General features: G+C 34.5%; 3 protein-coding genes and 1 long non-coding RNA gene across 5 annotated transcripts; 1 reads left to right on the forward strand and 3 right to left on the reverse strand.

Moving 5' to 3' along the window:
• The first annotated feature begins 18,185 nt into the window (after positions 1 to 18,185).
• LOC107778237 (6,7,8-trihydroxycoumarin synthase-like) lies at positions 18,186 to 20,357 on the forward strand. Its single transcript, XM_075230358.1, has 3 exons — positions 18,186 to 19,098; positions 19,545 to 19,980; positions 20,136 to 20,357. The coding sequence occupies exons 1-3, from the start codon at positions 18,217 to 18,219 to the stop codon at positions 20,306 to 20,308; spliced, it is 1,491 nt and encodes a 496-aa protein (XP_075086459.1). The 5' UTR covers positions 18,186 to 18,216; the 3' UTR covers positions 20,309 to 20,357.
• A 1,226-nt stretch (positions 20,358 to 21,583) lies between these two features.
• LOC107778230 (uncharacterized) lies at positions 21,584 to 27,807 on the reverse strand. Of its 2 annotated transcripts, none has more exons than XM_016598439.2 (5): positions 27,630 to 27,807; positions 26,755 to 26,964; positions 26,446 to 26,658; positions 22,562 to 24,259; positions 21,584 to 22,425 (listed from the first exon to the last, which is right to left on the reverse strand). In XM_016598439.2, the coding sequence occupies exons 1-5, from the start codon at positions 27,664 to 27,666 to the stop codon at positions 21,770 to 21,772; spliced, it is 2,814 nt and encodes a 937-aa protein (XP_016453925.1). In that variant the 5' UTR covers positions 27,667 to 27,807; the 3' UTR covers positions 21,584 to 21,769. The 2 variants fall into 2 exon arrangements, with proteins under 2 accessions (XP_016453925.1, XP_016453926.1); XM_016598440.2 differs by having other exon boundaries at positions 22,562 to 24,250; positions 27,630 to 27,801.
• A 14,140-nt stretch (positions 27,808 to 41,947) lies between these two features.
• LOC107778236 (uncharacterized) lies at positions 41,948 to 42,367 on the reverse strand. Its single transcript, XM_016598446.1, has one exon. It carries the CDS (start codon positions 42,365 to 42,367, stop codon positions 41,948 to 41,950), a length of 420 nt encoding a protein of 139 aa, XP_016453932.1.
• Positions 42,368 to 60,136: 17,769 nt separating this feature from the next.
• On the reverse strand, positions 60,137 to 67,018 carry LOC107778232 (uncharacterized). The gene is made up of 3 exons (XR_001646347.2): positions 66,602 to 67,018; positions 65,596 to 65,789; positions 60,137 to 60,509 (listed from the first exon to the last, which is right to left on the reverse strand). It is a non-coding gene; the product is annotated as an uncharacterized LOC107778232 (long non-coding RNA).
• Positions 67,019 to 72,089: the final 5,071 nt, after the last annotated feature.

The raw sequence follows: 72,089 nt of genomic DNA on the forward strand, positions 1-72,089 counted from the left end.
TGGTCAACTAGCAATCATAGATAATTTGGATTAACAGGTGTACTTACGAACTCAATAGGATTGATTAACCGACCACAACCCTAGAATATATATCTCCCTTGGTTGCGTGTTTGAATTCCGCAATAGTGGTTGTAATAGAAAAGTTAAACTTTTGATCATCTTGGACAGTAAGTTGATTTTAGTTTGCTTGGTTAACGGTTAATCTAAGTCTCTGTGAGTTCGACATCTGACTTTCGAGTCATTTTATTACTTGACGGCCACGTATCCTTGCATGTACTTGGGTGACCAATAAGTTTTTGGCGTCGTTGTCGGGGACTTAGTTATTGATTGTTTATCTAAGTTAAGCTTTAATTGATTTCTATTCAAGTTTTAAATTTTCTTATTTAGTTAGTATTATAATGTTTTTTTTTACATGGCATCTTGGAATGAAAATTATTTGAATGATAGTTATTCTTACTTTGATGATCTTTGTCCATATTGTAGAAGACCCCACTGATAGAAAAATTGTCAACATATTCCCGGGGGCGAGTTCGGTGCACAATCTCAATCCTTTTAGTGGAATATTTATAATATATGTGGTGGTCAAGGTGGCCATTGGGATGGTTGTACTAATTCTTTTTATCCTTCTTCGAGCCCTTATTATGATGTTTCTGATAATTTTTGTGAGTTTAATAGGAAAAAAGTGGAGAATGTAGAATATGATGCTCAAACTACGGACCTCTTGAGGCAAATAATGGAGCAAACTCAATTTTTAATGGAGCAAACTCATGAATGTCGAAAAGAGATGGAAAATCTCAAGGCCACAATGAAGAGAATGAAGGCCAAAGTAGAAGAATGGGTTAAAACATTCGATGATCAACAAGTTGCAGCCTTAGTTGATAGTCACGAAGAGCTTATAATTGGAGAAGAGAGTGAGTTCCAGCAAGAGACGTGAGAAAATTATATATGGGATAAAAGACTTAATAGAATGAAGAGCTGAACTGGGACAAGAGATCAAAAAAGTTGGCACTACTATTCACGACTTGGAAGCTCAATTGAATACAAAGGTTGTTGCATCTAACGCACAACAAAATTGTTCTGAGTTGTGTAAAACTGAAAATGAGCTATACGCCAAATTGAGGAGCTAAAAGTGGAGAGTCAATCATTCGACCATACCTTTATTGATGATGTCCATGTTGAGGAAACCACACTAGAGTCCTGTGAGGAAGTAGATAATGTTATATTTGAAGACTCTAGTGTGTGTACATATGAGGATGTAAATAGTGACGCAAATCTAGAGTTGGGGTGTATAGGTACTCATTCCATGCATTTTTTGACATTGTGTTTAGATGATGATATGGGAATTGATTCATTCGAGCCTTTGGAGGAGCCAACGGACGAGGAACAAGGTGCTTACATTCTGGAATTTATTGTGCCAGAGAGAAAGAATTACATACCTCTGAAGACCAAGAAGTGTAGAATGCGAAATTGGTTACTTGGCCCAATTACATTTATCCCACCACCCCGCGAGCATAGCAAAAAGCTTTAAGCCAAATTTGGGGCTCAATTCATAAGTTTGAGATGGAGACAAAAAGTGCTACAAGTCGTACCGCGACGTTAAATCAGGTGCTTGTTGGGAGGCAACCCGGCTTTACTGCTTTCTTTTATTTTTATTTTTATCTTATTATTGTTGTAGTGTCTATTTTTATTTTGTAGGATTATAAGCATAGGAGGTAAAGCCATTGGAAGAGTGCAAAAGCGAGCTAGATGGTGAGAACTAAGTGTGGGGTGCCCAGACAAAGGACCATGCCTGGGGGAAGTCTGAGTACTTGTGAGCCGCTATTGCTTCGGCCTTTCAGAGAGTTTCTTGTCCACCCTCGTTATTATTTTACTTTATTTGTGCATTGAGGATACTGCACTCCTTTAAGTGTGAGGTGGGAAAATTCCTCTAGATAATTAGTAGTAGTATGTTAGAAAATGTTAACTTCTTATTTTGATTTTAGCTTCTTATTTATGTTTTCGTAGTTGTGTAGTATTTTAGTAGATTAATTTATTTTTTTAAAATGTGGAAAATAAGAAAAAAAATCAAAAAAAGTAGAAAATTGGACTTTTCCCGACGATGGATCTCCTAGACAGTTTTCTTGAGGAATTAAAGTCTAAACAAAAATCCAAAAATATATCTTTTAGCTTTTTTTAGGTAGTAATAATCCCCTGTGATTTTTCTTTGTGCCTCGGTTCTTTTCCATGGGATGCAGTTTGAATTGGGTAGTAGTTTTTCTTTTTATTTTTTTTATTTTTAGAGTAGATTAGAAATTAGGGAATAAATGGTGGAAGAAAAATGAGATTCCTAGGCTCCCTTGACTTGTTTGATAGTAGCATATTTAGGCTTTGGCATGCGTAGTATCTTCCCTATGTGCTAAAAGTGCTTTTGATGCCTTGGTTATTTGGATAGCATGTTTTGTGACGCTTATGTCTCATTTTCTTGACTTATGTTCACTTTGTGCTTAATGCTTAACATCTCGTGGCTCCGTGAATACTTGCATTAGTTTGAGAGTGGGAATGAAACCGTCCTTAGTGAGTCATGTGTCATGTATGGTGAGATTTTTGTATAGTCCATGTTATTGTGCTTGTGTCTAGAACTTGCCCGGTATGTGAGTCGAAGCGAAATTTTAGGTGATACTCGGTTTGAAAAATAATTTTAGGATATCTTTGTTCTTTTTGAGTTTAATGCTTATCACAAATAAAATATATCCCTAGTTAACTATTTTGAGCTTATAGACTTTTATTTGGCACCCACATTACAAGCCTAAACCTCTTTTGTTCTTAATTGACATTGTTTTGATCCTTTTACCTCTTAAAGCACTTTAATTGTGAAATGAGCGCTAAAAGGAGTAAGAAGGGACTAAGTGTGGGGTGGATTTTGAGTGGAACCAGTGAAAGGAAGAAAGGTGCATTTGTTTTGTAAAAGAATACACCACTAGTGAAAATTGCAAAAGAGAAAAAGAAAAAAACATTAGATGAATAAATTGATATTTTGTTCTTGCTAGTGGAAATGAATTAAAGTAGTGCTTAAAGAAAGAGGGAACGTTGTTAGGGATGATATTATTTGTGAAATTAAAATTGCGATTGAAGAATTTACGGTTACAGTTGATTATGTGATGTGTTAAAGTGCTTAGGAGGGTTAGCCACTATTCCTAAATATATCCTTCCCGTCCCTTAGCCCACATTACAACCATAAAAAAGTCCTAATTGATTTTAGACTGAGTGACCCTACATTAGTAGAGATTTACATTAAGGGCAAGCCTATGGTGCCAATTGCATGCATGTGACTTCTTTTGTGAGAGTGAGAGATTTTCTTTGATATATATGAGTCCTTAAAATATATTTGAGCATTTGATTTGAATGTATGGAACCAACTTACTCTCTTGTTCTTGTTGTAAGGGCACATGGTTTCACAAGGGATAGGTAACGTTATTAGACTTCTCTCTGTGATGTTGGGTGTTCAAGCCATGAGTGCATTGTGACATTGAGTTGGTTTTTGAGGCTAGAATTATTAGGAGCATGTTGTCTTTGTTGTGAATATTAGTGAAGTATGGCATAAGAAAAGGGAAGTGTATGTGATTGCATATGCTAGAGTTTAATTATTGCTATAAACCATAGTCATTGGTGTAGTGTGCCTCAATTGTGTAAAAACAAAGTGCTCAAGGATAGTGTGCATTACTGGTTGACTCGAGGACGAGCAATATTTAAGTGTGGGGTAGTAATGTTTGGCTATAAATATATATATATTTTTAGTGCATTAGTTACCTCACATTTTGATATTTTAATGCAAAATTATATTATATTTGTACTTAATTTAGTTTATTTTATATACAGGTATTTGGGAGATAAAATTGGAGTAAAGTAAAGATTCTGCGGTGTATTTTATACACTAATGATTAGGTCATGAGTATCTAATGACTGGACATTATAGGACAATGATGGAATGAAGTAAAACAAAAATAAAGAAAGGAATGTAAAGTCATTACCTTGGAAAAATGGATACGTGGAGGAAACAGAAGACAAGAAGCACAAATAAATATACTTGATTGCAAACACCTAAGGCAATAATGTGAAGAAACAAAGAAGCAGGCGAGACGAGATTATTTCCTCGCATTAAAGGCAGTGACGCGAGATTCAGCGCGAGAAAGTTGAGGCGTTTCACGCTGCGACGCCCGGATTCGGGTTTTAAAGTTATTTTGTCTCCTTTATGATTTTGGACTTGGTTATTTCATCTAGATCTTTTCCCTACACATATAAATAGTCATTAAAAAATATTTGTAAGGACGTTTTTTAGAGATCGACTTTGGACAGACTTTAGACGAAGGGAAAGCACGGAGTCGCCGTGGAGGCCGGAATTCATCAGATTCCATCTTTATTCCATCAAACTTAGTAATCTTTACTTTTTCTTGATGATTTGTTATTTTGCTACCATGACTATGTGGAGCTAAACTTCACATTCTAGGGTTGCGGTTGTCATGAATATTGAAGTTTATTAATTATATTATTGTTAATTCGAGTTATCATCTTTGGTTGTTTCTCTAATCCTGTGCATAATTGCTTAATTGTTTGGCCAGCAGTTGAGTTCTATTTACTATCTATGCTATGCTTGGGAAAGCCGTGTTTAGATTATAGTAGAATTAGAGAGAGCTTGTTTCTGAACACATGGCTCGGGAAAAGATTTCGCAGTTAGGATAGGAATATACCTAACAGTCGTGATTAGTTGAATATTGTATTATATTCATTCATGATAGATTCAAGACCATAGGAATATAGGGTTGATATATTATGGATAGACGGAAAGTATTATGGGAATATGCTATTTATATAAACGATCCAGTCAACTAGCAATCATAGATAATTTGGATTAACATGTATAATTACGAACTCAATAGGATTGATAAACCGATCACAACCCTGGAATCTATATCTCCCTTGGTTACGTGTTTGAATTTTGTAATAGTAGTTGTAATAGAAAAGTTAAACTTTTGACCATCTTGGACAGTAAGCTGATTTTAGTTTGCTTAGTTAACGGTTAATCTAAGTCTTTGTGGGTTCGACATCCTATTTTTGAGTCATTTTATTACTTGACGGTCACGTATACTTACGTGTACTTGGGGAACCAACAAGTTTTTAACCACAAAAGTATAAGTTTAAATGGAAAGCATTCAATCCTCTTGATGATGCTTCTGCTGCAATGATGAACAAAGCAGGAGATAGTGGATCACCCTGCTTGACTCCCCTTGTCGACTTGAAAAATCCATGAGGCTGCCCATTTATAAGTACTGAATACCAATTATTCAAAATAGTTCCAAACACTAGGACAATAAACCTCTCATCAAAGCCCATCCTTCTCAGCACTTGTGCCAAAAAAATCCATGACAATCTATCATACGCCTTTGTCATATATAGCTTGATAACCACATTAGGTCATGACTTAGTTCTCAACCTAATATCTTTGACAATCTCCTGAGTTAACAGGACATTCTCAACAATACTTCGACATTTGACAAAGCCTGCATGTTCATCAGAAATAAGATTGGGAAAAAGACCAAATAATCTCTCATGTATGACTCTGGAGAAGACTTTGTTTATGAAGTTACTTAGGCTTATAGGTCTCATATCTTAGAAGGTGCTAATCTCTTTTTTCTTTGGTAATAACACTAGGTTTGTATGGGTGATGAACCTAGGTAATTCCTACCCAGCAACGAATGCCTTCATCATTTCCACCACATCTACACCTACTATATCCCAGCATGCATGAAAGAAGTTGCCATTGAATCCATCTGGGCCTCCAGCACTGTCCCCATTAAGCCCAAAAACTGCATGTTTTACTTCCTCTGTGGTAGGAATTTTTGTTAATTTTTTATTCTGCTCCCTAGTGACCAGTTGAGGTACATGATTAATTATTCCAAAGTTTGTAGGAACATTGTCTTCATGAAATTGAGCTTGAAAAGATTTCACTGCTTCTCCAGCCATTACATCAGTATCTTCGATCCAACTGCCTTCACTGTTTTGGATTCTCCTCTGTTGTAATGTCTTCCTTTTCCCATTAACATGTGCATGAAAGAATTTGGTATTCCTGTCACCCTCATTACACCAAGTCATTCCAAATTTCTACTTCTAAAACTATTCCTCCAATGCTAGATAGCTAAACATCTTTGCATGTACTTTCTGTAACCTTTCTCTGTTTTGCAACGTAGGATTGAGCTCAAATTGTGCTTCATGAACTTGTATCACCTCCTCTAGACTCGAAATCTTTTGTAAGATGTCACCATATGTTTCCCTGCTCCATGTTGTCAGTGCCTTCTTCAATCTCTTAATCTTGTGTTTAAACAGAACAAAAGGATTAGCATGAAAGTCTGCTTGCCAATTCTCCTCCACTACTGACTTGAACGACTCATGTTTTGTCCATAAATTCAAAAATCTAAAACACTTCTTAATTTGGACAGTATTTGGATTATATGTGATCAATAATGGACAATGATCAGACCCAATCTGGATAAGTGAGTGATCTCCAAACTTGGACATAACTGTTGCAATTCCATATTAGCAAATACTCTATCTATTCTTTTGAAAATGCAATTTTCTTCTGCCCGTCCATTCCACCAGGTGTATATACTCCCTTTGAAGCCAAGATCTGTCAGATTGCAAGTGTTCATACAATGCCTGAAGTCATCAACCTCATTTAGGAAAACTGGCAGCCTTCCAAATTTCTCTTCTTCATCCCAAATCACATTGAAATCCCCCTACCAACCAAGGTATATTCATATCTCGAGCTAGATATTATAAGGAAGCCCATAATTTAATTCTCTCAATATGATCACACTTGGCATAGACAAGGGTGAGAATGAATTCTTTGTGCTCCTCAGTATCATAAAGCTTCAATGTTAGATGTTGTACCATATCTACCATCACTGTTACATCAAATCTCCCATCAATGAAAGCCCGGATTTTATTTGAAGTGTTCACAATTTCCTGTGCAAATCCAATCAGCCTTCTGTATCTCTCTATCTTCTTTGACTGTTGCATTGGTTCCATAATCTCAATAAATTGGAAATGATGTTGTTTATTCATTGTGATAAGCCTTTCAAAAGCTCTTTTCATATTCACTGAATATTCCAAATAAGAGCATTCATTTCTAAATAACGGATTTAGATACAATCCTCCTTATTTGGACCCCAGCTGGTTATACATTAGGAATTTCCTTCACTTGCTTTTTTCTACCTCGACCAACTGATTTACCTTTTTCTATATGTTTAGGAGATAAGTCCCCTTGCCTAGCAATATTCATGAAATTTTGAGATGTTGATTCTACATCCAAATCTCTTCCCTTACCTCCAGTGTTGTCCTCCATTTTCTTCTGCTGCTCAGCTGCTACAATCTGATTCTTTGTTGGCTTAGGAATCAAAATTTTGGCTGCATTATCCTTGATCATCTGTTCAATAACACCTGGGCTCTTTGCACTGACTTCAGCATTCCCTTTCAATTCCAAATTCCCCTGATCTGGATTTCTGTTCAACTTATCCGCAATTTTCTGCTTCTCACCTCCACCAGTATCTCCAGGATCAATAGGTTCAGTAACAGGTGTTTTATGTATAGCAGAGTTATTAGGAATAGGACTATTGGTTGGGTTCTAAACTTTGGTACTTGAACCTACAAACTTAGCTGAAGCATCAGTCCTTTTTGGCTCCTTATCACCTGTTTGCACAACATCTTTGTTATTTTTTCCATTAACATTGATTTCTTCTCCTTCTGTCTCATCATGAGCATCAAATGTGGCATTATCTTCATCTTCACATCCTTCAAATAGATCTCCTTCATGTGAGTCATCCTCCATCTGATCACACCAAATTCTTCCATCTGAAAAATTAATTTTTTTTCCTTCAATTATTCCTGCTCAACAATGACATATGTATTAAGTGATTGTGATGATATTTCTTGGTATGACTGATTCATAATGACTTTGTTGCCTATAAAAGCTCGATTCACCCATTGAGTTGTGGTTTCTTTCATTATTTTTGGTTCCTTCTCCTTATTCTGGTTGCCTTCTTTTATATTACTAACCTCCTTAACTGCCATAATCCTAGGTGAACTAGGAGTAAACATAGGTGTTGCAGGGTTTGATCTTCTCTCAATTTCTTTAGGAGTAGGATTTGGATTTTTCTAAGGATTGTTGGTGTTCACTAAAGCTAGCTGGTTATTATCATCTGTCTCACCTTCATCATTCTCCAGTGCAGCAAACTTATTGAAAGTTTGAATTTGTTGAGCAATAACAGCACCAGCTCGAACAATCTCTTTCCCTGAAGTACCTTGATCTTGTTGAACATTACCAGAACCAACTGGAACAATTTCTTTTCCAATTTGACCTTGCACGGCAACCTGCTTTGCACCATTATTCACACGATTATCCTTAACTTCTTTTCACTGTTCTCTAATATTCCCAACCACTTTTCCACTAGGTAGGATCGTAATTGGAGCCTTTGTATTATTGTTAGCATCTCCCTTGGCAATAGTATTTTGCTTCTCTTTATCATTCTCCACAAATAATTTTGGATGCAATCTCCAACATGTTTCCTCATTATGACCTTGTAGCTTGCACTCCTTGCAGTACTTAGGAATATAGTCATACTGAACTTTCACCCATTCAGTTCGAACACTGCCAGTAGCTTCATCTTCGATATCCATTCTAACTCTTTTGGGCAACTCATCTAGCAGATCCACCTGGACTTTAACCCTTGCACAACCTGGCCTAGTCTTATTAACAGTAGCCATATCTAAATGTAACGGTGTGCCCACAGCTGATGCTAAAGAAAATAAGCACTCCTTGACAAAGAATATAGGTAACAAATTTGGAAAGGAGATCCGTGCCATTACTTTAGGAGTTTCTTCACCAAGTTTAAACTTAGTATCATAGATTAAAGGATGCATTTGATATTCATAACCATCCTTAGCTTTCAAATTGTACGCACCTTTAGAAGTAAGATTAGCATAATCCTCAAGCAATGTTAATATGATTAAAAAATGATGATCCCTAAGCAAACCAATATTACATTCACCTTGTATTCCACATTGAGCAGGAAGGATTCGATGTATCTCTTGCAAGTCTGGCCAACCATAGGAAAATGTTTCCAGCACTACATATTGTAATCCCTCGATGATGTTCATTCTTTCAACTTCTGCTTCTGTCCACTTGATTAATGGCTATCCATGAAGATACGTAACAGATTTTATGGGGATTGGCTCGACAGTTTTTGAGCTTGAGGACGTCGCGTGCATGGAACTATTTAATGCTTTTGGTTTTAGTGTATGGCTGTAATCTAATGGCTAGGTATTGGTGTTTGTTGTATTATGGGTTGTGGCGATGGAAAGGGGAGGCACACCAGTCGGAACAGTAGGCTGGCCGCCGGCCATAGCGGCCATTGAAGCTCAAATTCTTTGGTCGCTCAAAGTTTCTCCAGAGCTTCTCTCTCCACTGTAGCGGATAGGTTTTATGGTGCTAATTCAGAAATTAGGTTTTATTTTTTTATTTTATTTTTTTTCTTTTTCCCTTTCTATTTTATTTTCGTTATTAGTTTACTTCTTTTCAAGATTTTTTTTGTAGTACCTAAAAAGTTGGAGAAGATACTGTAGATATTGAACTCTAAATGGTGTGAAGATAGAGTACAACCAGCCTAACAAAATGGTTGATGAGTTAGAAGCTGAATATTATCAGCGGTCTGCTATGTGTTTTAAATACGGTAGAAATCATCTAAGGGTTGACTGTCAAACAGTTATTTATTCTTCATATGGTTCGTATTTTGAACAATCTCACTCTTCTTTTAGTTCGTACAGGTATGAGAATTCATATGGGCACAATCTTGACTCTGGTTGGGATGAATACCCTTATTATAGTGAAAGCAAAGTGAGACAACCACCTCAAGGGGAGAATGATAGTTTGGAAGAGCTTATGTATAAGTTCATAAATAAGCCGGTAGAGAGATTTACACAAGATGATGAAGCCATTAACAACCTAATAATGAAAGTGAGTTAAATAATAAGTACACTTTCAGAAAGCTCATTGCGTTGTAATGGGGAATATATGGAGGAGATAACCTGCGAGAATGAGCCTACTTAAGAGGATGAGCGTCTACATAGGGAGATTTCCACGGTACAACAAGAGTTTGATTCAACTGAGATGATCGAGAATAAGGTCCTGGTTGAGTGTTAAGCAACGGAAGAACAGTTCAAACCTCCATCCACCTTTCCACATTTGCATCCTTTAATAGAAGAGAATGAGAAACGAATGGTCTTGGACATACCAGAAGAATATTCATTTAACCTTTCTTCCTTGTTTTCTTATTCTAAACTTGATCATGTGAATTTTATTTTTGGGGATTTACATGAATATGTATGGATTGATCCTGTAAAAGAATGCAGAAACAAGTTAAGGATGATCCTGAATGAGCAATTCACCGCTCAAGATAATGACAAGAAAGAAAGAAAAGAGCGGGTCTTGCAGGTATCCTCAAAAGAATTGAGTTTAATGAGCTCCATAAAGAATCCCAAGGAGCGAAAACGAGGAATGAACTCAGAATTAGGGGTGGAGTTCATAAGTTCTCGAAAAAGAAGAAAATTCAGGGAAGTTTCCTTTACCTTATGCTTTTTAATTGTGTGTCATGGGACATACCACAACTTAAAGTGTGGGGTAGGGGGATATTTGTATGTTGAATGTATATGTATTTTAGCGCTTGTTAATTTTAGTAGTTAGAGATAGAAAAAATTGAAAAAATTGAAAAAAATTAAAAAATTTTATTTTTCCCGACGATGGATATCATTCGACGGGTTTCTTGAGGGATTAAAGTCGAAAGAAAAATACAAAAAGATTTTCTTTTGGTAGTTAGTGTAATAATTCTCCCTTGGTTTTTCTTTGTGCCGCGGTTCATTTCCAAGGATTTTGTTTGAACCGGGTGTAGTTAGTTTTTATTTTTGTTAGAAGTAGGAAACCTTGTGCTATGGTTTGAAATGAAAACAATATCTCTTGACTTTGTTATGCCTTGAGAATAGTGAGTTCTTTAGTGTGACGCTTAGGCTCAGGTTTTTACTCTTGTATAAGTACCTTAAATTATATGATCTTAACTTTGCTTAACTGCTTTGACTAGAGTGTCTTGATGAATCCAATCTTGAGTGAGTTATGTGCCATGTGTGTGAGGTTTGTGTATTTTGTGCATTGCATTTGATGTCTAGAACTTTCCATGTATGTTTGCAAAGAGAAATAGTAGTTTTGTTCAGTCTTGGAAGTGATTTAGGCATTTTTTTGTTGAGTCAGTTATATTCTATTACCCACTTAATTGTTATGTATCTTAGTTAACCCCTTTGAGCATGTAATCATGTTTCTTTGGCAACCACATTACAAGTCTTACCCAATTGTTTGAATTGACAATCTATTTGAACCATTTACCTCTTGTGAGCACTTGAAATTATATGAACTTTATAAAAGTTGAAATGTGGGGTGGTTAGTTTGGCTTTTGAGTGAAAGTAATGAAATAAGGAGAAAGGTGGACTTTTTAAAAAAAAATATATAAGAGCCACTTGAATTGAAAAAGAAAAAGTAAAAATTTATGTAGTTGTATGATTGTGAAAAATGATCTTTGATAAGTGGTAACTCTTGATGTATTTGTGCTTAAAGAAGTTGGGAGTTAATGTATATTGATGTGAAGGTGGAGTATTTGTCTAACATAAGTGTGGGGTTTTAAATGTTAAAGTATATGTATTAAAGTGCTTAGGGAGGTGTAGTCACTCTTATATCTAAATGTATCATACCCGTCCCGCAGCCTACATTACAACCAGTTAAAAGTCCTACTTGATCCTTGACTGAATGAGCTCAATTAGTAGAGTAGTACACTATGGGCAAGACTATGATGCATCTTTTATGGCACATGAATGTCGTTTCTGAGAGTGAGTGAATTCTTTCTATCTTGAGTTCCTAATTGTTCTTGAATTTTATTGTTTGTGGAACTACTCTCTTTTGTTGTGTGAGGGAACTTGATTCATGAAGGGAAGGTAATGCCGTTGACCTCTATGTTAGAGTAAGTGAATGAGTTGTGAATAATGCGCGGTACTTGTGAGTCAAATCTTGAGGTGAAGATGTTACACTATTGTGCTTAGTCTATTTTAAATATTCTTGGTGTGATGAGGTAGGAGAATTGCTTAGTAAAGTTGTGTCTATATAAAGTGTGGTTTGATTGCTCGAGGATGAGCAATGGTTTAAGTATGGGGTGTTGATGGTAGGCTATAAGCTCATGTTTTAGTCGATTTTTACATTCCAATTTAATGCACTTTAGTTGAGTTTGAGCTTTAATCGCTAGTGTTTTGCACTAATTATGTGGTTTATGCCTTGTAGGAGTGATTCCGAGCTATGTAGATATTATGGAATGCATTCAAGTGATTTAGAGTTTTGAAGTCTGAGTTAAAGCCCAAGTAATTAATCCGGGATCGTGTTCGGGGATCAACAGATGATAGTTAAGAACGAACGAAGAATCGAGCAGGCATATTGCGCAGTGTCTAGTTAAATGAACATAACTTTTGGCTCGGAACTCCGTTTGGGCTCTACAATATATTGTTGGAAATATAATTCAAAGAGCTACAGGTTTCATGTTTTACGTCATTTCAAATTCCCAACATAAAAGTGTGAAAAGTGAGCAGCAAGTGCGCGGCCGCGCACTGACCGCGCATATGGGACAGAACAGTGTGAAAAGTGCGCGGCCAAGTGGGCGGGCACACTTCCAGGTGCGCGGCCACGCACGTCCAACTCTGAAAAAGTGTCATTTCTCGCGTAGGATAAGGTGTATTTATTTGAGCCCGAACCTACTTGGTATATATACATGAAAAAACGGTATTTTAAGGACTTTTGACATAATTTAAACCTAAGGAAGCTAAGGAGAAGAGGGAGAAGCAAGAGCACAAGGATTTCACCATTCATCGTCACTCAAGACAAGGGTTTGGATGTTTTATGTTTTTCTTTGACTTAAACTTTATTGTGATGAATTTCTCCATATCCATGGAGTAATTCTTCCTTAGGGAGATGGATTTGGTGTTTTGAGAATTGTTTGTGGATATTAACTCTAGTTTTATATATTGAATTGTTTTGGGTATTTTTATTGTTACATATATATTCACTTATTTATGTAGTCGAAAGAGGCATAATTTTTTATATTCTGCATTATCTTATTGGTTGAATTCATTGATTCTCGTTAGTAATCGAAAGAGGCTAGTTGAATTAATGTTTAGACCTAGTTAGGAGGATAATAGAAAGAGGTTCTCCTAAGGATCAATCCAATATGAATTCTTGCATATATTCACCAAGCTTAACTTAGTTCATATTGTAAGGTTGAGACTTAATCGAGAGAGAAGTTTCTACTGAATATTTGAACATAATAGAGTGAATTCGAGAGACTCACTTGAACCATAGAAGTGAAGTAACTAGAGTTAATTCCCAAACAAGTATCTTACACCTATCCAATCAATCCCTATTTTCTCCATTTGATATCTTCTTGCTTACTCTTGTTGCGATTGTCATTAGCCAATAGTTTAGACTTTTAGTAAATTTTAGTTTTAAATCACACAACTTTAAATTGTTGATCATCTTGGATAGCAATTAAAACTAGAAGCTACGAAAACACTGTTTAAATTCAATCTATGTGGATACGATATTTTCTATACTATATTCGACAAGCGAGCATAATTTTGTGTTGTGTTTTTAGCTAGTTATTTGTTATTTTCCATGTATTTTCCATGTCTTAGAGAAACTGAGTTATGACTCATATTGAAAATCATGTTTAGGCATATGCTGGTATTATTGGGGCCCACTAAGGTCATTTCTGTTGTTGAGTTATATGTTTAAATTATAATTTCATACTCAGTCATATTCATTCATTTCATATCGTATCTCAGTCTCTGTTACCATTCATTGACACATTATATCATCATTTTTGGGCTGATTTTCATGACATTTTGAGCCTGAGAGACTAGAGAGATTGATGACTGAGTGAGGTCGAGGGCCTGATTGTGTGGATATTTATGGGATCGGGCTGCACGCTGTAACATCTTTATTGATTCATGCCATGATTGACTTATTATAGCGCTTGGGCTGGATCCGCCCCTCCGGAGTCTGCACACTCACAGTGAGCGCAGGTACCTACTGAGTACAAGTGCGAGTGCACTAGTAATTTGGGAGAATTGAGTGACTGTGAGGCATGAGTAACTGTGAGGACTGAGTGGCTGTGAAGCATGAGTGATTGTGAGGATTAAGTGAATGGGAGGACTGAGTGAATTAATACTTAAGGAGTGTGCATATGATTTTATCACTATGTTGCATTGCATTGGCATACACATTGAAATGTAGGCATAGAGATGTACTTTCCTCCTGCCATCCGATAATGCAATTTCTTATTGTGAAAGAAAGTTTTTAGAAAAAATCACAGTTTTCAAATTTACTCATATTTTTGGTGATTTCGGTGAATGATTTGGGTTTTACTATTGTATTTGAAAAAGGCATACTTATTTTTCCGGAAATTGTGAACGAGCGGAGTATCATATTTTGAGATATTACTTGCATTGTTTATTTATTTTGTTCTGAGTTGTTTCTTGATTGTCGGTGTTGGATTTTGACCTTTGCCCAAGCTCGTCACTACTTTTAACCTAAGGTTAGGTTTGTTACTTATTGAGTATATAGGGTCGGTTGTACTCATACTATACTTCTGCACCTTGCATACAGATTTTGGATATTGATGTTGATGTGTATGGCGGGAGCTGCCATTGAAGATGTACCAGTGATCCAGTCACAGCTGCGTCTTGTTCTTGGTAGCTTTAGAATTATTAATTTGTTCATATATATTTCAAACATATGATGTATTTTATTTCATACCAACTTTGAAAATTCTAAATCATAGAAGCTCATGATTTGTACTACATGTCCTTGGGGAATGTGGTATCAGTATTTTGGGATTTTTCTCTTAAACTTATTTTATTATGTTTCCAAATTTAAGGAATTTCGTGTTTTATTGGGGTTGTCGGCTTGCCTAGTATTACGATAGGCGTCATCATGACAGATGCGAATTTGGGTTGTGACACCAATTCCTTTAACTAACTTCTTTAATGGAGAACTAGGGTTTATCAAGTTCAACCCTCAACCACTAACTCATTTTAATAGCACCATAAATGTTATAAACATTCATGAATATATGTAATAGAGTAGGTTAAATTACTTTAATAGAATCAAATCTTGAAAATCTCCAATTCAGAGTTCTTGACAAATCGTGAAATTTTGGAGAAGAATCTATTAATTTCCAACGTGATCCCATGTTAATACCAATGTTAATATGGTGAAATTGACTACAACATACCCATAAAACCTCAACGATTGGAGTGTCCAAAAGGAACTTTTGGTTTCATGCCCTAGGGTTGAAAGATGAAAAAAATGAGCCAAATCGCATATTAGGACAGTAGCCATGCGCGCTTTCAAGGCCTAGCCTTATTTGCGCGCATGCCTAAAGTTTTCAGCAACTTCAGGGTGTCACGACACCATGCGTGCGTTCTGAGTCTTCCTGGGCTCACGCATAGATCCTTCGTGTTCTATATCCGGAAGCATATATACCTTGCCCTAGGCTCGCGCATAGATCCTCTGTGTTCCATATCTGGAAGCATATATACCTTGCCCTGAGCGCGCGCAAAACCTCTCACGGAATATTTTCCCGTTAAAAAAAAATGTGATTGAAATATATATACTTCAAATATATCTGCATTATTATCTTTAAGTTGAAGAAAGATTTTTGTTCTAATGTTTTGGCTTTACTATGCATGCAGGAGCATACGATGACATATATTCTATATATAGATGATCAATCCAAGTTCGAGGACGTTTGCAAAAGTGTTCCTATAATGGAAAGTTGGTGCAAACAATTCAGACTCATCTAATTAACCTAAATATACAATGGAGGTAGCACACAATTGATGAGTGTCTAAATTTGCAATTCTTTCATCAAACACATGGACACATACAAAATATTTATTAAGAATTGATAATAATATTAGAAATTTTGATCAAATTACTGAGTATTAAAGATTGACAATAATGTTTAAGTGTATTTAAATAATAATATGAAATTAAGAAGTTAAGATGTTTGTAAGGAAAATGACTTCGTCCAAAATAAGAGATTATTATTTTCCCCAAATTTTGGTGAAAATTGTTTTTCTTGAAAATTTCGTGCAGAAAAACATACCATCTTCTTATACTGAAAGTTATTTTCCGTCATACCAAACATACCATTAATTCATTCATCCTTTCAGACAAATTAGGTGCAGAAATAGAGAGAGAAGTTGGCTTTTCAGACACGCCTAAAGCTACATGATGTGCAGTGATGCATCATACTTGCGAGAACTACACAGAATCTGATCTTTGTATAACATTGTCTCTTCTTGAAACCGACTATAGAAAAAGAAGGGGGGGGAAAAGTCGAATATAATTCAGTGTTCAGTAATTACGCATGTAATTTGGTTCCTTAAAGGTTAAGGATGGGGGAAGAGTAGGGAGAAGAAAAGAGAAATTTATTGGTCGTATTAATAATTTTGATTTTACTTATCGACAATTTTTAATATCTTGTTCATTCGCAATAAATGTGGTTTTTTGAGGAAAATATATTATTTCACTAATTAAGGAATAGGTATCTAACATGATCATAGGTTTTCGTATCAATTTCTGCAGAGATCTCCAGATCGCAAGTCTTGCGATACTAAACTATATTTCTGTTATTTAAGGAGAGTGTACAGGCAGACGTCATTTTCCAACTTTCACAATGTTCTCGTGATTACGCAGGTAATTGGTTCATTACTAGTTAAGGGTGGGGAAGAGTAGGGAGGAGCAAAGAGAAATTTATTAGTCGTATTAATAATTCTGATTTTATGCTTGCCTTGAGCCGAAGGTTTATCGAAAACAATCTCTCTACCTGCACAGGGTATGATAAGATGTACATACACACTACTCTTCCCAAATCCCACTTGTGGGATTTCACTAAGTAGTTGTTGTTATATTAATAATTCTGATTTTACATATCGACATTTTTTAATATCTTGTTCATTCGCAATAAATATGCTTTTGAGGAAAAGATACTATTTCACCAATCAAGGAAAAGGTATCTAATATGATCATTAGGTTTTCGTATCTGTTTCCGCAGAGATCTGCAGATCGTAAGTCATTATGAACTTCGCGACACTGGACTATATTCCGTCATTTCCGAAAAGTGTACGGACAATCGTCATTTCCTCCTTTTACAATATTCTCATGAAGTTGTTCACGAATCAAAGTCTGAATGTTCTTTTGAAATCTCGTTATTCTATTCCTAAGTTAAGTAACTCTCTTGAACCATCCACCATATACATAGTACATTTACATATCGACAATCTTTAATATAATAAATATATTTTTCGAGGAAAAGATACTATTTCACCAATCAAGGAATAGATATCTAATATGAATATAAGGTTTCCGTATCCGTTTCTGCAGAGATCTCCGGTAAGTCATTATTATCTTTGCGATACTGGACTATATTTCCGTTATTTTCGAAAAGTGTACGGGCAGACATCATTTCTTCCTTTTACAATATTCTTATAAAGTTGCTCACGAATCAAAGTGTGAATGTTCTTTTGAAGTCTCACTATTTTATTCCCTAAGTTAAGTAAATCTCTTGAACGATCCACCATATACATTTATATATTGTTTTGGACTAAGCTAAAAAAAAATGACTATTTCAATGATGACCCTCCATAGATTAACCTAAATAAGCCACGGCTAAAGTTGCAAAAAAAAAAATAAATAAATTGAATACCACTTGAAGGCTTATCTACTTTGATTGCTTAGGCTAATTAATCACTTAAACCTCCCATTTCGTTTGACATTATAACACCATTTCCCCTATATAGTATAATATATTACAAACCTTGTTTTAATTGAGTAATCGAATTCATTTTTATCCATTTTGATAATATTTAATTTAGTACATAAAACACATGATGTGTTTATTTGACTATGTGAGGTCATTGCATATCTAATCATTAGCTTAAAGGTATATATATATATATATATATATATATACCCCTGCATTTTAATACAAGATCTATTTATAGAAGACATTTGAAGTTAACATTTGGAAGTGACACAACAAAATGATACCCTTTCTACTCTTAGTATCTCTTCCTATCATTCTCTTTTTTCTTCTTCTCAAAGCCAAAATAGGTAGAAATAGTATTCTACCACCAGGTCCTTTAGGTTTACCATACATTGGAAATTTGCATCAATATGATAGTTTAACCACTCATATCTATTTTTGGAAACTTTCCAAGAAATATGGTAAAATCTTCTCATTAAAACTTGCTTCTGCTAATGTGGTAGTAGTTTCTTCAGCAAAATTAGCAAAAGAGGTAACAAAAACACAAGATTTAGCATTTTGTAGTAGACCTTCTGTTCTTTGCCAACAAAAATTATCTTACAATAGTTATGATATTGCACTTGCACCTTATAGTGACTATTGGAGAGAAATGAGAAAGATATGTATTATTCATCTATTTAGTCTCAAAAAAGTTCAATCTTTTAGCCCGATTCGCGAAGATGAAGTTTCAAGAATGATCAAGAAAATATCAAAACAAGCTAAAAATTCACAAATTACCAATTTGAGTAGTATATTGGTTTCAATAACTAGTACAATTATTTGTAGAGGTGCTTTTGGTATTAGATATGATGAAGAAGCACAAGAAAGGAGGAAATTTGATGAACTTTTGACAGAGACACAAGCATTGTTGGCAGGGTTTTTTTTCTCTGATTATTTTCCTTTTTTATTTTGGTTTGATAAAATTTCTGGAAAAATAAATAGACTTGAAAAGAATTTCAAATATTTAGATGAGTTTTATGAAGGACTTATTGAGCAGCATCTCAATCCCAATAGGCCAAAATCAATGGAAGGAGATATTCTTGATCTTTTGCTCCAATTAAAGAAAGAGCATTCAACTCCAATCAACATCACTTTTGACAATATAAAGGCAATTCTCATGGTAAGTAATCATTTTTCTATAAATATATACACCGACACTGTAAAGAATTTTTACGTCATTAATCTACTATTTAATTGCTTATATTCTTTATTACCTTATATTACGCTGCAGATTAATTTAACGTGATGGTGTAAAACACCGGTTTACCTAAATTAAACTCATACATAATTACAGTCAAACCTCTCTATAACATCATCTCTATATTACATCCATTCACTATAAAATTCAAGTTTTCTTGGAACCGATTTTTATGTTATGTTATAATATATATTCTCTATAATAGCACTTCACTGTAGAAGCCAAAACATATCGGAACAAACGAGGCTATTATAAAGAGGTTTGACTGCATGTGCATGCATGCATACACAACTGCTTATCTATATTTCTAATGAAGTGATATATATATATATACTCATTTTTTTCCTCTCAATTTTATTATTTTGTAGAATATATTTGTTGCTGGAACAGACACTGTCGCGATTTCATTAGTTTGGGCAATGACAGCCTTGATAAAGAACCCAAAAGCCATAAAGAAAGTTCAAGAAGAAATTAGAAAATCAGTTGGAAAGAAAGGAATGGTAAATGAAGATGATATACAAAATTTTCACTATCTTAAAGCAGTGATAAAGGAGACATTTAGATTGTATCCTCCAGCTCCAACTCTTTTGGCAAGAGAAACAATTCAAAATTCCATACTAGAAGGGTATAAAATTCCACCAAAAACTATTATTTACGTTAATTATTGGGCTATCGCGAGGGATCCTGAATACTGGGAAAATCCAGAAGAATTTATACCAGAGAGATTTTTGAATAGCAATATCGATTACAAGGGCCAAGATTTTGAGTTTATTCCATTTGGAGCAGGCAGGAGAGTTTGCCCAGGTATTCAGTGACGGTTGTATAATTTAAAGGATGAGTTTTATTCATGAAAATGTTAAAAGTAATAGAAATATAATTAAATATCACGTTTTTAACTCATTTTTAACGAGTTCAGAATCTTGAATTTATAAAGTTCAAATCTTGAATTTGCTTTGCAGGTATTGCACTTAGTGTTGCAACTTTGGAGCTTATACTTTCAAACCTTGTTTATGCATTTGATTGGGAGTTGCCTTGTGATATGAAGAAAGAAGACATTGACACTGATGTTTTGCCTGGACTTACTATGCACAAGAAAAATGCCCTTTGCCTTGTCCCTAAATATTATCTGTAGACCTAGTCATATATGAGTTTTTGCACTTTCTTTCTGTTTAAGGTTGTCAAATTAGGTTTAAAATAAAAGAAACACCTCTAATTCTCATCTGTAAATGGTGTAGTTTATGATGGACAATAAGGAGCTAGCAGCGGCGTGTGGATGCAGCCCATAGCCTTGCTCCTATGTGCTTTCCTATCTTGTTTCTTACTATCACATCTATATTACCTATCTTGTTTGTTACTATCAAATCTATGTTTACACTGGCAAATGCTTCCCTTTTTAGTTCATTTCCTTTTGGGGTGGCAAACGGGCGGGTCGGGATCGGATATGGGCGGGTCGAAAACGGGTAATGCAAAAAAATAAAAATAATAATCCGACCCCGTCCATATTTAATACGGATAAAATACAAGTTAACCAGCGGATAGTATGAAAGCCTATATTATCCATGACTTCTTGAATATGATCACTTTTGGGAGAATTCCTAGTCTCCCAAACTTGAAGAATTCCTAATTTGAAGTTTTACAAATGTAAAAGTTAAACACATTAGTTATTTATTTTCTAAGCGGATAATATGATTTTTATCCATATTTGACCCGTTTTTAAAAAGTTCATTATCCAACCCATTTTTTAATGGATAATATGGGTGGATAATTATTTCTTTTAACCATTTTGCCACTACTAATTTCCTTTGATAAGATTTTGCATTTAGCTCCACATAGGAATTAGGTGTTTTGTATATAAACAACAACAACATCAACAACAAGCCTAGTGTAATCCCACAAGTAGAGTCTCCTAGTCTCTCAAACACAGGAATCCCCAACTTGAAACTTTACAAATGTAAAAGTTAAACTCATAGTTATCCATTGATTATTCATTTTCTAAGCGGATAATATGACTTTAATCTATATTTGACCCGTTTTTAAAAAGTTCATTATCTAACCAATTTTTTAATGGATAATATGGGTGGATAACTGTTTTCTTTTAACCATTTTGCCACCACTAATTTCCTTTAATAAGATTTTCCGTCTAGCTCCACATAGGAATTAGGTGTTTTGTCTATAAACAACATCAACATCAACAAGCCTAGTGTAATCCCACAAGTGGAGTCTCGAAAGAGTAGTGTATACGCAGACCTTACCGCTACCTTTAGAAGGTAGAGAGACTGTTTTTCCGATAGACCCTCGGCACGTATTTCGTCTATAAAGAAATCGAAAAAAAGGTGAGTGTTTTTTCCTACCATAATAATACAGAATGCTATGGTATATCATATGAAGCAAAAGACAACTGCATGCAGGAGAAACCTATGCATCTTAACATCCAAATGTACATTGTAGAAGCAAAGATATGACTTAGAAGCTACACAAACTCCTGCAGTTGAATCAATAATGTCTGAGGAGTTCACAGCACATAATAAGAGAGAAGTGCATAGCCGAATTTACGTACAATACATGATGAGTTTAAGAAAACGAACGAAGAAAACTATGCGTCTTGATGTACTGAAGAGCAACAAACAAATGGTACCCAATACGGTTTCGTCTTCCTCTTTTCCTTCTTAATGTCAACTGGATACCTCGCGGGAGAATTCCATTCTTTCTCCGCCTCCTTACTCGCGGCAGCCTGCTCAGTTGGTGCCTCCGAGCTTAGAATAGAGTTCACTGTCGTCACGGTTGTAGCCCCATTCTTCTTAGTGGCAGCAGTTTCATCTTTCTGGTTAACAGAAGGCACTTGTTTTGTGTTTGGAGATTTGGCTTCACCGAGTAGATTTTTCAATGGAGTGTGTTGCTTCCCTGTGCTCCAGTTTGTTACTTTTGCAATTATCTCCTCATTCTTCTTTCTCCCTTGAGATTCATTCACCACGTTGGTAATAGAAGGGAACCACCCGGCTTTTAGAGCTTCCGTTTTGGGCTGTTGAGCGATAAGCTGTGCTTCAATCTCGGAAGCAGAAGCTTTCTTGTCGGCGTTTTCTCTGGATTCAACCAATGTCATGAAAGACGGAGGCTCGTAAACATCTGGCTTATCAGGATGCCGCTCCTCAGCTCCAGAAGTTGGTTTCTGCAAGACACGCTCCGATTTCTCGCGAGTATCAGTTGCTTCGGCATCAGGAACAGCTGTCGACTCCGACTGGGTGGAAAGCACTGTTTCATCACAAATAGCAGAATCTATTATTAGATTGGAGGAAAATACATCCTCAATAACAAAAAGCAACAAAAAATTAACTTCCAATAAGCTGGTTTAATGATATCTATACAAAGAAAACAGAAGTGATTATACCTGAAACAGAACCCCAGTTGGCATCTAGGCTATCGGCTCTGCTGCTCGAATTCGTTGATATATCCACTGCAGAAACCGTGTCGTTCTGTTTAATGAGCTTGTCATTACCCTCATTCAGTGAGGCTGATGAAATGACCCCAGTGGCATTCTTAAGGCCATCTCCTGCATGGAAGTTATCAACAACGCGACCGTTCAAATCAGTATCGACAACCAAACCAGCTGGCTCTTTCACATCACAATCACTAATTATTTGGGAATCCAATCCAGTTGCACTGGTAGGCTCCAACGCTTTGGCATTGTTGCTTACTTTGCTGTCTTCGGAGGCTTCATGAAAAATTTCATCTCTGCTTTCATGCACAGTCGTGACTGTAACTATAACAGGGTCATTATGCCCTCCAACTGAGCAGATAGTTTTATCACCTTCAAAAACTCCTTCTAGCTTTTCCTTAGTTCTTTCTTTCTCAGTTTCACCCCCAGTTACAATTGGCTGTTCAGTTCTAGCCTTTTCATGTTCGTCATGGTCACTTCCTCCAAGAGTGACCGTAGTTTGATTAGCTTCAGATAAACAAGAAGTGTCTACAACGGTTGTTTCCTTGTTTGCAAGAAGCTCATTTTCTGGATGTCCACCCTTGTTCTCTTCTTCCATGGTAAAAATTGTTTCGGTTCTTTCGATTACAGGATCATCAACTTTTGTTGTTTGCTTGGCTTCTTCCTGAACAGATGAAGTAATGGTGTTCGTATCTGAGTGGTCGGTCGGGGAACCTGAAGGAAGAGAATTCTTTAAAGAGTCACCATCGATAGAAACAGGTTCAGGTTCAGAAGAGCAGAGTACTTCAGAAGAGCCAAGATCCAACGGCAAACTAGACTTGAACTTATTGTAGTCTTTGAAGTCTTTAAGCAAGAAGAGTTCAGGGTTGTCTGACGCAGGTAAATCTTTTGCCAAAGACACCACATGCACATCTTCCCTCACTTCCTCAGTTTTGGATGAGTCGGAAAACTCTGTTTGACTACCACCATCTATTTCCTTGGAAGAATCAGCTTCCAATTCCAACATAGGGACATTAGGCGCCTGTACAAGAGGTGAAAGTTCAACGGAGATTCTCTGTTTGTCCTCCACCTTATCGGGTTGCTCACACTCCTTATCAATGTTCTCATCAGCCATAGCTTTAACACCAGCTTCAGACAAGTCCAGTTTCAAGTCCACAGAATCAGGATTTTCATTCTCATCATGCTGTAGTTTGGCTTCAATCGGAACACTAACTGTAGCTTGCTCATCTGCCTCAAGTAAATCAGACGGGAAGTTTAAAGGGTCTGAATTTTTCCCCTCTGCCTCCTGTGGCGTTGACTCATAACTTGCATTATTTGATGTCTTTCCATCTGTATCAGATACTGCTGATTGAGAGACTTCGACAGCAACACCGACAGCATCAACTAAACCTTCACCGGTATTAATATCTTCTATCTCCTTCAAATCGCTTGGCTGCCCAGAAGACATCTGCACGTGTCTGGCTTCAATAGATTCAGTTGTATTATTCTCCTGCAGAGAAGCATCCACTGGTATCTCTGACTTAATAGGGTCGCAATCAATCTTTGTACCGAAAGATTCAGCTACTTCTGGCTGATTGATTGCACTTTCAAATGATTCGAGATGATTCACTTCAGTCGCATGTCGGGCATCATTTGAGGATCCTGAAATACCTACAACCATGAAAGTGCACCCCAAATTGGCAAAAACCACATTACATGTAATTAACGAACAAAATGCAGCTTTCAAATGTGAAGGCAGATTGCTAAACCTAAATAGCAGAATGACAAAAATCAAAGATCCTAAAAATTTAATATATGTAAATAAAGGTTGTCGTAATGACATAAAATCGAACTGGCGGCCAGCAGATTACAAGGACATAATTCTCTCCAAAAAATAAATAAATAATTGAAGGATGCTCTCCTCTGACCTCCATACAATATCACAATGTAGGACTGGTTCACACGGTTGAATTCATAACATCATATTACCATTCATTAAAAGAGCAAGTTCAAAGGATGTTCTGCAGTTCAGATAAACTACCACTCCAAGTACCCACCGCCCACCCAACAGAGGGAAAGGACAAACTCATTGCATGAAAGTAAAAGAAAAGAACAACTGAATTGGTTAGAATATCTTCATTTTAGGCACTCAAGGATGTGGCCTAGTGGTCAATGAAGTGGGTGAGAACCCTGAGGTCTCAAGTTCAAATCCCAGCGGAGGCAAAAAACACTAGGTGATTTCTTCCTATCTATCCAAACCTTGTTGGATAGAGTTACCTAGTACCTGTTGTTGGTGGGAGGTGGCAGGTATCCCGTGGAATTAGTCGAGGTGCGCGCAAGCTCGCCTGGACACCACGTATATAAAAAAAATATCTTCATTTTAGCATCAATCCATTCTTGATCATCATTTCTTCCAATCTCACCGAATAGCCTAATAGAAATTGATTGTAAAGGAAAAGGCGTGCGGTAAAAACATGTCGGGTTTTGGTACTCCCTAAATTGCTTTAAACACATCTTTCACTGTCTTGGTGGTTTCCTGATCACATAATATTGGGCAATTCCAACTCCTCAAGGAGCAACTCCTCCTCAGGAGGACCTAAGAAACAGGCCACATGGCGATACGACAATTCAGAACAAATTTATGCTGAAAATTGTGGATTGACCTGAAATAAATGTCTTCAAAGGCACAGCTACTGTGTCCGGCATAAATAGCCGATTCAGGAAATATGACAAAGGGAATTTAATGGTCGTCATAGAGCTTAGAGACAAGTACAAAAACAAGGATTTAAAATATCCAGTATAAATTTAATTTAAACCACCTTGACACAATGGAAATAAATACTTTGAGAAATTAAGCAAAGTTGTTCATAAAATAATTAAATTACTCGAGGAACATCTATCTAACACTGCCCCTTTCAGTGTTTAATGTGTTTTTTTAGTTGAATCAATACAAGTAAACTTCATCCCGTCCATCTCATTTAGAATTCATCAAAAGAATTTGTAGACACAACCATTTTGGCTCACCAATTACCAAAAGTAGCAGGGGAAATTAATTTCCTAACAAGGGAAAAAGGAAAGTTAGATGCAGAAACAAGATTCTAATTAAAGGAAAGAACTAAAATGGCATTACTTTGAACTTTGACCAGTTGAGGTATCTAGCTTCTACTATTTGCAGACATCAACGGACAACAAGAACAACAACAACAAACCCAGTGATTTCCCACAAGTGGGGTATGGGGAGGAAAGTGCGTACGCAGACCTTACCCCTACCATGGGAGGGCAGAGACGCTGTTTTCAACGGACATCAACGGACCTATCTATATTAATTCAACCAAATCTAGTCCTTTGTAAACGCCACTCTTTGTCCTTATCACCTAATTATATCATTTCTCCCGTTGAATTAAATCAAGAATTTATTTTATACCCAAAACCTTATTCTCCAATCAAAATGATTAAAAATTTCTTAGAAGGTTCTTCTATGAAGACATACATACTCCACATGCCATATTTTCAGGAGAGCTTTCATTTGCCCTTGTTTACAGCGAGTTTGTCGTGCATGAGCTGCCATACGTGTTTTATCATTTATGACGAATATCCTCAAAGTCTAACATGTTTCATGCACTACTCGTCACAATCCCACGTGAATCCCCAAGTAGGAAAAAGAAAAAGACAAGAAATAAAGAATCAACCTCCCCTGAATGAGAGATTGTCTTTTCCCTACTCTGCGAAAGGTCATTTGACGACAAACACAGAATCAGGATGAAATCAGGAAAAGCTTGCAAACCATAATAATATATACATTGCTAAGTACAACTAGATACAGCACATTTGAGAAGCCATTGATCTAGCATAAATACCTCCAGTTGAATCGGCCTTCAATAACTCATCATCAACTCTTTTCACGTTCGATCTCAAACTTTTGACACCCTCCGGATGCTCTTCCAACCCAGGGCTAATCCCGCTATCAGAAAACTCCGTAACCGCATCAGAGAAAGTTTCATCTTCTGATCTATATGATTTGTCACTAATACCACTAATCTCTTTAACAATTGTCTTTCCAACGATAGGACCTAAAACCAAAAAAACAAGATCAACATAAAACACAAGAATTCAGCTGAAAAGAGAAACTAAACTACATTCGTGCAGAAGGCTCGAGATTTACTCACTTGGAGTTTGCTGATCCCCGTCCGAGTGGTGCTCGTCGTCGGAAACAGACGAATGGGTAGAATTATCTGCTGTTTCAGATTCACTAAGCTTATATCCTTCAATTTTTCCACAGACTTTCTTGTGTGATCTTCTGTGTCTAGCACTAGGATGTGGATTTGGAAAAGGCCACCCGCATTTATGACACAAATGCGGTGCATGATTCTCAGGCCCTGAATGTAAGAAACCTCAGTTTCACAAAAAATTATACATGAAAATACAAAGATTAACAGAGCAAAAACAAGAAATAATGCTACAAATAATTACACCCTGAAGAGTATGAACTACACATGTCTGATTATATCTGTGTACATGCTTTTAAGATTAAATAAAACCCCATTTCACAACTCACAACACACACAAAAAAAAAACATAAATTAAACATTGAAAATTAAAAAGATTCATAGAGCAATAACAGGAAATGATGCTTAATAAGTATATTAAAATCAATCACTAACCAAAATTTCACACATTAATAGATACACATATCTTCAAAAATCAAAAGAAAACCCCATTTCCCAACACCCAATAAACTAAAAAAAACCATAAACAAAAACAAAATTCACAGAACAATTAAACATAAATGAAACTAAACATATTTTACCACTCTCATACTCATGTTGACCAAAAGTCAAGATTTTGACCAGTACATGACTTGATACTACAGAAAGGCAATTAGCACAAAAAACAAAAAGTACCAAATAAAGTATGAGAAATGTAGATTCTTCAGCAAACCCTTAAAACCCCTAATCAAGAAACTATATACAAAGAAAAATAAAAAATTTAAATAAAAAAAACAAGATTTCAGTAACCCAAATGAGAAAAGGAAGATATTAACCTGATGGGGTAGTAAATTTGTGATCTTGGCTTTCCATAAAGCAAGAAAATGAGTGAAAAAAACAGCAAGAGAAGTGAAACCTGGAGATGAACAAGTCTGCAGTACGGACAAAAAAAGAAAAGGTTTTGTTAACTAAAAGGAGAAGAAATGTGAAAGAAAGACTTTATTAGTCTTTAGGAGTTATTAAAGTTGGAAAAGTATATGATATTGACAAAGAGGTGGGTGTGATTGGCGGGGTGGGGTGGGGTTTGGGGGTGGGGGGTTGATGATGAGAATGGATAATATTGCAACATGTGAGTGTGTGTGTTATAAAAAACAGTAAATTTGCGATACCTGTCTTTTAACTAGAACTAGAATCCTATGCTTTGGAATCTTCCGGTATGATTGAATGAGTCAAGTTGTGTGCTTGGAATGGTTGTACATTAATGAGATTCATGCTTTTTAATAGATGAAAAAAGGTAGGTACAAGATATTACGCATTCACGCAAGGTCCGGAAAAAGTCGCACCACAAGGGTGTAATGTAGATAATCTATAATTATGAGTTAAATTTGCAGTGTTTCTGGCTTCCTATCAAAGTTTATAATATTATAAATTAATTATTATTTTTTCCATCTCAATTTATTTGATAAATTCAAATTTTAAGAGTTACACGAATTTTTCTTTAATTACGATTTCTTCATATGCTTTGCAAATATTTTGAATTATTAACTACTGTGACTTATAATACTTTGATATAATTTTTAAAAATATAAATTTTGTTTTTAAAAAATTAAAGATTCTATGTTCGAATTCGAATTAAAATTGAGAAGGTTGACTCTCATATACGTAAAAAGAAATTGAGATATAGTACAATATTTTATAGTTTCTTGATATTTGTGAGACTCTTATGGATTATTTCCTTATCTGATATGGAATAAAATTAAAGTATAGGGATTTATAGAATGTTTGGGTTGTTTTGGTAAGAAATGAAGGAATACAAATTATTTCTTTTTTTAAGTTTGGTAAGGAAATTAAAAAGAAACTAAAAGTAGATGAGTTAGATCGTATCAAATTTGTTGAATAATATCAAGATGAAGTTGATGAATTGCAAATGCAACTCAATGGCATGCGTAAATCCACCAGTCATAGTTCTGTAAAGTCGAACCAGGCAACTTACAAGTCAACTGGAGAAGGGCTTGCCAGAACAGAGTCCACTAGTACCAACACAAATGGGAGAACCAAAAATGGATCAAGTCCTACGTGTCACCACTGTAATAAAAATGGACACAAATATTCCTTTTGTCGATTTCGTAAGCCAAATGTCTCAGAATGGATTTGGAAACCCCAAAAATAATCATGAATCTAGTAATACTAACCAATAAGGACCCAAACAAGCTTGGGTACCTAAAAGAAAGTGATAATTATATTTTGTAGGAAAACCACAGAAGGAGTCACGAAGGAAAATGGTACTTGGATAGTGCGTGTTCCAGTCACATGACAGGTGATAAAAACCTGTTTAAAGAAGTTACAAAAATAGATGGAGGAAATGTCAAATTTGGTGATGACTCAAAAGGAAAGATGGTCGGTACCGGAACAGTTCCTTTCAATAATTACTGTGATATCACTGAAGTTTATCTTGTTGACGGACTTAACTACAACCTTCTAGAGTATAAGTCAGCTATGTGACTCAGGGTATGAAGTAAAGTTCAAGAAAACAGGCTTTGCTATTGAAGATGAGACAGTTAAAATAATCCTCCCAGGTAAAAGGTATGGAAATGTTTATATTCTTGATGGTTTTGAAAATATAGATGGTCATATTTGCTTAACGTCCATATCTGATGATCCATGGTTATGGCATAAGAAACTTGGCCATGCAAGCATGCATTTGATAGAAAAACTTTTCAAGCATGATTTAGTTATTGGTTTACCCAAACTCAATTTTTCTAGAAATCATGTATGTGATGCATGTCAGATTGGTAAACAAACTAGAAATTCTTTCAAAAACAAAGATGTTGTATCCACTTCAAAACCCTTGCAATTGCTTCATATGGACTTATTTGGACCTACTAGAACTGCTAGCATTGGAGGAAAACGATATGCATTTGTTATTGTTGATGATTACTCATGTTTTACTTGGGTAATTTTTCTATCTCACAAAGATGAAGCTTTGAAAAATTTCGAGATCTTCTGTAAAAAGGTCGAAAGAGAAAAGGGATATCTTATTACAACTATTCAAAGTGATCACAGAGGAGAATTTGAAAGCAGAGCATTTGAAGATTTTTGTAACGATCAAGGATACACTCACAACTTCTCTGCTCCAAGGTCACCCCAACAGAATGGAGTTTTTGAAAGGAAAAATAGGACTTTACAGGATATGCAAGAACTATGATACTAGAATATTCACTGCCAAATTACTTTTGGGCAGAAGGAGTAAGTACAGCTTGTCACATTCTCAATCGATGTCTCATAAGACCCATCCTGAGGAAGACTCCATGTGAACTGTGGAAAGGTAAACGACCCAATATAAGTTACTTTCATTCTTTTGGAAGCAAGTGTTTCATTCATAATAATGGTAAGGACAATCTTGTAAAATTCGATCCAAGAAATGACGAAGGTATTTTTCTGGGTTATTCATTGAATAGTAGATCAATCTATAATAAACGCACGTTGTGTGTAGAAGAGTCAGTACATGTTATCCTTGATGAGAATAACACTTCGTCCAAGAAAGGAATTACTGCAGGTGATGAAGATCAAACACAGGTAATTCAGGAGACAAACAAATCTCAAGAGTCAACTAATAAACCTGACAGTGTGGTAGAGTCAACTAATGAGATTAGCAACAGTCAATCAGAACCTCCAGAGGAGTCAACTACTCATACAATTCGTCCAAATGAATGGAGAAGCGAACGGGAATATCCTCAAAAGTTCATCATAGGGGATCTAAGCGAAGGAATAAAAATAGGGGAGCTCTCAAGAAAAAAGCTAACATAGCATTGATTTCCCAGATTGAGCCAAAGAAAATAGAGGAAGCTTTTGAAAGACTCAAGCTGGCTGCAAGCAATGCAAGAAGAGCTAGATCAATTCGACAAAAATCAAGTATGGAAACTGATGCCCAAGCCTGAAAATGCTCCCGTAATTGGAACAAAGTGGGTTTTCAGAAATAAGCTGAATGGGGATGGAAAAATTGTGAGAAACAAAGCCAGATTAGTTGCTCAAGGATACTCTCAACAAGAAGGAGTCGACTATAACGAAACCTTCGCTCTAGTAGCTCGACTAGAATCTATACGAATTCTTCTTGCATATGCATCCTTTAAAAGATTCGGGATGTTCCAGGTGGATGTTTTGAATGATTTCATTGAAGAGGAGGTATCCGTGAAACAACCTCCTAGATTTGAAGATTTAAAGTTTCCCTACCATGTGTATAAACTGACCAAAGCGTTGTATGGACTGAAACAAGCTCCACGAGCATGGTACGAAAGACCTAGCTCATTTTTTATTGATCACGAATTTACAAGAGGTAAAGTAGATACTACCCTGTTTATTAAAAGATCATCAGAAGGTAATCTCATTATTCAAGTTTACGTTGATGATATTATTTTTGGTAGCGCTAATCCTCTTTGTGCAAGAAATTTTCAAATCTTATGCAAAGTGAGTTTGAAATGAGTATGATGGGGGAGCTAACGTTCTTTCTTGGACTTCAAATTCAACAATCTGAAGAAGGAACGTTCATATGTTAGACAAAATATACAAATGAGTTGATTCAAAAGTTCGGTATGAGCAATGCCAAAGCTATTGGCACACCAATGAGTCCTTCAACCAGTCTTGACAAAGATGAACAGGGAAATCCTATTGATGAAACTAAGTATCGTGGAATGATTGGCTCACTTCTTTATCTAACTGCTAGTCGATCGGATATTATGTTTAGTGTTTGTAAATATGACATGTTTCAGTCAGCTCCTAAAGAATCACATCTGACTACAGTAAAGAGAATTATTCGATATCTTATTTGAACTGTCTCTCATGGATTGTGGTATCCACACTCTAATAATTTTAAACTATAAGGTTTTTCATATGCTGATCTTGCAGGTGATAAGGAAGACAGAAAAAGTACCAGTGGAACATGCCAACTACTTGGAAAGGCACTGATATCTTGGAACAGTAAAAAGTAAGGATCAGTCGCATTATCCACAACTGAGGCTGAGTATATCGCCATTGGACAATGTTGTGCACAATTACTATGGATATCTCATCAATTGGGTGACTATGAATTATTCTTTAAACCCATACCAATTGTCTGTGATAACTCTAGTGTTATATGTCTCTCAAAAAATCCTGTGCATCATTCTAGGGCAAAGCATATAGACATCAAGCATCATTTTATTAGAGATCATGTCCTTAAGGGAAATATAGAACTATCTTTTGTTAGAACTACTGATTAATTAGCGGATATTTTTACTAAGCATTTACTAGAGGACAGATTCTGCTTTTTAAGAGAATTACTTGGTATTACTTGTATTAATCATTAATATTAGGACCTATGTATTACTATATGGCTAATGCTCATTTTTTAATCATTAATTGCTCCTCCGAGTTCCCTTCCTTTTCCTCTCTTTTCACATCAGTTGCAGAGTTCAAAGAAGGAAAACCAATCATCACGTCTGATCACTGACACCCCTTCATTTTCAGTACTCAACCGTCAGAAACCCTTCTTTTAATACCTGAAACCCCTTTTCAATCTCCATCGTCTCTATCGCCTAGAAACCATCTCTAAAAACTTTCCTCAACCAAAGCTTTTCCATGGTCAAACACTCCAAAAATCCCTCAGCCTCTACCAGGAAGAGTACTCGCTCAAGAGCAAAACCCCATTCTCAGCCTCCAGAACAAGTAGACCTAGGGTCCGACCATTCAGAAGGTTTTGCCTCCTCTCAGGCGGACCTCTCAGATCATTCTCATACTTCAGGAGAAAAAGTCTTGGGAAAAAGACCTATGGAAGACCCCCCTAAATCCTTTACTCCAAAGAAGTCAAAAATAGATTTCTCCAGCTCTTTAGAGTCTGGCCTAAATTTCTGGGATTCTCCAAACATGGATTTTTTCATCGCTTTGAAAGACAAGCCAATTGCTCATGGGAGGGTAGTCAACCTTGATGACATGGAAGCCCTAAATTGTAAGGTAAAAGATTTGTTCGTCTATCAAGGCTGGTCAAAATTCTTTTTTGTTCCCCTTCCTAAAGTTTATGAACCCCTAGTGAAAATATTTTATGCAAATCTTTGCTCTAGTAAGTCTGACAAGTTGGAATCCTTAGTGTTAGGGAAGCGCATTGTTCTTGATTGTGCCATGTTTGACTTAATTTTTTAGTGTAAGTGTTCTGGTTTTCCCATACTTTTCAAAAATTACTGGCCTGATGATTTTGAAATCTCTTTTGATCAAGCAAAATGGTGTATTGCTGAGTGTCCATCTGAATCTCTCCCAAATCAGTTAGGTCCAAGTGATGTTAGTTTTGAAACTCGTGTTCTAGCCCACATTATTGCAACTACTCTGCTTTCTCGTACTGGTTCTTTCTCAACCTTCTCTCAAAGAGATACTTTTCTTGTCTATTGCCTTGTGACAAAACTCAAGATCAAACTGTCCTCCTGAGTCATCAATTTTATGATTGAAAGTGTTGTTGATCCCATCAGTCTGTCCTATGGCATGGCCATCACTCACATTCTGGAAGCTCATAATATCTCCATCTCTGAATATCCTTTCATCTTTGTTTTAAAATCTTACAATTCCAGAGTGTTGGCGAGTATGGGGTATATGTGTGTGAAGGGCTCATGGTTAAGAAGCAAGAAGGTGAGGTCAAACTTGTTCAACCTAAGTCAAAGTCCAAACCCTCTGTTTTCCATCATAGTCCTAGTGACCCTGACCTTGCTGAGAAACTTGCTGCCATTGACAATCAGTTGTCCACCATCAAAGATCTTCTTGCTGTTACTCAGTCCATTGTTGGAGACATTCATGCAATCTCTAAAGAAACAGGGTCTGATGTGTCAAAGATCAGAGCTGCAATTCTCAGAGTTAGGGAAAACGCAGTCAAGGCATTCAAGGAGGTACACAACATGCTTGATAGAGTGATTGTCTCAGCCAGTGCCAGCTTTGATCAATTGAAGGAGGCGATTTACAACACTCTTACCTATTTCTTGAGTCGCTAATGTGGAAGTATTAGACAATATTTCTTGCGTTGTTGGACTGTTTTGTTAGACATATCATGCTATAAATCCTGTTTAGTATATAGTATGTTGTTATCTGCTATTTTGCTGATGCCCAAAAGGGGGAGAAGGGATATATATATAGTCGTGAAGGTACATGCAGGGAAGTAGACTAGAGGTACACGCGTCACCTCTTGAGGGGGAGTCATAGATCCTGCAGAAGAAGTCAACTAAAGAAAGTAGTCTCAACAGCAAAGTCAACCACACTCATTGAAGGGGAGTAAAATACAGGGAAGTCAACTGATGTTTACATATATTATTTTGTCATCGTCAAAAAGGGGGAGATTGTTAGGTTTTAGTTTTAATGATGAAATAATATAATTGCTCTTGGTATAGAGACTCAAGGAAAGTATCCAAGATTGGAGGAATCAATTAAAGCAACTCAAGGAAAACATCCAAGATTGAAGGAATCAATCAAAGACAAGGAAATCAATCCGAGAATGATTGAAGCGGAAAAGAAGTATCGAAGATCTTGCAAGATGATCAATCAAGTTGCTATTACTGGAAGGACCAAAAATCAAGGAGTAAATCCGGCGCTATCAAGACCTGTAGAAGGAAAACTATTAAAGTCCTTTCATCAAGGAAGGGCAATGGCAAATAACCTTATTCTTGGAAATAATCAATTTCTTTCCAAGGATCAAATCTCTTGGGTTGGCAAATCTCTTCAGCAACGGCCTCTTACAAAGTATTTATACACATCCTTAAGCCTTAGAAAAATATACTTTGATTGAACCAAATACCCTCTTTTTGTTCTACTGCAAACAAGTATTGTAGCTCTATTAGATCTGCTGTGTAACAAGTTAGAGAAGAAAGAGAGAAAAATACTGGTGAGGCATTGTATCAAAAAGAAACAAGTGACATAGAAACTGAGTCATTGGTGTAAACCACACCATTCACGATTGTACTCTAGAAACTCATTCACTGAAAGAGAACTCCCTTGCAACCCAAGGGGACTGGACTAGGATTCACATTAAATCCGAACCAGTATAAAAATTTTGGTATTTTTAATTCCTGCACTTTATTTCTACATCTTAATTTCTGTTCTTCATATTATCTCGTTATTACATCTAGTCGACTAATTAGAAAACTAATCAACTAATAGCGATTAAAATATAAAAATAATCAATTCACCCCTCTTGTACTTTCAGGTTGAATTGATAACTCTGCTTTGATCTTTTCGACTGAATAAAGAATATTTCCATCATTCACTTAGCTTACTAGGAAGGTTTTTGCAAATTATAGGCTACTGATTTTCCCAATAAAAAAAAGAAGAAGAAAAAAAGAAAATTAAAAAGAAATAGTGTTCTTGATTAGAATACCTATGAAAATGGTTGACTTTCGGACCGCACCTTCCATCATTTTTCATTTTTTAGAAAATTTAAATAAATTATTATACAACTAATACCTTTGTAGTCAATCAAAACGCCAAATTCATATTTATTATTGACTTTCGGACATTGATGATTTATTAAAATATCTATATGAAATATGTGCCTGAATCAAATAGTAACGATTTTCCGACTAATTATATAAAAGGGGATTTCTCTTGTTTTCAATAATATGATTTTCAGGAATTAGTTTAATATGGTAAAATGTCAAATTAATTGGTCACAGTAACAAAAAGACCAGCAGTTATATTTAAGCAAGTGAGCACAGTTCAAATATATGAGCTTAGTCCTTAACAAGAGGGTCGAGTCCAGTGGCGAAACTAGAATTTTTTCTAAAGATATTCAAATTTGAAAGAAGTGGAAAAAGATTCCCGACAAAGGGTGTTAAATATGTGTTGTATACCTCTAAAACGTAATATTTTATCTATATACACAGTGCAATTTTTCGACGAAGGGTGGTCAGCTTGTGACCATGTGGCTTCGCCACTAGTCGAGTCTTAGATATTGAGTCGCTTCTTGCTAGAAAACACTTGTATCTTTTAAAGTGAGATTTTTCAAATACAAATTCAGATTAGCCGAATTTTAAATCAAATATCAGACACAGAGTGAAATTTTTTTTAAAAAAATAAAAAATAAAAATAATATATATATATATATATATATATATATATATATATATATATATATATATATATATATATATATATATATATATATATATATATATATATATATATAAATTAAGAGGATCCAACGGTCTAATTTCATGTATCTTTTTCAGTTTTATAAGGTACTACCACATATGCATCAAGATTACTGTCATTTTCCTCTTTATTATTTTTGTTCTTTTATTTATTTATTTATTTATTTATTTATTTATTTATTCCCTCCGTTTCAAATTAGATGAGGTACTTTCTTTTTTAGTTTGTTCCAAAATAAATGGCACATTTCTAAATTTGAAAATAATTCAACTTTAAACTCTTCATTTATCCTTAATGAGAAACTTTTATAACCACAAAAATATTATGACCCCACAAAGCTTTTACCCTTAAGCTTTTAAGACCATAAATTTCAAAAGTTTTTTTTTTTAAAACTCCGTATCGAGTCAAACAAATTCGTCAAAATTGAAACGGATGGAGTATTTATTTTGTTGAGTCTCCTTTTTGGGAAGCATAAACAAGCGGACAAATAAGCAGATTCGTCGTGGTTGGGCAATTAAAATGCATTGTTATTATCCAACAGAAAGTGTTGTCACATGCCTGTGACTATTATATTAATCACAATCTAATTATGTGGTTAAGCATCTTAACCTAAGTCAACAAAATCGGGTGACAATACACCAAATGAAAACTAAAAAAAGAAAAACAAACAAAGTCTTTAAGTTGGATTTTTGGTTCTAAATTTTCAAGAGCAATTAAAAAAAAAGTTGTTACATTGGCTACCAAACACTAATCGTTCTGCAAATTGAATTTGTTAAAATACTTTTGAAAAATAGAAAATCTTTTATTTTTTTCTAGATCACTCTTACTGTTTTAATTAGCCCATTATTAGTTAAGTTAAAGTTTTAGAAGAGATAAGGAATATAGAGAATTAGTCTAATTTAGGCTATTAAATGTTTTATAGTGTGTCTGCAAAATTTTAAAATACGAATAATATAAACAGGAGGGAACATAAAAATTGTTATTTATGCAAACCCAAGAAGAAGAAAAAAGATTTCCAAGTTACAAACTATTTTGGAGAATTTTTTCTTTGACGTTTAGTTAAACACATTTCTTGTAAAAAGAAAGTGAAATGTTTTGCAAAAACATTTTTTCAGAATTTCGAAATTACCCGAACCCAAGAAGAAGAAAAACGTTTTCCAAGTTACAAACTATTTTGGAGAAGTTTTTCCTTTGACATTTAGTTAAAAAACATTTTTTGCAAAAAGAAAGTGAAATGTTTTTGCAAAACATTTTTTCAGAATTTCAAACCAAATGCCAGTTTTCATAGATAAATATATGGACGAAGATTTATGATGGGATGAATAAGATTACTTTACCCTTAATTAGAGGTTTTGATTTTGCACCTTGATAATGAAAAAAAGAAAATCCTAAGAGGGAGCGTTTTTCCCTAAAATAAAACTTACAAGGCGCGAATCAAAATTAGTCGAGATCCTAAAGTATATAAAAAACTAAGTGGAAAACCAAAAAAAAAAAAAAAAAAAAAAAGAGAGAGAGACTAATATAAGGGTCCAGAAGGTGTCGATATAAAGTCACTGACAGTGGATTTTATATTATGGACTATTATTTAATTTGAAGCATTTAATCAACCATTGTCGATAGAATCCAAGTGACAAGAGATGTTAATACCTGAATATTCAAATTAATTATATTGATTAAAATAATATACGTCACAATTATTAATTTGGTAAAAGAATTTGACAAGCAATTTAAAAAGGTTTCTTTATGAATTTATATTGTTGATTCTTGTGCAAATGACTCCATGCATGTTACAAGCATCTTTTTTTTAAAACATAAGTGGAGACAAATTAATAATATGCTTTCAACAAACTCATGCTTTTGTAGGAGTCAGATCCAGCATTTATTTTTATATAGGTGTGAGCATAAACTTTAATTGCATATTAGGATCTTGAACATGATAATCTTATACAAAATTATACAGAAAATATATCTGAATCATAAGTCATCATCGTGAAGCGGAAGCGGTAATTCAAATTGATTTTTCGCCCATTGCCCTAGCTTTCGTTACCGCCGACTTTAGTGATGGAAGAGAGAAAAATAAAATACGGTATCCCTAATGGGTGGGGTGAGGACCAATTTATAAAGGTTCTCACTTAATCCGGTACGTCCATCAAGTAACCGATCGGACGGATGAGATTTGCTCATTAATTAAATATTAATTTTGGGCCTTAAACACGTAGAAAAATCTTATATTCTCCCACTTGGCCCAATAATCATATAGCATTAATATTTAATCATATAAACATTAGTTGCGCATAAACAAATCTCTTCTATAATCTCCATCATAAATTCTATAACACGATAAACTACTAAATGTGAGTTATGGCGGTTATATATAATTTGTCTACATACTCCCTTCCATATACTACAACATTAGCAGTTCATCGTACCAGGTCCATAAGCTATAAAATATTATGGTCCACAATAATGTCTAATTGAGACTTATCCTGTAACATCTCAAAACAATAATGTGTACACCATTATGAGAAACATGAATCATTAATGTATATCATAAACATATAAATGGGCTCAGAGTGTCAAAACATCATAAATACATCAATCATAAATACAACCAAGACCCATTCTATGTACATGTTCTTTAAATATCTTTGGCCGTAAACCTTTCGTTAATGGATCTGCAATCATGAGATCAGTTCTAATATGCTCAAGTGACACTCTTTGTTTCTGAACTTCCTCCTTGACTGTAAAGTACTTTAATTCCATATGTTTGGCACCTTTGGAGTACTTATCATTATTGGAGAAGAATATTATTGCAGATTTATCACAGTGAATTTTCAGCGGCTTGGTAATGGCGTCGACAACCCCAAGTCCTAAAATAAAGTTTCGCAGCCATAATGCATGAATTGTGGCTTCAAAACATGCCACGAATTCTGCTTTCATCGTGGATGTAGCAATGACAGACTGTTTGGCACTCTTCCACGATATTGCCCATTCAGCTAATTGGAACAAATAACCAAACGTGGACTTTCTAGTGTCAATACATCCAGCGAAATCTGAATCTGAGTATCCAACAACTTTCAAATGCTTGGATCTCCTATACATGAGCATGTAATCCTTCGTTCCTTTCAGGTACCTCAAAACTTTCTTTGCAGCTTTTCAGTGATCAATTCCTAGGTTACTCTGGTATCTTCCCAGCATCCCGACCGTAAAATTAATATCTGGTCTTGTGCAAGTCTGAGCATACATCAGACTACCAACAATAGAAGAGTAAGGAATTGATTCCATTTTCTTTCGTTCTACATCATTCTTAGAGAATTGCATGAGACTAAATTTGTCCCCTTTTTGAATTGGAACAATTCATGCTGAACAGCTATTCATGTTAAATCTCTCTAGAACTCTTTTGATATAACCTTTTTGTGACAATACTAATAATCCTTATGATCTATAATGGAATATTTCTATTCCTATCACATAAGATGCCTCACCCATATCTTTTATTTCAAAATTCTTAGAGAGAAAATCTTTAGTCTCACGCAATATGACTAAATTATTAGCATCAATTAGAATATCATCAACATATAGGACTAAAAATATAAACTTGCTCCCACTGATCTTTTGGTATATACATCGATCAACGGTATTTTTCACAAATCCAAAAGATGTTATGGTATCATTAAACTTTATATACCATTGTCGTGAGACTTGTTTAAGTCCATATATTGACTTCTTCAGTTTACACACCATTTGACTTTTTTCTTTAGTTTCGAAACCCTATGGTTGGTCCATATAAACTTCCCCCTCGAGGTCTCCATTAAGAAAGGCAGTTTTCACATCCATTTGGTGCAACTCTAAATCATAATGAGCCACCAACGCCATAATAATTCTTAACGAGTCTTTCTTTGAGACCGGTGAAAAGGTCTCTTTATAATCAATGCCTCCTTTCTGAGTATAACCCTTGGAAATAAGTCTGGCTTTGTATCGTTCAATATTTTCATTTGAATCATATTTGGTCTTAAAGACCCATCTACACCCGATTCTTTTAGAACTTTCTGGCAATTCAACGAGATCTCAAACTTTATTGTATTCCATGAATTTTAGCTCTTCCTTCCCGGCATCAATCCATTTGTCAGACTCATTACTTTCTATGGCTTGTGAAAATGAAATCGGATCCTTATTAAGACCAATGTTAAAATCTGACTCTTGCAAATAAACCACGTAATCATCCGAAATAGCCGATTTTCTAACTCTTTGAGATTTTATTAATGGCATTTCTTGTGGTTCATTTGTGTCATATATTTGTAAGTTAGTTTCTTCATGAAGTGTTTCATCCAAATGTTGCTCGGTATTATCAAAGTGTTTTTCAACAACTTGAACAATATTTGGTATTTGTGTGAAAGTAGGCACATTCGTGGGTAATAGAATATTGACCCTCACCTCTTTTATTTCCACACTTTGCTTTTCAACACTTCTACTAACTTTACCATTCTCAATGAATCTTGCATTACCGGTTTCAACAATTCTCGAATTATGGTTTGAACAGTAAAACACATACCCTTTAGATTTCTCTGGGTAACCAATAAAGTAACCACTTACTGTTCGAGAATCTAATTTCTTTTCTTGTGGATTATAAACTCTAACTTCCGCTGGGCAACCCCAAACATGCAGGTGCCTTAAACTAGGTTTCCTTCCTATCCACAGTTCAAAAGGGGTCTTTGGAACTGCCTTATTAGGAACCCTGTTTAATAAATATATATCATTTTTAAGAGCATACATCCACAATAATTTGGGTAATGAGGAATTACTTATCATGCTCCTAACCATATCCATAAGTATTCGATTACGCCTTTCTGCAACATCATTTTATTGAGGTGTTCCCGGCATAGTATACTGTGCACATATGCCATGTTCCTCGAGGAACTTTGCAAATGGACCTGGATATTATCCCGATTTATTATATTTTTTATAATATTCGCCACCTCTATCTGACCTAATAATCTTTACCTTTTTATCTAATTGCCTTTCAACCTCATTAACAAATACTTTGGGAGCATCTGTTGCTTGAGATTTTTTTTCAGCAAATAGATGTATCCATAACGTGAAAAATCATCGATAAAAGTGATAAAATATATCTCTCCACCAAAAGATGGAACATCAAAGGATCCACAAATATCGGTGTGTATAATTTCAAGAAGTCGGGTGTTTCTTGTGGAACCTTTCTTATTTTGCTTGGTTTGCTTTCCCTTAATGCAATCCAAACATATAGTAAGATCAGTCAAATTTAGAATCAGAAGAATCTCATTCTTTACTAATCTTTCTGATCTTTCTTTGGATATATGACCCAAACGTCTATGCCACAAATAAGCAGAACTTTCATCTAGTGAACTACGTTTAATTCCAACATTATGTTGAACAGTAAGAAGGGATTCAGAAAAATCAATATCGAGTTTCAATTTATATAAACCATCACTAAGAAAACCAGAACCATAAAAACAGTATTCTTATATAAATTGAAACATCCATTTCCAAACTTTAAATCAAATCCAGAAACATCAAATCTTGAAAGAGAAATCAAATTCCTAGAAACTGAATGTACATAAAGAGTCTGTAATAGATCAAGATGACGTCCAGTCTCCATGATCAAACGATAAGTGCATATGCCTTCAATTGGAGCCTTTATACGATTTCCCATGAACAAGAAATCCTTATTTGGATTTGTAGTTTGGATCATAAAGGATCCCTGTAACGTAGTAGGTACATGAGCAGTTGCACCAGAATCAAGCCACCAAGTATTTTTTGGAACTTCTATTAAATTTGATTCGAAATATACAAAAACACTCATTGTACCTTTCTTTTCGAACCAAGCTTTACGTTTCAGACAATCTTTCTGATAGTGTCCTTCCTTGTTACAGAAATGACACGTATCTACCTTATATTCCTTCTTAGCATCATGTGGAGCTTTAGCAAGTACTTTCTTCTTCTTGAACTTGTTGGGCTTCACTTTAAGTCATTTATCAACTCCTTGACCCATGAGGTTAATTGAATGACTCCCTTGTTTCTTAAGTCTTGACTCCTCCTGAGTAAGCATACTGGACAATTCATTAACATTCCACTTATCCTTAATAGTGTTATAGTTAATTTGAAAAGGCCCATACTCAGGAGGCAACGAGTTCAGAATAAACTGAGCCAAGAAGGAATCATCCACTTTCATCCCCAAGGTCTGAAGCCTTGATGCAATGTTAGTCATCTCGATGATATAGTTTTGCATACTACGCGACCCATCAAACTTCATGGTCGTGAGTTCAGCCATTAGTGTACCAACGAGAGACTTATCTGCAGAACGAAAACGTTCTTCCACAAACTTCAGGTATTCCCTGGCACTTTCTGGTTGTGGAATAGTACTCTTAATGTTGTTGGCAATATTCATTCGTATAAACATAAGGCTTAGCCTGTTAGAGCGTTCTCATGCTTTATGGAAAGACTTCTTATCCGCACTGCTCGAATCAGTAATGGCAGCGGACTTATCATTCAGCAGAGCCAAGTCAAGATCCATCACACCTAAGTGAAACTGGACTTGTTCACGCCATTCAGAGAAGTTCAATCCGTTGAACACAGTAACAGACGAAGCAAGCGAATTAAAAAGAATAGCTGCAAAATAGATAATACATGCTCACAAATCAATATGGATTCAACAAAACAGTTAAAGCATATCGCAATTCTCCTTTGGGTAAATACTACGACACACTATCATAATTTAAATATCATTTAGTCTTTAATAGGTAATTAAATATTTTTAACCAAATATATATATGCCATCTTTGGACAGACAATATATATTTGACTAAGAATATTAATTTACCTCATTATATTCACTATTCATAGAATAATTAATTCACCTCTGGGTAAATTCTTAAGTTATAGCAATAGTGAGAATTAATTTATCCACTAATTTTTAATTATAGGCATTTAATTAATTTTATGGATAAATTATAATTTTATGTATGCATATTTTCATAAACAAACTAGTTTGGCCACTTTAACTATATAACATAAGTGCACACACAAAATAGAGATTATAAGATTTTATGCATGTGAATACTTTAAATAATCCAGTTTGGTCACTTTGGTGACTAACAAACTATATAATCAATAATTACATACATAAAATAAACAATGAATGGCTTTATCAACCAATAGTCCACAACATATTACTTAAATATTGACTTCTACCTCTCAAACAGAAACAATAACGAGCCAAACTTTATATCAAACAATTGTTAAAAGGCAAGGATTAGATAAACTGCTACATAAAGTATCTCATTATTACCTATTATATTTTATATTTAGTGGGCCATAATCCAATTATCATGGTATTTTTGATCAAAACCCCAAAGCTGCCGTTTTCTATCTTCAATATACTTTTATTATTTTAACATCAAATAATCTGAAGCGGAGGCGTAAGAATTCTCATGCTACTTTTAAGAGTTAAAAACAGAGATGAATTTAGCGGATAAAATCAATGAATTCATAATCAATAATTAGGGATGTAACTTCCACCATCCAAAACTGAAATCGACAAATCAAACAGAAAGTCACTAGAGTTTATATCCATCGTAATATTTTATCTATAAACAGAAGACTTCACACGCACAATTAAATTATTTAAAAATATGTGAAGTTCTGATTTTATAAAGCAGCATCATAACGCTGACATAATCAAAATATATAAAACTTCTTTGATGAAAATTATCAGTTCAAACAATCCAGACTCTGGTACCACATGTGAGCATAAACTTTAATTGCATACCAGGATCTTGAACATGATAATCTTACTCAAAATCATATAGAAAACATACCTGAATCGTAAGCCATCATCGTGAAGCGGAAGCGTTAATTCAAATTACTTTCTCTCCCCTTGCTCTAGCTTTCGTTACCGCCGACTTTAATGATGGAAGAGAAAAATAAAATACGATAACCCTAATGGGTGGGGAGAGGACCAATTTATAGAGGTTCTCACTTAATCCGATACGTCCATCAAGTAACCAATCAGACGGATGAGATTTGCTCATTAATTAAATATTAATTATGGGCCTTAAACTTATTGGGCCACCAATAAACGTAGAATTTTTTTACAATAGGAGTATTATTCATTTCCATAGTTGAAACTTTTTCTTTTTAACGATAGCGGTATTCTAAAAACGATAAAGTTGTTTCGGTGTAAAGTTAGAACAACGATAAAGTTGTCTCCGCATGACCTATAGGTGACGGGTTCGAGCCGTGAAATTAGCAATTGACGTTTGTATTAGGGTATATTGCCTACATCACACTCTTTTGGGATGTGGCCCTTCCTCGGACTCTGCAAGAATGCAAGATATATTTCGTGCACCGGGTTGTCTTTTTGGTGTTTGAGCAAAATTGTGTGCATCTTTATTATTTTCCCGAGTATTTGGTATCTTTCAGTAGCACAGGTACCACCATACCAAGTGATTCTGTCCAACAATGCTTAGACTTGTACGAAAGAATCGCCAACTATTTTTTGCCCCGACTTGGATTTAAATATGAGACCTCATGATTTTCTTCTCATTTTATTGATAACTAGACGACACTCAAATAAATAATATTATGATAATTATTTTTAAAACAAAAATTAATATGCTTGCAATTTAACCACAAGATTAGACTAATTGGTTCACTGAGTTGGGTACACAATCACAAATGTATTGACAGAATCTACTCTTTTTTTCCCTAAAAAATATAGGCTTATTTCTTTTTGGATAACACAATGAAAATTAATTAGTAATATTTTTTCATGAAATTTGTTTCAATAAAAATTAGTAATTTTATGTTAGTTTTTAGCATTCAAAATTAATTGTGCAATATAAAAGGCCCTAGTATGTCATTTTGAAGTAATTTGCATCTTCTTTAAGATGTGGAATTCCAAATGCAGTTGGGTAAACATTTGCCCCCACCCAGTGTTTAATTTATCCTGAACTATTAAAAATTAAATTGATAAATATATTAATTAGCATGGTTAAGTAATAAATATGTATATGAAAGACACATAATATTATTAATTAATAATTAATTTGGTGTAAACATCGAATGGGAATAAATTTTTATCACACAATTATACATATTGGGTAACAAATGAATGCCAGAGCCCTTATATAGGTACCAATTAAATTATAAATTTCTTAGACTTTTATTGAAGCTGAAAACAATTATCTCTCTCACCAAATATGAGGAAAATCAAAGTTATCATAAATAGTGCTACTCTAATTATTGTGCTATATGTTGCGTAGGATAACTACCTGGAAAGAAGAAATAAGAAAAATGACATGTCTAGCCGCTCTCAAAATAATTATCGAAAATATTATTTTTTTTTGTATAATATATATTTTGTATGTCATATAAAAAAATTATATAAATTTTATACACTTTTTCAATTACCGAATATAAATAGTTTCTAGTGCAGGCTAAAAATGATAATACCCCAAAGAAATAGGTAATTAATATGGACCCACAAAAATCCAAAGGCCCGTAATAGTTTAAGCCCAAAGTTGGGCCCACTAAGAGACCTTTGTCCTCTAGTTTCACGTGCTTTTCAGAGGACAACTTTTTCCCAGATAATTTTCCTTTTGTTTTTCTCGGATCCGAAATCCTTTTCAGATAAAGCTTAATTTGGATAGCATTAGACAAAAGACCAACCTAGTACTAAGAAATATTTGGTAATTGCACATATTATAAAACTAATCAACTACTTTTTAGGTCCATATGTGATAACACAAGCATTTATTAGGGAAAATAACACTATATAGCCGCTATCAAAATAATAATCGCGTATATATATATATATATATATATATATATATATATATATATATATATATATATATATATATACATACATTTGTGTTATATAAAAAAATTATAAAAAATTATATATTTTTTCAGTTATCAAATGTAAATAGTTTCTGGCGCAGGCTAAAAGTGAAAAACAAAACTCCATTTATTATGATATTATCGAATGTGGGTTGATACCTTACTATCTCAATAAGTAGTTACAAAATTTGATTCAGAATTTGGACTTATGCATTAGGGACTTAGTGTTTACAAATGAAAGGTAAGAAAGAATATGAAAAAAGAGAAAGTAAACAAAAAACAAAGGAAAAAGTCAAAAGTTTTTTTAATTTTATTTTATATATACAAAAATTTATGTGATGAGGATTCTGATATCAAGCGACTGAGAGTAATACAACTTTAAAGGGGTTTAAAACATTTGTTTTGATCAAGTTCAGATATCTAGATGAAATCTCATAGACTAGAGGGGCTAAAATATCAAAATCGAACAAGTAAAAGTGTCAATTGGTAAATAGACGAAATCATCCGTTTCTCTCGTGACGTTCATCAATTGCGGCCAAAGCATCTTGAAGTGTTACCAAAAGACGACCCACCTTGAAAATTTAGAACAGTAATATACATATACAACTATTAATTAGAATATCAAATACAAGTTATAATCGAGTATTAATGACAATTAGTTATCAATGATATAGACTATATCGATAGTTTCGTTCGGTCTGCATGCTTGGGACCAGCATAAATAAAGAAGTGTTTGGTTTGGTTTGAATTCAGGCACGACCCGCTCGTCTGCTGCTAGGCCCAGAAATGGCGTCGGGCGAGGGTGTCGCTATGCCCCGTAATGAATCACATGGTCTTTTGACCTTAGTTTGATTCCGACGGTCGACATAGATCTCATGAGACCCGCCCACTATTATTACAAAAAGAGCCCCGCCCTTTCATTCGCTCCTAGGAAATTAAGAACCTTTTACTTAATACTATGCTACTCTAACTTTGTCCAAAAAAGTGGAATAAGAATATCCACAATGCCATCATTTTGTGGCCGATAGTAGTACAGTAAATGGTGCCTTCCTCTTCAACGCCGTGTATAATTGACCCGCGCAAAAGCAGAAGAATCTCATATCTCAAATTTGGAGGAGCATCTAACACAATTCATCTAGTATTTCCTTTCATTAGCTTGAGATCCCAACTAGTGTGGTCAAAGCAATAGCTCCATCGTTTAAAGCGATGCAAAGCGAAGGGTCATCGATAGGGGCAGAGCAGGTGGACGGAAGAGGGTTTAGCCGAACCCCCTTCGCCAAAAATTATACTGTATATAGAAAGTTAAATTTTTTTCATATATATATTAGGTGTTGAATTCCTTTTAAGTATGTTTGCTTTTTAAATTTTTTGAATATCCTATCGGTGAAAATCTTGCTTCCCCGGCTAATCATCGGTTATTGTGACGAAAAAGGATTCTTATCCTTTAATGGTGTGACTTAGGATTAAATTACCAAGATGTTGATATATAATTAAAGAAGGAACAATCTGAGAGCAAAAAAAGAAAACGTATAAAAATAAAATAAAAAAAATGTAATTTTGCCTATTCCTTTCAATGGTGTACTAGCAAGTACTATTATTATATTTCTTAATTGTAGATTCTCAAAGTATTGCACTTATCGTATCTCAATTGTTTTTTCTTTAATATTTGCATAAATTGATGTATTGCCATCTTAATACATTGAAAATAATAATTGACATACTATTAAGCGAATATAATATCAAACACAAAGACAAAAACCAAGTTTGACAGGAAAAGAAGTCAGCATAGATCAGAAGACATTATACAAAGAGTTTTCAAAGAGTTGGATTCTTCACGTGAAATCAGTAATATTTATTATAAATATTATGTTGCAATTTAACGGAAAATAATAGAAAAGAAGTAGTCCTACTTTTAAAAGAAAATCTTTTCTTCACAAAGAGACACGTGTTAAAACCTACTCTCTCCGTTCCAGTTTACATGAATCTATTTTCTTTTTGATCCGCCGTTCCAATTTACGTGCCCTTTCTAAATTTGGAAATAATTTAGCTTAAACTTCCAAGTCTATCCTTAATGGGAAGCTTTTATAACCACACAACTACTGTGGACTCCTTTTTAACTTGTTTAAGATCATAAATTCAAAATTTTTTTATTTTTTCTTAAATTTTATGCCCAGTCAAACAGATTCACGTAAATATGAAGTTATATTTTTCTTTTGCAGCAAACTCCAATACGTACGGCAGACATCATAATTTCAAGAGAAAAGACATAAGTTGCTCATCAAACTTGTCGGAAAAAATTATTTACGCACCTTAACTTTAACTTGCGTGTAAGAGGGAAAAAGGTTAAAAATAGATACATATTTTTACTGTGTCCGTCCATTTTTCTTTTATACTACTTCGTTCTTATTTTATTCTCTTTTTTGTTTTCTCTCTCTACCTTTTTTTCTTCTCTTTACCATCATTTTTCTTTTCCCACCCAAGACACCACTGTATCTCCGCCATACACCATTGTATCCGCCACCATCCCCTCTTCTTTTTTTTCTTTTTTCTTCGTTTTCTCTTCTACTTTTTCTTTATCTGAGTAGAAGTACTCTCCACCACCTTTCAACAATAGCAGTACAACCTGTACTTCCCACACCCATATATAGCCATATTGATTCCATTCACCAACTTCTCCTAGCTACAAAAATCCTTTGTTTATGATTTATTTATTGTAATATTTCATTGAACAAAATTAAATAAATGGTTTAGTCTGGCCTCTTGAAAATATTGTTGTGTGTTTTTTTTTCCTTAAAAGAGTAATAGTGCAGATGTTGAAATCATTAGCTAACTTTATGTTTGCTTGCACCGTGATTCTTGTATTTCACTTTATTTGAGTTGAATTCCAGATGATACTTATTAGTTTACTTAGCGTCAAGTTATGAGCTTGAGATTTATGTAAAATATTTTCAACTAAAGGGTCTTTTGAAAGAGGGAAGAGCATAGAATGGCCTAAGGATCAATAGCTCACTTTGAAGCCATTGATAATTACAGTTTATTGAAATTTGAAAGTGCTTTTCTATTTGGACATAAATTTTGCCGAAACTTGAGGGATTTTAACTGGTTGAAAAGTTGGGTTTTCCTATTCCGACGGCGAGTTTTCCCCTACTTTTTAAAGCTGAAAATGATGGATCTTCCTTGGAGGTGTAGGTGCCTCGTAGTCCCAAATCATAAATAAATTCACAATATCTCATTTTTTTTATATCACCGCGAGAGCCTTCACATTTAATTTTAAAGAAAAATATTTTTTTCGAAATAGTATCCCGCGTTTTAGCCACCCGTATCATACCGCATGACTTCTAGTAGTTTCCCTACTAGCCACGCGTATTAAGCCACCCTTATCTCACCACATGCGTTTCAACACCCAGACCTTATACCGCCGCATGCGTATCAATATCACAATATATCACAATTTGCATCTCAAGTGCCCAAATAATTCAATTTGCCAAAATAAACAACATCAACAATACTTTCTACAACAGGGAGCTCACGACTCAATCACAATGAGAACAAAATCTCACAAAATATTCAGGAATAAATAACTCAGCAAAAATAATATTTAATTTTTTTTATACGTTTCCTCGGTTCCAAATTTAAAATATCAAATACTTCATATTAATAATATTTAAATTAAAAAAATTCAACCTTCAAATAATGCACAGAATAAAAGAAATCAAATTTAAGCTAAACAGGTAAAAACAATTAGCAGGAGAAAGTCAAGCAAATTTAAAGTATATAAATCAGATCAATGATGGAGAATATAACAAAATTTAATAATTTTATTAATATGCAACAATGATCTACATAATTTAAAAATATAATCTTTCACATTTAGCCCGTGTACACACTCGTCACCTCGTGTACACGACTTTCATCACATTACAATTATCACATCAATACCAATCCTAGGGAAAATTTCTCCCACGCAAGGTTGGACAAGTCACTTACCTCGACTTGCTCCAATTTAAAGAAGTAGTATGCCTTTTCCTCGATTTTCCGACTCCAATCGACTCGAATCTAGTCATAATTAATTCGATACAGTCAATAAAAATTATAGAATCACTTCCATAAGAAAATACTATATTTTTTAATAAATATCCGAAATTAACTAAGAAAATTCGCCCGCGGGGCCCAAGTTTCGGAATCCGGCGAAACTCACAAAATCCGATAATCATTCAATTACGAGTCCAACCATACCAGTTTCACTCAAATCCGACTCTAAATCGACACCGAAATCTCAAAAATTTGTTTATATGAGATTTCTAAAATTTTCTCAAATTTTCATCTCAATACACTAATTGAATGGCGAAAACAATGATATATTCGTGTATATTGATCAAAATCCGAGTTAGAATCACTTACCCATATGTTTTTCTTTGAAAATCTATCAAAAATTACCTCTCCTCAAGCTCTAATTCGTTAAAAATGGCACAGGGGATGAAGTCCCCTGTTTTATAATTATGTCCAGGCAGCCCTCGGACCTGCCTCGATCCTGGCCCTCGATCAAGGCTTCGATCATGGCCCTCGATCCTGGGTCTCGATCCTGACCTTCGATCTTGGGCATCGATCATGGCTTCGATCCTGGCCCTCGATCCTGGCCTTCGATCATGGCCCTCGATTCTGGCCTTCGATCATGGCCCTCGATCCTGAGCATCGACCCTGGCTTCGATCCTGGTCCTCGACCCTGGCCTTCGACCCTGGGCTCGACTTCTGGGCTTCGATCCTGGGTTCGATTTCTGCATTTCTAGCAGAAGAAATTGCAGTAGCTGTTTAAGTCCAACTTTTGATCCGTTAACCATCCAAAACTCACTCGAGGCCCTCGAGACCTCAACCAAGTACACCAACAAGTCCTAAAACATCATACGAACTTATTTGAAACCTCAAATCACAACAAACAATGCTAAAATCATAAATCACACCCCAATTCAAGCTTAATGAAACTTAAGAATTTTCAACTTCTACATTCGATGTCGAAACCTATTAAATCAAGTACGATTGACCTTAAATTTTGCACCCAAGTCATAAATGACATAACAGAGCTATGAAAAGTTTCAGAATTGGATCCGACCCCGATATCAAAAAGTCAACTCCCCGGTCAAACTTCCAAACTTAAATTCATATTTTAGTCATTTCAAGCCTAATTTAACTACGGACTTCCAAATAAAATTCTGAACACACTCCTAAGACCAACATCACCATACGGAGCTGTTGGAATCAGTAAAATTCTATTCCGGGATTGTTTGTGCATAAGTCGACATCCGGTCACTATTTGAACTTAAGCTTTAAAACTTGAAACTAAGTGTTCCAATTCATTCTAAAACCTCACCGGACCTAAACCAATTACTCCGGCAAGTCATATATTAGTTATAAAGTACAGAATAAGTAATAAATAGGGGAATAGGTCTACAACTTTTAAAACGACTGACCGGGTCGTTACATGCTAATACCACCATTGAGAAGAAAAAAAAAACTAATCAAGATGCATCAAAACACAAGTTACATAATACATACTAATTTTTGTTCATACAAGTTATACGGTATCTCTTACAAATTTCATAAATCCAATAAGGTCCGGAGGAATTTTCGTTGGTGGTGGCGGAAAAGAAGCTTGGTCATCACCGCTTTCGGGCGAAGCAGAATCCTCCGCAAGTTCAGCTAGCATTTCTTCGTAAGCTTCATCTACCTCTGGTTGTGATTCAACAAGTCCAAAATTTCTTCTTTCCGAACGGATCCAATCTCTGAAAAGTACTGATTTTTTCAAGCTCTCCCTCATAGATGCTCTATAATCACCGAGTTGAAGTCTTGCTTGACTGAAAGCGCTCTCTGATGCCACTGTTGAAGCTTGAATAGTTAAAATATTTCGGGCCATCCTTGAAAGAACCAGAAAGTATTTTTCTTTGTCCCTCTACCATTCCAAAAGATTAAAGAAGCCGTCGAGATTCACTTCCTCAATTTTCTGTGACAAATAAACTTCAAACACATTTAGTTGTGAAAAATCATTACTAGTAGAACCTTGAGAACCCCTAAATCCTGTCCAAGCACTAAGTGCTCTTACTCCCGCAGTTCTTTTAGATGATTGAGAATAAGAAGAAGAAGGAGTTGGAACATTTGGTCTAGCATGATCTAATACAACTTGATAAGTATTATAAATAGTTTGAGCATTTATTCTAATTGAGGCTATTGCTTCCGGAAGTTTAGACAACTCTCCATCTTCAAGTACTAAATCTTTATAAACAGTTTCATACCAAAATTGAGGACCTCCTAATTTCATACAAGGATTTAACAAAGCAGCAACACCATAAATAGGAAGAATAGGGAAAAAATATTTTTTAAATTTTTTTCTCATAGAATAAATAGCAAGTTTATAAATTTCCCTACCCTCTAAAAAATGAGCAAACAAATTTGCAAGTTCTGCAATATAAACTAAATAGTTAGAAATAGAAGGATAATATTACCCAGAAAATTCATTTGTAGCAATATGAAATATTTTTAAAAAATCTACAAGCATTTTAACATTAGCCCAATCCATATTTGTAAGGTGCTCATCATCATCACTTACATGAGCATTAAACGTTGAGTTTATGAGGTTTCTATATTCATATGCAATAACTAAACTTTCATACATGTAATTCTATCTAGTTGGACAAGGTTTAGGAACCTTTCTTTCTTTTAGGCCAAATTCATAGCATCTTTTAAAATATTCTCTAAGTCTACTTCTACGGTTTGAATAAAAAAGCCAGTTAAGAGTTATTTTAACCTTTTCAATTTCAATATTTAAAATTCTCATACCATCACCCACAATTAAATAGTAAATATGACAAATACATCTAACATGAAAAATGTTACTAAATGCAGGACTTAATGTAATGGTAAGCAAGGCTACAACATTTGTGTTACTAATAGCATTATCCATTGAAAGTGGTATTATTTTATTACTAATACAAAAATATCTATAAATATCGGTAACTGTGCTAGCAATAAACTGTCATGTGTGACGTGAATTAATTATTCTATAAGCAATAATGCACTTTTGCATTATCCAATCCTCATCAATCCAATGACTGGTAACAGTAAGGTAATCACAGTCGTTACCACTTATACCAATATCAGTTGTAATAGCAACACGATAATTTATATGAGTAAATAAATAGCGCAAATATTGTTCATATTCATGTTTAAATTTATAAATATCCCTCTTTACGATTGTGCGAGGAAAACCTTTATAAGTAGGATTAAAAAATTTTCTAATATAATGTACAAAGTTAGGGTTAGAAGGAAAACTATAGGGTAAGCACATAACAGTAACCATTTTTGCCAATTCTTTCCGATCTTTTTTTGGATCATAATATAAAATACCACCGGTAACCGTGTTAATTCCCGATTAAAATTGATTTGACCAGGTACTAGGGTCAGCCTGACTAGGAGTAGGTACACTTGTCCCCTCAGCCAAAGCTTTGGCACGAAGATATTTGACTTTATCTTGAGGGTGTATCAATATGTGTCTAGCCAAAGTTTCCGTCCTCCCCCGACCTCTAAAATATTTAAAAGCTAACTCCTTGTCACAAGTTTTACACTTTGCCTTATTTTGTGGAATTAGTTGAGTAAAAAATGGCCAAACAATAGATGTTTTTGTTTGTTTGGTACATTGTCTAGAAAAAGTAGGGGCAGTAACATGAGTATGAGATGAAGCATCATTTGGATTATCACTAGTTAGGTTAGCTTCGGGAGCAAGACTAGTGGGTGTATCGTCATCCGGTTGAGTTTCATCAAAATCTATTTTTTTTCTCATCATTTTCATCAATAGTTGGATTAGAATAAAGAGCATTCATTAATTCATGGTCTATTTGTTCACCAGCTTCAACATTATGGCAAAATTGACTCTTAGTAAATTATAATAAACTATTATCGCTATCAAGAATAACATGTGTAGGACGGATATGGGGTTTGGGTCAGGGAGCCGGGGGCAGTAGAGGAGGAACAGATTGGCCACTAGATTCGCCACTCTTGGATTTTTCTTTATTTTTACCAAATTATTTTTTAAGGAAGCCATCTTAATTAATCAAATAATAAAAAATAAATAAAACAAACAAAACTATAATATTAAAAATTAAGAGTTGGAACGAGTTTACCGAATTGACGAACAACTTGTTGAAAATTGATTATCGCTGAAGACTTGAAGACTTCAATTCACAAACTTCATAATTGTTTCACAAATTGTAACAATAAAGTAAGCAATAGTAGCAATTATAGAAGAAAATTAGAGAGAGATTGATGATTTTGTGAGAAAAATGAAAGAATAAGGGAGTATTTATAGTTGAAAATAGGAAAAAAGTGTAATTATAAAAAGTTTGGTGTTAAAATAAAGTTGGGGGATTAAATGGCTATTTTGTAAATAGCCAACGATTATTTTGGCACATCCAACAACTATCTTTTAAATGCCCAAACGGGCAGAATGTTTTTTAAAAATTTTTTGACCGTTGGGACCGTTTGGGCCCGCCCAGACCGGTCCGGTCCAGATCCTAAATGGTCCCGGGCCTAGCGGTCCTAAAGTGAAGAACCGGCCCAGAAGATCGGATCAGGCCCACTTAGCCGGTTCTAACCGGTCCAGGCTCGTTTAGGCCCAGAAGACCGTTTGATCCGTGGTCCCGGGTCGGTCCCGGTCCTGGACCGACCTACTTGACACCCTTAGGCCAGCCATTAAAGGTGACAAATCCATTGATCTTCCAATTGATACAATATTTGTCATATTTACAATTGGCTTCTAGTTAAATCTTTGTTACGTTTTAAATCTGTTTCTAAACCTTGGAATGCTACAATCTCTGAAAATGAATTCATAAAAATTCACCATCATCAAGCCAAATTGTTGGGCCGCAAAAGGTTACTTGTACTAAGATGCGGCTATTTCAACTTAAGCGACCTCAAAAATTTTCAATTAATTTTAATGAAAAATTAACTATTTCCTCTAAAAAGAATACCGCAATGTGCTGAAATTTTGTGCTCATGTGATGGCTTGGTACTCGTTAATGACAAATTCCACATTAATGAGTATGTTTAGTGGAATCCGTTTACCACAAAATATCGAATTCTTGAATTATGTCCTTATTTGACGAACAAGGACAACGAATGCCCAAATGCTTGTGGATTTTCTAACCTAGATGACTACAAAGTTATTTTGATATGTAACTCGTTTTATGTTGTCTACTCTTTGAATAAGGGTTGTTGGACAAAGAAAATAAGTTTCCCTTGTCCAATGCAACTAGATATCAATTATTGCTCTCCCGGGAAGGTTGTGTATTTTGGTCTCTGAATTGGATATTAATAAACCAATTTGTAGAAGATGAAAGTTCTATAATTATATACTATGACATGAAATCAGATGAAGTAAAAAAGCTTCAAATGCCAAAATTTAAAATTTATGTGTTCTGAATTTGACATAGAAATTATAATTGTCTTAGTTAGTGGATTCGCAATTATATATATATATATATAATACATTTCCAAGCATTGTTATCTTTTCATAACTGATTTATTGATCTTTGTGATAGAATTTCTCTCATTTATTTGGTACCAATATTCAAATTCCATTCTACATTTATCCTGTTTTTTAATGCAATACATCTTAGTATAATCTTTCTAAGGTTATCTCATCAGTCGTGGACTCTGTACTATGCCTTAGAAGTCGACACCCAAAAGGATTTATAAATTTTAAGTAATCAATAAAAAAAAAGAAAAGGAAATGGTATGAATTAAATTTATTAATGCGACTCAGAAGTCAGAAATTAGATGGGAGATCAATTTGCTAATTAATCGTTGTTCTTTAATCCTAGAACCTTATTCTGTTGTATATCTTCTTGCTTAAGGATATTTCTCGATCTAGTTGTATCACATTGCTCCTTGTTTTAATCTTTACTAGTGTTGGGGTACGCGCTTTGCGCGTATACCTATATTAATGAATACACAAATTTTAAAAATTACATACATATTATTAGATAGTTTGTTTGAGTTATAAAATATAATTTAAGTTTTTTTTTAAATAATAAATATTATTCTCATTTAGTTAGCTTAACAAATGAAGGAATTTTATTTAGATGCTTTATTGTTATTTTTTCCGGACTTATATCGAAACTTATGAAAATTGTTAATATTTACAATTCTTTAAAGATTTATCAAATAACACAAATTAAAAGGGTTCCAAAAGCGGATTCGATCAGGCAAGGGTAGCTCTGAAGGGAGAGTTGAGCGGAACGAGGCATAAGGAGCAACAATCGCTATTGATAGTTTCCGTGCAAATATTGGGGGGAAGGACAAAGAAAAGAGCAATGGAAAACCTATCTTTCTACTCTTTCTTTCTCGTCTGAAGGCCTCTTTTTGGCTTCGGCCAAATACTTTTTCTCTGACCCAAATTCTCCATTTTGGTACACGCCAAAGTATTCCATTTCGACGAATTGAAAGAGCCATCAATCACTATGATCGATTTCTTGGTCTTTTAAAAATTTGTGAATGGAAAAAAATTGGCATTATACCTTCTAAAAATTTGATAGTGACAATGTAAAATTTAAAGAATGACTAATATTGAATTAATATTTTACAAGAAAAAACTTAGTATAAAAATTATAGCGAGACATTTTCATTTGTTGGACTGAATGCAAGAAAGAAACAAATGACAACTCATTTATAATCTAGTTGCCTTCTATAATTTTACCTTATTGCTTAAATTAGTTTTTTCACCTATCTGAATCTTCATTTTTTATTATAATTAATTTTGCTATATTTTATGATTTTTTTCAAAGTCGATAGTCTTATTACAAAAATAAAATTCATGTACTTTAAGTGTTTTGTCAATTTAACAAAAACATTTCTTATATGATAAATTTGTAAAATAATTGAATTGGATTCGTTTGCTAATTAGTTAATTCAACGACTTAATTATTTATTCTCAACATAAAAAAAAATAACTTAATTTTTATTAATTCAAATTCTGAATATTTTGCTCATTCTAGTTTTTAAATATTTGATAATAATTATAATTTTTCCAATAAGAATTCGATTTTCAAATAGTAAGAAAAATCATATGTTTTGAATCTTTATGTTTTCAGAATTCATTGTGTGTTTGACTCCTACAGAATTTTGCTAACTCACGTTTTAAATAAGAAAGAATCTTATAGGAATAGTTCAATACAACTCTAATATTAATGGCCTTTAAATAATAAAAATTTTAATAATAAAATTTTAGTTGATTTTAAAGTCCTAAAATTAGAAAAATAATTAAGTGACTATTTTATTTAGTATAAAATCTATTTTTAAGGGGCAAAATAGGCGAATGATATTTCGCTAAGGGCTTTTATGTTTTTAATATAATATAAATAGATAGATAGATATAGATTTTAATGCTCTAATGAGATGTAAAATTGCTCCAACTATAGCAAATATGGTTATGAGATTTTGGGACGGTTCTAATTATATATGTCAAAATGTTAACGCAACATTTCAATAAACGGAGAGAGAAGAAACTAAAATTCAAAAGAACAATTTGTTAAAAAACTTATTTTGCTTGTATTTTTCGCTTTTGGTTACCAAATTAGCCGATAAGTCTAACAGAAATAGACTAAAAAGGTTATAATTTGGATTTGGCCAACGATGAAATTTTATTATATTTAACTATTAAAGTTCAAGTATAATTTATATTATTTATAACAAAACAAAAAGGGTAAAGACTTGAAAAATAAATATTCCTGACAGGAATTCGGACAAAGATAGAATTTTATTATATTTAACTATCTAAGTTTGATACTAAATATGATTAGATTATTTTTTATCAAAATAAAAAGGCCAAAGATTTGGAAAAAGAATTGCCAAACGGTTCCTGACATGGTTTAAAAAACAACTTGGAAACATAGAAGGATTTAAGAAGAGTCCTAATATTTAGGATCTTGTACATGGTTAAAATAAGGAAGTATTTAATAAATAAATTTTTAATTAATTTCAAAGTCCATAATTTTAGGAAAATAATTAAATGATTATTTTGTCTAGTATGAACCCTATCATTAGAGGGTAAAAAAGTCGACATTTCGCTAAGGGTCTTCGTACTTTTAATATAGTATAGATAGATATAAATATTACAGTTGAAATATTGATTAAACTTTAACCATGCATTTTATTTACTTAATTCATGAATTAGAATATTAAATATATATTAATGTGTGGTTTTGTTCATGTCCGTGGAAAAAGAAGAAGTCTAGAATTAAATCGATATACACATAAGCTAAGCATGATATAAATGGCCCATTAGCAAGAATAAGTAATCTAAGAAATGACCTATATAAAGCGCTAGTAATTTTACAGAAAACAGGATTTGGTTTTGTAATTGACCAGTTGAAGAATGAAACATTGCAATAACCACAAGAAACATTGTAGTATTTTGTGCTATGATTTAGGTTTAGTAGTTGAAAGGTAATGTTTTTATTATTTGAAATAATATGATGGATTTACCATGACAGTCGCCTATTTTTGTAGTATTTCATTTGGTTATGAAATTTGCCATTACAGTTGACTATATAATGTCATTTTTGGCTCTCTTATGAAAAAAATTGATTCTTTTTTGCATTACCTCACTTGTTGCTTATTTCCAGCTTCAACTTGCGGCACACACAGAAGCACCAAAGACCTTCCTTAGAAACAGCATCACCAAACTACAAGATTTAGTGGGCGTTTGGACATAAGAATTGTAAAATTCCATTAAAAAAAGTGATTTATTTTTTCAAGTAAAAATGGTATTTGAAAATTAAAGTTGTGTTTGGACATGAATATAATTTTGGGTTATTTTTGAAGTTTTGTGAGTGATCGGAGTGAAAATTTTGAAAAATAGTTTTTTGGAGTTTTTCAAATTTTCGAAAAATCTCAAAATTCATGTTCAAGTGAAAATTGAAAATTTTATATTTAGAAAAAAGTGAAAAAGATTTCTTAGAAAATAGGGGGAACCGAAAAAACTGCATTTCTGTCTTTCTTCCTTCAATAATGTGAGAAGGACGATGGTTCTTGAAACGATTTCTTCAATATTTTCATGATATCAATTCCTGTAGTTATAAAGACCAAAATATCATTGTAAAGTAACATACAGTATGAGTTGTATAATAAACTCTCATGTCTTCTGATCTTCATTTATCTGATTAAAGCAAGTAATAAAAGACGCTTTTATTTAGATGTACATTATCCTTCTTATTTTGCATCATCTTTGTAGCTGTGATAATAGAAACAAAAGAAAAAAGACAGCTTCATAGAGAACAGGCTTTATGAAATCATAAAGATAGGATCACTAGTCAATGCCTCAAAGGTTTTTGTCTTATTTTCACATTGATTTCAATCATGCTCGAGAAATTCTTTTCAAGATTGACTATACAAATAAAGCACTAATTTATCGAACTGTTTTAGAATCAAGAAATTCTGAGGGGTCTGGTGAGGGAGGGTAGTGTGTACGCAGACCTTACCCGAGAGGCTGTTTCCGATATATCATCGGCTCAAGAAAACGAAAAAGACGAAAGAGACAATATATCAGTACCATTAACAGAAACTATAAAAATAATAAAGCATTATAAGAAACCAAAAAAAGTTGAAATACAATACAATAACCAGTAAAGAAAAACGGGAGAAAAGACTACAACAACTGTTTGACACAAAATTCACAGAGGCACGACCTGCTCGAGCACCAGGTGAAGGTCCAAGAACATTGAGATGGTAAGAATGAACTAACCATCATCTTACACAATCTCTACAGAAATTTTATCTTTGAATCCAGCCTGTAGCAGTGCAAACTTCAGAGTCAATATCTAAAGTGCAGTTATAGTAGTCAAACTTTGTTATAATGTAAATATTCCTTTTTCATATTTTACTTTTTTCCCCGTATAATATTTTTCTATTTAGGTATGGATTTTTCTCTTTATTAACCTCTCATTCAACTTTTTTTTTTGATTGGGTAGAAGTTGCAGCGACATGGATATATATATATATGACTATCCATCAATATGCTTTGGTTAAATCCAAGAATAGTTGAAACGAATAACCTTTGTTGATGGTATTGATAGAAACTACGTTAAAATTCAAGCTAAGGCAATTATTAGTAGCTATTGCAACGGTATTTTTAGCTATTGCAACAGCCTAGTAGTCTAGTACTATAATAAAACATATATTGCACTGAAATTTATACAAATCACAAAAGAAACTATTAAATGGAAAAATCACAATTCAATTTATCCAACTACTATTGTCCATATATAATATATAAAGCAAAAAAGATAATATTATTTGACAAATTCAAGAGTTACAACAACAACAACAACCCAGTATAATTCCACTAGTGGGGTCTGGGGAGGGTAGTGTGTACGCAGACCTTACCCCTATCCTGGGGTAGAGAGGCTATTTCCGATAGACCCTCGGCTCCCTCTCTTCAAGAACTCCCCACATTCTTCTTGGGGTGACTCGAACTCACAAACTCTTGGTTGGAAGTGGATTTCTAAATTCAAGAGTTAATATACATAAATTTGCTAAAATTTCTAAGAAAGATTTCTAGAACATCTAAAGGCCTTGCAACTATCAACTAATACTCTTAAGATCATCTTCACACGTTTCATCTACCCCTTGTTCATTTGCTTCACCTGCAAAGCCATAAAAAACGATCATACCATATTTGGTTATATAGCAATTAATTCAAAAAGAACTCACATGGAAAGGAAAGCAACATAAAGAATCTTAACCTAGATTTTGATTTGATCAATTTAACTATACAGTATCAAGCCAGAAGATACACATACAACTAGCGAAGTAATATCCAAATGGGTTCGATTTAAGGAGTATAGGTCTCATGTGACAATATTAACTATGGTAGGAAAGTGTCACAAGAAAAAGGTCGGAACTTCATAATTTAGAAACCCCATTGTAATACACACTACGAGAAATTTGATTTTTAACGACCACTTCTTAACGAAGGGACTAAAATCCGGTCGTTATAAGTGTACTTATAGCAACCAAATTTTTTTCCTGTCGTTGAAACTAATTATTAGCTCAATATTAACTAGGGGATAATTAATATTCTGGCCTTAAAATATAACATAGCCTGTCGTTATTAAATAATAAAAAAGTGGCGCTAACTTTTCCCTCTTTTTTTTCCCTTCCCACCCGTAACTGGATCCGTCAACCACCCAAAAAAGAAGGAAAACACCCCGAGACTTCTCCAACTCCTCTGTTATGAACACTTATTTTGTAAACCGCAACTGTTATTTCTCATGCAACGGCGAAGTAAAATTCAGCGAAGTGCTCATCTTCGAGTTTCTTCTCATCAAGGTAAGGTTCGAAATTGTACCCTTTTATGTCAATTTTAGTGTAGATAAAATCCCAGTTCTAAACCATGGCTGTTCAAATTCAATTATTAAGTTTTAAACAGAAAAAGTGAGTGAAAAGCTAGGGTTTTAAGTGCAAAATTTCTTCTCTGCTTTTAGGTTTTCTTCTTCGACCTTCTGTTCGCATTTCAAATTCCAGAAAAAAAATTACAGAAAGAGATATACAAAGATTTAAGTTTCTTCTCTGATTTTCGGATATTACTCCTCTAATTTTGGAGTTAAGTTTCTTTCATATACATAGATATAAAATAAAAAATATATATATTTTGGTTTTTGCCCTATTGATCTTCGTTCATGGATCTTGCTTGAGCTTGGTTGGTGTTTTGCGGGTTCGGACGTGACTGTTCGAGGACGAAGTTCACGGTTCCGAGTTCAATTAGTCGCTTTTTTCCTCGCTTGAATTTTGGAGTCAAAATCTGTGTAGTTGCTGATTATTCAATTGCTATTAAATTATTATCTGGACTGATTGATCGTCTCTATGATTGGTAACTGGTTGAATACTAAAAATGAGAAAAATGCAAGTTAGAATGTGAGGAAGTCCATGATCCAAGTTTTGGTTTTTCAAAGTGAAAGATTGAGCAGTTGCGGAATATAAAGCTGCAAGGGGTAGTTATGAGAAAGTGAAAAAATAAGTGCTTGAATGATTCTCATCTTAGAGAGCTCAGAGCTGGTATCAACAAAGTTTTCAATATGTCTTTTAATGCATAGTTAGTGTTTTTTGCATGTGTTAGTGAGTAAGAGAAACTTAAGGTCTCATGTTAAACTTGACAACAACATCTTCGGTTTTCCTATTTTGCTATATACTTCCGTTAAGTAATATACAAAGTGAATAACCACATATAGTATAATATCTATCCTTGTTTTATGCACCAAACTCCAAAGCAAAATCCAGTATGTACTTCACTAAATAGAAAGTGCTTGCCATTGCAAGTGTTATCTTACCATTTCCTGAAGATCCCCTCTAGTCTCGTTCTTTGCTATGCAAGACTTGTTTTGATTTTCTACTAGAGTTAGAACTGCGGGCCTTTTATAATAGCATTTAGTTTCCTTCAAGAGTTCCTTTTCTTCTCAAAGATCTATCCTAATAAGTCTCATGCAATTTCTCTTGTTTCCTTAATATTTCATGTGTTCCATTTTATTTTTAGTTAGTGTTTAATGTACTTATACTTTCTATGATACTGGTTAAGAATCTTCCATCACCATTAAGATAAATATATTTTAAAAAAAGGAATGTCTGGTCCTCCTTATTTTCAATAAATAAAACTTTCTGTGATGGAATTATTTTTGGCTCCTGTGAGAAACCTTTTCCTTAATAAGAAAGTTTAGCTGGCATTCTGATTATGCGTAGTGCCTTCAATGACAGTAGAATAGGTTCCCAAATCCTAAGGCCCTGCTGCCTCATTTCAGTTGGAAATATTTCTTTGTAATTACAATATACTAGAAGTCTATCTATCTGTTCTTATTCGTCCGGTCTTGGCGTTATATATGACAAGTAAAAGTTGAGTTTGGTACTGTATATATTATTTTTCTAGCAATGACTTCTATCACTCCCGTTCTATTTTATCTAACTAATTGTGAATCAAGCTTTAAAATGAGCCGTTAAGGATAAGCCGAGTTTGGGGTATAAATTGTTTGGTTAGATAATTGATTTCTTTACGAATCCATTCATTTAAAATTAAGTAAAGCTTTCTTGTTGATTCTCTGGATTTGTTTTAGAGTTTCCCTTTAAGAGAATATCTTGATAATGAATTAGTTGGAATATCTTTGTTCACTAAAATAATATGTTGTTGGATTTCACTTTTGATTAGAGCCGTATTGGGTGCTTCTGGTTTGGTACTGAAATAGCATTTTGTTAGCTAGTTCAAGGAGGTGCAATTTTTTCTTTATATTGGAGAATATGCATAAAGTGAACCAATGTCACACCCGTTCGGTAAGAGGATGTTAAGACAAATAAAGGTCTAACATAGTTTACATATGAATTTCTTGAAGATTGAAAAGGATAGTGTTTTGGATTTGTCTTCTATTTATATGTTTAAGGAGTTATCTCGAAAGACCTATAATTTCTTGGAATTCATGCAAACCTAGCAAAAAATATAGCACAATTTAAAGAAAAGATCTATACATGTGGGAGTAAGTTGAGATTACGTCTTAGATCCTTTTATTACAATTAGTCTAGGTTCAATATTTGCTAGGAATCTTTTCATAAGTTTACCCAACTTGATTGAGATTGAGGCATTGTTATTGTTATATACTTATATTTGTGTATTTACTTTGCATTAGGTAATTATATTTATGACAACACGTCTAACAAGTTGTCCAAATGAATGAACTCGTCATACAGTGAATGAAATTTTAATGAATGCTTCACTTTCTTATGCTAAAGATATTCTTGCAAAAAATAAAAATTGATAGTTATATTCTTGCAAAATTATTTTTGATGAGCTAGCTCTATTTTCTAATAATTAATGAAAGGAAGCTCTTTGACTACTTCAATTACTACCTTAGCAGATTAAAAAGAATAAGTACAAAGATTTCTCTAGAGGTTGCTCTCTATGTTTCTTGTTCACAAAGCTCAGTCCTTGTTACCAAGGCCAATCACTTCCCTCTCAACTCTTTTAGTTTCTCTACTAGCAATTAATTTTGGGCATTTTTTATAAGGTATGTGATGATAGTGAGCCACAAATTTTGTTCTCCAGAAACCCTCCATCACAATTTTCTTTCTAAATCTGCATAAAATACATTTTCTAGACAGTTTCGATGCCATGGAAAACCTTACGGTTCATCTCTATAATATGATATTGTACTCCTATTAGAGGAAGCTGGCAAAGGGAGACTGATGACAATCTCCCGCAGAGAGCATACATGGGGACAAGATAATTGTGAATCTGTTGGTTATGCATGTGTGGATATCTATTTTCCTCTTGTTCATCTACTACTTGTTCTTGTCTTTGTTGCCAATTATGACTCATTCTGATGCCTTTGACAGAGTCTAACTCTTCTTAGTGCCAGTTCATTGGCTTACTTTTTCTTTTATACTAAATGTACTTAATATCATTCTGGCCCCCTTTAGGGGTTGTCATATTCAACTGACTATATACTACCATGTATATTGTAGCAAGTAAAGCCTGGATTTCCAAATAGATAAGTTTTGGCTTCTTCTTCTCTATTGTTCATATCTATCAACCTGCAATATATGGAACAAGTCATCTGATCGTTGTATTATTTCAATTCTTGTTTATGGCCATTAAGTGTAGCCTTTAATTTAATGGATCTGATATTTCTTCTTTAGTTGTTTATTCTTTGTTACTAAACTGGCATACCTTTGTTATATTAACAGATCAAATATTTGAAGTCCGAAGAACCTATCCTTGAAGAAAGTTTAGAGCAAGTTGAAGTACAAGAGGTTTATATTTTGTTAGGGATGGTTTAAAAACACTGTACATATACTGCAATTTTATTTTTCTCTTCTTAGGAATTATTAAAAATGATGTCATACGATTTAGATTGTTTTATGGTAAATATGATACTTTAGTTCTTTATATTGACAAAGATACCAAGTATTTGGTTTATTTTAGAGTATTGTTGGGTGTTTATGAAAGCATATAAATAATTAGTTCTATACATCTAATTTAAATTTTTGTACTTATATTTAGTACAATTTTACATTAGCAAAGAAAAATATGGCCATTGAAACTCTTTAATGATAGATTTCTCAAACAGATTAATGGGCATTAATAAAGGTAAATTTGGTTTTTAAAATTAATACAAATAACGAAGGGAATATCGGTCGCTAAAAGCACTTCTAATGACTGAATTAGTTGTTGTCATTAAAGACTTTTAACGACTGGATAACAATTTAGTGAAGGAAAAATCCGGTCGTTAAAAAGGATGTATAACGACCGAAAATTATGTCGTCGCTAAAGGATCTTTAACGACCGCATTATAATCCGGTCGTTAAACTTTTAACGTCGGGGCTTTTAACGACCGGTGACGACCGGATTTTTTCTGGTCGTTATAAACTTATAACGACCGGATTTGGACTTTTAACGACCAGATTTTCTCTCGCTAAAGGCCTATTTTCTTGTAGTGACAAAAGCACCAAACTTTATAAGGCAACAACTTCATATTTTACTCTCAGTCAAATACAAAAAGCACTAGCAATCAAAAATACAATTCGTATTAACATCCACCAGCAAACATCACTTTTAGCTGTTGTAACAAACATCTTCAACCAAGTAACACAAAGAAAATCTGATTCTATTTTTACTAGTAATTCATGCTTAATTAGGATATCTTATCATGTTGGTATAATCAACAAACAAAAATTAGCACTGCATCAACTTACTTGTCAATTGCCAAAAGTTGAAATTGAAAAGGTTTCCAAACATGGTGAATCTTGATGGATGATTGAACTATTACGGCCACCAAATTAAACACTCAGTGCAGTTACTAGATGATTGATCTATATAATGCAATTACCTTCAAAATCATATAACCGTTTATTACTCAAAGAACTCTCACCTTGATCTCCTTGCTTAACTACAAAAAGAAGAAGAATTACTGCACAAAAGTTTCAAGCTTAACTACAGAAATAAGTACCAAAGAATACTGCAGAAGAGTTCAAGCTTAATTGGAGAGGCAAAAAAAATAATAGTGATGTCTGATTTGTTTACATTCTTGAAACTTTTTGTTTAAAAGACTTGATAACACAATACAAATATTTATGTCAGAACCTATATATTACGTGAAAGTGATCTTATAAAATATGTATATTGCATTTTTCTTCTACCACCATACGCGTTTGTTCATCAGTTAACACATCCATTATCCTGATTAAATGCAGATAGAATTCCAATCAGATCCAACAGAAAATAAATAAATAAATAAATTCAAAGCACTGCAGCATACATCTCAAAATTTAAACCACTTTTTTCAACTCAAAGGTAAAGGCACCAATGTGGAAAAATAAACAAACCATTTAGTACCAAAGAACACCAAAACTTTCTGCTCATACTACTAACTACTAAGCATGTACCGTAGGTTCTCTCAAGTTAGATACAGAAGAAAGGTATAGTAATAGGTTGACGGTTAGCCACGAATACTAAGAATAATGAATGCAAGACCATCTTAAAACCCTATCAACCTATAGTAATGATTCTAGCTGCTGATTCTGATCCCAATTTAGAAAAAAAAGATTCAAATTCAAATTGTTCTTAAAGATGTATAGATATCTTCTTCTAATACATCTGAGACCTCATTTTCTTCTCACACAAACAAAATGAACTCTATAATTTCGAGTATGGGATAAATGCAGCAAAATAGTACATGCTAAAGAGATCGGAGAGACTTACGACGGCGATGCAGATCTAGAGATCTAAGAGCTGTTCTTCACTCGATTTCTCCGTAAAACTGTGGTACTATTTTAGGGAGAGATACTTATGTAGCAGTAAATTTCATTTTCAGTAAGATAATTTTAAGAATTGATAGCTAAAGCCGATGAAGAGAGGGAAATTGCTGAAAGTAGGGTTTTTTGGGAGATTTTGGGAGAGGAAGATTTTCGAAAAAATAAAAAATAGAAAACCCATATAACAGAGGTGTATCGTAGGGAGGAAATAATGAGGCAAATAACATCGTTGCCATGGATAATCTTTTACAAAGAATCATTGCCCAAGGGTACATATCCCAACTCTTTAAAGAAAACGATTTTTTGGCTAACGCAACGGTTTTGTTATAAAAGTGAAAAGAAAATGATAAGAGGGTAAAATTCGAGAAGGAAAATCATAGCTTTAATTAATTTGCATATAGCACATTATACCTACAGAGTATGACAAAGGTGGTGGACGTATGGACCTCTAGTTTCTCGTTAGTTCATACTCCTACTTTGTTGGGAAAATTAACTCGCATTGAAATAATATTCACGGTATACGACTATAATAAATGCGAATTACTAAAATACTGTAACCAATGATAATAATAAGAGAAATAAGGACACCGAAATTTTTATGTGGAAAACACTTCTCAATAAGGGAAAAACTACGGCCCGAGAGGAGCAACTGATTTCACTATAGCGAGGATTTTACAATTTGTGGTACCGGGTAAAATACTCCAATACCACTAAACACTCAAAAGAAATAACCTTCTTTTGATTTTTCTACCTCACTACAATACTGCTCAAACTCTCTATATTTTCCCTCACAGAGTATTTTGCTTCTTACTCTGTAAATCACTCTCTTTCTCTTTGTTTTGATGTGATTACAAATGTAGGTAGAGGCACCTATTTATAATTGAAGAATGCTCATATTAATGTATGCAATGACATCAATATTCACTTCAAAACCTAGTTGCCCAAATTGAACTTCTAAATTAGTTGGCTTGACAAAACCAAAAGGAAGCTTTATCTTCTTTCACATGGGCCATAGGATGGACCCAATAAATCTCCCCCTCCAGTCTCATGCACCTGAAGGAGGTAACACCGGAGTTTCTAATTTGAGTGCATGCCGACAAGCTCTTTGCATAGTTCGAACTTGTCTCTTGGTACCACTTTGATCAGCATATCAGAAGGATTCTCACTTGTATGGATCTTCTTGACCTGCATAGATCCATCCTCTATCCTTTCTCGAATCCAGTGATACCTCACATCGATATGCTTCGTCCTTGCATGATACATGGTGTTTTTGCTCAGGTCTATTGCACTTTAACTGTCACAATAGACGACATACTCCTTTTGATGTAATCCAAGCTCTCGAAGGAACCGTTTCAGCCAAACCATCTCCTTTCCAGCTTCAGTAGTGGCAATATACTCTACTTCAGTTGTAGAGAGCGCAACACACTTCTGCAACTTCGACTGCCATGATATATCTCCCTCTGAAAAAGTGAACAGGTATCCTGTAGTAGATTTACGATTATCAAGATCACCTGCTATATCAGCATCTGTGTAGCCCTTCAAGACTAGATCTGATCTCCCAAAACACAAGCATCATATGAGGTTCCTTTTAGATACCTAAGTATCCACTTCACAGCCTCCCAATGTTTTTTCCGAGTTTATCAAGAAACCTGCTAACAATACCGACAACATGAGCAATATCAGGTCTAGTACATACCATTGCATACATCATGCTCCCGACGGCACATGAATATGGAACTTTAGCCATACTTTCTTTATCTTCCTTTAATTTGTTATAGGACACATTGTCTTGATCAACTTCATATGACCAGCAAGAGGCATGCTAACTGGTTTAGCACTCATCATGTTGAAGCGTTTAAGTATATGTTCAATATACTTATGTTGTGACAACAACAACTTACTATTTGTCCTATCTCGGACAATCTCCATTCCTAGAATTTGTCGTGCTGGACCCAGTCTTTTCATGTCAAATGACTTGGACAAATCTTTCTTCAACTTGGCAATCAACTTCTTGTCTTGTCCTACAATCAGCATGACATCCATATATAACAACAAGATGATAAAGTTATTGTTAGAGAATTTCCTATTGTATACACATGGATCTGAAAAAGTCTTTGTACGTTTGACTTCTCATGAATGAGTCAAACTTCTTGTACCACTGCCTAGGTGTTTGTTTTAGCCCATAAAGACTTTTTTTCAACTTTCACACCATGTATTTCTTCGCCTTTACTTCAAAACCTTCTGGCTGCTCCATATAGATCTCTTTTTCCAAATCTCCATGCAGAAATGCAGTTTTCACGTCCAACTGCTCCACTTTAAGTTCTAGGCTAGCTGCCAAGCTCAAGATTGTTTGAATAGAAGTTATTTTGACAACATGCGAGAAAATTTCATCAAAATTAATACCTTTCTTCTGTTCGAAACCTTTTACCACAATCGAGATTTGTGTCTGACCAGCTTGCCATTTCCATCTTTCTTGAGTTTAAAGACCCACTTACACTTGAGCGGTCTTTTGCCTTTTGGAAGTTCAACCAGTTCGTACATATCATTCTGCTGTAGAGAATTCATCTCTTCTTGCATGGCTTCCATCCACTGGATTTGTTTCGGATGAGATAGTAGCTCCTTGAAATTCTCTGGCTCCCCCTTATCAGTGGCAAGGATATACTCTGAAGAAGGTTACTTTGTGGACTCTACCTTCTCTCTATCAGATCTTCTCAAAGGTTGTTGTCCTTCTTCTTCTTGTTGTTGCTCTCCTTCTTCCTCTTGTGGACTAGGGTGCTTCCCCTGCTCAGCAACCTCTTCATCTACGTCTTCCGTGTGCCATTCTTCATCTGTGGAAGGATTACGAATAAGTACAGTAGGAGTAGTAACAAAGTTAGTAACTGTACCATTATTATTTTTGGTCTTTGTTGATTGATCACTATCAATCCCGACCACATCTTCTCTGAAGATCACATCTCTGCTTCTAATGATCTTTTTCCTTTCGGGGTCCCACAATCTGTAGACGAACTCTTCGTCTCCATAATCGATGAAGATGCAGGGAATAGCTTTGTCATCCAGCTTCGTTCTCTGCTCATTCGTCACATGTGCAAAAGCTTTACATCTAAACACTTTCAGATGGGAGTAAGATACCTCTTTGTTGGTCCAAACTTTCTCTGGAATGTCAAACTCCAATGGAACTGATGGGCTTCTGTGAATCAAGTAACATGCTATACGAGCTGCTTCACCCCAAAATGACTTAGATAGTTTTGCCATTTTGAGCATACTTCTCACTTTTTCGACAATGGTGTGATTCATCCTTTCAGCTACACTATTATGTTGTGGGGTTCTAGGAACTGTCTTCTCATGTATGATTCCATGGCTTGAGCAGTAGTCTTCAAACTCCTTTGAAGTATACTCTTCTCCATTGTCTGTCCTAAGACGCTTTAATTTTTGACTTGTCTCTCTTTCTACTAGAGCATGAAATTTCCGAAATACTTGAAATACCTGGTCTTTGGTTCTCAAGAAATAAACCCACAATTTTAGTGAAGAGTCATCAATAAATGTGAAAAAATATTTGTTACCTCCCATTGATTCTACATTCATTGGACCACAAACATCTGAATATACTATTACCTCCCATTGATTCTGCATCCATTGGACCACAAACATCTGAATATACTAAATTAAGTATATTTGATTTTCTTTCATGAGTTGCTTGAAACGATACCCTGTGTTGTTTTCCAAATAAACAATAATCACAAGAATTCACAGTTGTACCTTTTGCAAATGAGATGAGTCACTTATTGGATAGGATATGCAGTCACTTCTCACTCATATGGCCCAATCTTCGGTGCCATAAATCTGCAGGCGTATCATCTACAGTTGCATGTAATCCATCTTCACATATCTCAGCGGTTGTCTTGTACAATGTGTAGGGAACAACTCCTTTAGGAATCACCAATGATCCCTTAGTGAGTCTCCACTTCCTATTGGCGAAGTGATTCTCGTACCCGTCTCGATCTAGAGCGATCCTTAAATCAAATTCATTCGCAGATCTGGTACGTGCCGTACATCTTTTAAAACTAATGTGCATCCGGCATTTGTCTTGATACAAATGTCGCCAATCCCCACAATCTTTGAGTGACTGGAATTTCCCGTCTTGACCATTCCAAAGTCTCCTCCTTTATACCTACAGAAGAATTCTCTTACCGGTGTGGCATGGTAGGATGCAATTGTATCAACCACCCATTCTGACTCTTATCTTTCTAAGTGCATGCATTCCTCCTTCTCGTGAACGAAGAGAGCCACCGAATCATCGTTGTGCACTGCATCGGTTGTGTTTTCATCATTCTTCTGGACACTGCTCTCGCCTCGACCTTTCTTTGGGCAATCTCTTTTGAAGTGACCGGGTTGACTGCAACTGTAGCAATTTCTATCCTTTGATCGGTTCCTGGACTTTCCACGAGCTTTGGATTTATCACGGCTACTCGATGCTCTATAAAAACTTCTTCATCTGTTTTCCATGATAAGAGCCTGCCCCTGATTTTCGGGCTTCTTCCTCATCTTATCATTAAGTAGGATGGCTGATGTGACCTCCTTTAAATCGATGGTATCTCTACCATGCAAGATGGTTGTTGTCAAATTATCATATGAAGATGGCAACGAGTTTAGAAGCATGATAGCCTTATCTACTTCAGTGATTGTTTCTCCAAGGTTTGCCAGCTGCGTGATTAATCTATTGAACATATGTAAATGGGACAAGAAATTTGTACCTCCACTCATATGGATGGCATAAAGTTGCTTTCTCAAAAATAACTTGTTTGTAAGGATTTGGACATGTATAGACTTTCTAGTCTTTTGCAAATACCACATGCACTATTTTCATCCCCGACATTATTGAGTACTTCATCGGACAAGTGCAGTCTGGTTGCACTAGCCGCCTTCTTATTCATGTCTGCCCATTCCTCGGCTTTCACGGTTTCCGGCTTTGCCTCTTTTCCATCTAGTGCAATGTCTAACCCTTGTTGGATGAGTAGGTCCTTCATCCTTCTTTGGCATATGGAGAAACCGTCATTATCGTTGAATCTTGTTACTTCAAACTTTACTCCTCACATTGTTTTTGTCACAAAGTAAAATTGACTGTAAATAATATTTCTGTGAATGAGCAGAACATGTACTTTGATACTAGTTATTGGGAAAATTAACCCCCACAGAAATAATATTCACGCTATACGACTATAATAAATGTGGATTACTAAAATAATATAACCAACAGTAATAATAAGAGAAACAAGGACACCGAGATTTTTACGTGGAAAACCCTCCTGAATAAAAGAAAAATCACGGCCCGAGAGGAGTAACTAATTTCACTATAGCGATGATTTTATAATTTGTGGTACCGAATAAAATACTCCAAGATCACTAAACACTCAAAAGAAATAATTCTCTTTTGATTT

Source organism: Nicotiana tabacum, chromosome 14, assembly GCF_000715075.1.
Source record: "Nicotiana tabacum cultivar K326 chromosome 14, ASM71507v2, whole genome shotgun sequence".
Taxonomy (NCBI): domain Eukaryota; kingdom Viridiplantae; phylum Streptophyta; class Magnoliopsida; order Solanales; family Solanaceae; genus Nicotiana; species Nicotiana tabacum.

Excerpts from the sequence above, each read along its gene's own strand:
- LOC107778230 (XM_016598439.2), bottom strand. The coding sequence starts at position 27,666 with ATGGAAAGCCAAGATCACAAATTTACTACCCCATCAG. Across the intron at positions 26,659-26,754 it reads CGGGGATCAGCAAACTCCAA|GTCCTATCGTTGGAAAGACA; the intron begins GTGAGTAAATCT and ends TTTTGGTTTTAG. Across the intron at positions 24,260-26,445 it reads GAAGGCCGATTCAACTGGAG|GTATTTCAGGATCCTCAAAT; the intron begins GTATTTATGCTA and ends TCATGGTTGTAG.
- LOC107778237 (XM_075230358.1), top strand. The coding sequence starts at position 18,217 with ATGATACCCTTTCTACTCTTAGTATCTCTTCCTATCATTCTCTTTTTT. Across the intron at positions 19,099-19,544 it reads ATATAAAGGCAATTCTCATG|AATATATTTGTTGCTGGAAC; the intron begins GTAAGTAATCAT and ends ATTATTTTGTAG. Across the intron at positions 19,981-20,135 it reads AGGCAGGAGAGTTTGCCCAG|GTATTGCACTTAGTGTTGCA; the intron begins GTATTCAGTGAC and ends TTTGCTTTGCAG.
- LOC107778236 (XM_016598446.1), bottom strand. The coding sequence starts at position 42,367 with ATGAATATTGCCAACAACATTAAGAGTACTATTCCACAACCAGAAAGT.